Genomic DNA, 68405 nt, shown 5'->3' on the forward strand with positions numbered 1-68405 from the left:
ACTCCGAAAAGAAAACAACATTAAAGGATTATGTTACAGATAAAGATATGTTAATTTGAAACCGCCCCGCAAAAACCGAACCGAATTGCTCCGTTTGGGACAGTAGTATATTAAATCACCAATATATTTATTTATTCACTATATTTTATAAAAGTAGTAAGTTTATTTTTTTATAATAATATAAAATTTTAATATATTATAATATATATTATATTAAAAATTTGTTTATATAATTTTATTATATAATTTTAATTTATTTTTTTAAAAAATAAATTATTAACTGTGCCCCACGAGATTTTTCAAAACCAAAAAAACCCGAAAATAAATCGGAGCGAAAATGGTAAATGGATAGGAATATTTGAAAAAAAAATCATATTTTTCCGACGCTTAATAAGCGACGGAATATAAACGTTGATAAAAGCAACATTTGTTTTAATATTTATCGTCTTTTTGAACGCGGTAAACTTGTTTACGTGGCAGCCAACGAGAATCATTCTATTCTATGTATATGGAAAGTTTTCTTAATTATTATTTTTTAATTCAATCTTAGATTTTAGTATGTTTAGTTTTAATCCCAAACTTATTTAAATACAATAAAGTACCACAAATTCGAAATGTTTGATTCATTAGAAAATTGATTTAAAGTTGAAACTTTTTTTTTTTTTATTAAAATAACAATACATAGTTGTCCACAAATGTGCATGTACAGTTGTATAACAGCGGACAAACAAAACTCTTGCTACAAATTAATATATGGTCTATATAATTAATTACTTAATTTAATTAATCTTCCTTTCAGTTGTCGCTTCTTCTTGTTTTCATTTTTTTTGTTTGGCCGTTAATAGCAGATAACACAATCGTCTTATTGCAGCATCTTTAGAAGGGAAATATAATCAGTTATTAATCCCATTAAAAATATATAGTCTTGTTTTTATTAATTACTATCTGTATGTGCCACTTCTGTCATAATAATATTGTGTGATTATGTTACTTCATTGTATTTTTCTTTTTCTTGTTCAAGATCTATCTAGGGTTTATTCCGGAGAATCATTAACTTTGAATGGGTAATCGATGTTTAATTAGTTCAGTTATGGAATTTTAGGAAGTTTGAACCGGACCTCAATTGGCTTTTTAATTATGGTAGATCATTTAGTTTGATTAGAATAGCTAGATGGAAGAACTTTAAAAGCTAATCCCGCATTATATGCTATCGTAGAGTTAAAATATGTTCTTTCCAATATTAATTAGAGTGTTTCAAATAAAAAAAATAATTTTGACGAGAAATGACAAAGTATTTAGAGACCAAGTCATTGCCGGCTGTTTGCATGCTTCCTATGAATTCTACAGTTTTAATAAAATCCAAAGTTTCTACCAATTACATATCCAATATTTTTTAATAAATATATAACAAAGATGTTAAAACAAAACAAAACAAAAAACAAAAATATATGTCATGAGATCTTACTAATGACTAGATCGAAGTTTGTTTTTTTCTTTTTGTCAAACCAAATCACCTACATAACTAACTATTAGCGCCTGCTTTTGTTGTTTTATTATCCTAATCATAACTACGAACATATTCAAAACACAGTATATATACAAACAACAAGCAGGCACTAATTACAAATATTTATATATTAATTAATTAATTAATTAGGAGCTAGCTAGCTAGCTAGCTGTAATTATGTGATAATATATAATTCCCAATCAATACGCTTCTTTGTTTGTACATTAGATATACGTACGCTTTTGACTAATTTTATTTTAGAAAAATAAAAGTTGGTTCCTGCAGGTTACTGATCGATCTCCTAATTTACACACAGTAATGATATCTTTACTCCTTAAATAAGTTAGGCGTATATAGTGCTCGTCGGTAATGTTCATTTTTATCTTAATTTACCGACAGAAGTTACTTAGCTTAATTTTTAACTACTGCCAACGGGATTTTTCATCGATAAGTTATATTTTTACTAGCTAGTGATTATCGCAAGAGCTCCAATTTACTTAGAATTGCAGATATTTGGTAGGTTTGCCATGCTCATATATGTGTTTAGCTATGATCTTGTCACAATATTTGACAAGACTGAAAATCTTTCTAGCAACTTGCGTTTGCCTTAGCTCAATTGCCTTTTTTCTTTCTTGCTTCATCCCTTTTGTTTCAAGTTGGTTGTCCTTTTACGTTGTATCAGCTCATTTGGCAGTTGGACTTAACAAATTAATAAGCCTATTAAGGCATATTTAATTAAGGAAAAAAAAACGCAGCAGTTTTTTGGGTTTTTTTCTCTCTCTCTCTTCCAGCAATTCTTCCTCCATTGAAGCAGCAATTCCTCCATTGAAGCAACAGGTTCTTCTTCTGATTTCCTTTATCTCTTCTCCATTTGGTTAGCCATCTTTAATGATGATGATAATGTATGTGAATGACAAGTTAGGATGAGGTCAATTGATAACTTTTGTTAGATTACCTCTAGGCTTGTATTGAACTACATTGTATACCCATTTGATATAGTGGATGATTTAAGTGGCCGAAGTGTCCCTAGTTTTACCTAATTTGGGTTTTCCACGTAAAATCTTGGTGTCCTGCTCCTTGTTTCTTTGATTGTTTGATGCTCAATTGTTTTTTGGCTGCCTATTTGATTACACAAAAAGGAAAAGGAATTGTTAGACCTTGTTGTAGCTTGTTTATTTCTGAATTGCTAAACATGTGCTATTATTCGATTTCTCCAACATTTTATTATTTTGATCTTAGATAAAAAAAAAAAGATACTTTATTATTTTTCACAACATAGTTAATATATATTTCATTATCCAATAAAAATAAATATAGTTAATACCTCACAATAACTTTTAATCATGATAACAAAAATGGAAACAATTTTTTTTTAATGATTTTCATTCCATAATAATTATTTTTGAAAATGATCCATGCAAAATGATATAAATGATAGTCATTTAAGTTCAACGACAAAAAAAAATATTACAAAAATTGAAACAAAAATATTTTAAAGAGCACAGCATAAATAGTTCTCCAATGATCAAACAAAAAGAGAACAAATTTTAATGAGCACAGAGATCTTCAGGAAAATTAACGAGTTCTCCAACTGTTTGAACTGGTTACCCAATGAAAGTTCAATGATTGTCATAATATTAATATAATTATGAATTAAACGCATTGGTCAATAACGATCACTGAAACGTTCTACGATTTCTTTCCAACCAAATGGTCCATTAAAAGATAAGCAGGATAAAGGCCCAACGACTCAAACCAACTGAACTCATCGTCTCTATCAACCATTCCCAACAACTAACGATAGATTCCGACATAACATCAAATTTTTTATTGGAAACAAACTCAAAATTTTGTATTTTTATGTCAAAATTAGGATAATTTCCATTAGGTTTACACAAGTTCTATGCAAATTAAATATGTCAGTTTAGAATTTTTGTTTTTTTAGGACACTTGATTTACTCCTCCTTTGGAATGCGATTAATTCACGCAAACACATGCATCAGACGCAGAATTTGAGGTCTTACCATCATGTATGTCCCGCTTAACATTTTAGTAATGTAAAATAACCAGCAACCGACTATAAGGGCGATAGGGCAACCCGACATCAAAGGGGAGAATGATTTAATTCTAAAACGTTATGTTGTAACTGAAATCTCTATTGTATGGTTTGAAATAAAATAAGCACTTATAATTAGATAGAAAGAACAAAAATACAACTCAACTCAAATGATAAAAATGAAATGAGAAGACATCCTCCTCTAGACTAAATCAGAACAAGAAGAAGAATATTCCTTGACATAACCTTCTTCTTCTTCTTCTTCGATCCTTGTTGATTCCTTATAATCAACTTTCTCATCATGAATCTCCCCACTTCTCTCTCCAATAAGTTCTCTTGCTCTACCCATTTCAAGCTCCCAATCTGTCCGCCACAAAACCAACAACATAACAACCGCACACGACAACTCCGCCGCCAAAAGCCCCAACCACAACCCTTCAAACTCAAATCCCAAAAAGAACCCTAATCCAACCGCCACCGGCATACCCACACCATAAAAACACCCCAAGTTTATATTCGCTCCCACCGCCGGCCTCGCCGTCCCTCTCAACACCCCACATCCCGTCGTCTGTGGACAATTTCCCAATTCACAAATCCCAATTATAGGCAGAACCATAGCCGTCAACGCCACTATTTCCCCGTCACTTGTAAACATCCTCGCCCATACACCCCTCACCATCGTCGTGAAAAACAGAGCAACCAATCCCATCACAATACTACAACAAATTCCAACATTAGCTGCCCTTCTCGCCTTCACCGGTTCTCCGGCGCCCAGCTCATTTCCAACTCGAGTTGACACGCTGAAACTCAGAGAAGACGGGAATATATATATCAAAGAGGTCGTTTGAATCAAAATCCCCATTGATGCCACGGTTACCTCGGGATTCGATAACAACCCACATAAAAGAATCATGATTTCGTACCACCACCATTCTAAACAAACAGAAATACAGCTCGGGAGAGAAAAACAGAGCAGTGACTTCCATTCTTTAAAGTTAAAGCATTGCATTGACAGTCCTCCCGTCCATGTCTTCTCGTAAACGCCCGAGATTATTAAATACAGTATTAAGAATCCAACCATGTTGAAATTAAATAGAACAGAGCTCACAGCGACTCCTCTTGTACCCATTCCGAGATGAAATACAAGCAAATAGTTAATCGGTAGGTGGAGGATGGTCGCCATGGAAGCGCAGAACGTGAGAGGAAGAGTGATGGACTGTGAACGGAGATAAATTCGTAATGGGTGGAGAAGAGATTGAGCAAACAAGTCAGGAAAGGAGAAGAGAAGGTAAGATTGAGCTTCAATGGCAATGGATTCATTTTGGCCGAAGAATAAAAGGATAGTCTTGATATTAAACCAGAGAAATGCGATTGGGATGGAAGTAAAGAGGAGGAGAAGAACGGTTCTTTGTAGAGAAATGGCGAGTAGAGAGAATTTGTTGGCGCCGAATGCTTGGACGCATATGGGTTCCATTCCCATGGCGAGGCCGGAGAGAATGGAGTAGCCGGTGATGTTTGCGAAGCCTAGAGCGAGTGAACCGCCGGCCAGGGCTAGGTCGCCGAGTCGGCCGAGGAAGAGCATGGAGATCATGGAGCGGGAATAGAGAAGGAGACCGGTTAGGATCATGGGGAAGGCTATTTGTAATATAGATTTGGCTTCTCGAACTGCTAGCGAGAGAGAGAAGTCGATCAGTTTGTGGGTTTTGGGAATGAAAGGATCAAACATATTGTTATAATAATAATAAGGATGTTCTTCATGTTCATGTTCATGTTCTAGACGACTGCATTTGCATGGGAGAGGTCCTACTGAGGCAGTTTGTATGCACATTGTTTTATACGTAGGAAGAGATCGAGAAAGAGAGAGGGTTTAAGGAAGGAAAGGTTCGATCTTTATATATAGGCATACACCATTTATTTATTTATTTATTTTGTCGTCAACTATGTCGACGATACGTAAGATCACATTTTATCAAAGTTTAATTCCATTTTTATATTATTATAATTAATTTAAATCATTATTCAGTGTAATTAGTATTTTTATTTGATATACAATTTAATATTTTAATATTATCTAAATTTAATATTACCTGTTCAAATTATTATAATTTTTAACAAAATTTATATGTTTTGGTATAATAATCTGGACTATAAAATAAAATAATATATATATATATATATATATATATATATATATATATATATATATATATATATATATATTTTACTCAAATTTTAATGAAGTGATTAGCATGAACTCTAACTAATAGAGATGACAATAAGACAAGGTGGCGGTAGTGCGTTTATTTTATGGATTTGATTTTACTACTATTTCCAAATTTTAAATATATTATATATATCGTAATATATTAAAAATTTATATTATTATAAAAAAATAAAGTTAAAACTCTTATGAAATATAAAAAAATAAATAAATATATTAGTAATATTATATATTTAATTATGTTTATTAGTGTTCGAGATAAAATCGGAACAAGAGAAACATAAATATCATATTCATCACATTCCTGATCAGAACAAGAGAAACATAAATATCATATTCATCACATTCCTGATCAGCTACAGGTTAAATAGGACAAAAGAGGTGGATATCCCCAAGGCCTCCATGAGGTCCTGGGTTCGAGTCCGTTAGCGGAACCCAGCGTTCTCAACAAAAAAAAAAAAAAATCGGACAAAAATCGCCTCAAACAAGATAATTTAAATGGAAATCATAATTAATATCCCTAATCACAAATATGCTAGATATATTAATATTGTACGTAGGTAATGATTAATTTAAATAAATTTAGATTTATTTAAGCAATATATATATATATATCATTTTAAAAGAAATGATGGACTTATGGAAGTCAAATACAAATTATGACTATGGTTGTTTGAATTAAAATAATCTAATACTTTAAAAATGATAATTGAGTAATTGAACTGTTCCATAAAATTCTAATAAGATTGCATAATTTTGTTTGAATATGAGAAAAAAAAAAATTATATTAAAGATATATTTAGAATAACATAAATTGTGTCTAATATATAATATTAAATTAAATTTATAAGGATAATAATATAATATTGATATTATTAATATCTTACCCATATATTATTTTATATTCTAAAAAATTTAATATAAAAAAATATAACTAGTAGTAATTTTAAAAAAAAAAACAAAAAAAAAAACTACCTAATAATAATAATGTTCAATATCAATATAAATAAATATAATTATCTCGTCATCTCTACTACCTAGTTGATGTGTTTCATGTATGTCTTCCCATGTTCCTCACAAGTCACAACATATTTTACATTAGACGTGCTTTATGAACTCTTAAGAAAATGTGTCACTTTACTTATGTATAATGTCACATATTCAATTTTATTAAGAACGTATACATTATAACTATGAGTCATAATTATGAAACCGGGTTAGTTTCATAAAATTATATATATATTATATACATTTAGATATTTTTGGTAAGAATAGATGAAAGATGACCTTTCTAAAAGTCTTATTTGAATTTTGCATGATTGAGAATTGAAAGAAAAAAAAAAGGTACAAATTTGGATTCATGAAAACATGATGAATTGGACCAATATCTATATCTTCCTTCCTGACCCAAAATTAAGCCTATTACTTTCTGAGGCCTAACCTATCTTATGACCATTTTTGCTCATCACTTTTTCTGCCACCCCAAAATCTCATTTATTCAACTAACCTATTACTATGATTTTTAAACTCTTACTTGGTCTTTATGTTGTTTTGGTCAATACCATCTAGATATTGATTGGTATTTGGTAGACATGTTTTCTTTTAAATAGTCTAGTTTCACCTCCTTTTCATGTGTTGTTTTTGCTTTGATCCCGTGTTCGTGTTCGATTCTTTGACACAACCGGTAGCTCTTTTTTAGTTGTGTGGTTTTCGATCATTTTCTCAACATCATACATTTGGCTACATTGGGATATTATTGGTGTTGCCCCCAACCTCCATATAAGAATGGATCCACTCGTAGTAGGTGTCCTAATGAAGTGTGATATTGATTTTTGTGAGAAATTTTAAATTCTTGATTATTGCCTCTAGCTGAATATATTAATAATTAAATCACTGTCTAACTATATATATTTATTTATTATAATCATCCAAAGTCATATTTAAAATTGAATTGGTGAAGAAATTAACTCCATCTGAAAAGTTTTACATTGAATGGGAACTTGTAACTAATATTGTTGGCAATGTGGCAGTAGAGAACCGGTCTTAGCACATATTTCTTTTCTATCTCCATCATTATATTAATTATATATATATATATATATATATATATATATATATATATATATAGTTGCTAGCAGACTTATTTAATTGGTCAAATCGACTAATTAATTCAAGAATGAATGGGAAATCAAGAAATTATGAATGATCCCTGGATGTTCACATTTATTTTATTTTTGTCTCCACAAAAGTTTATATGTTCACCAATTTTGAAAACAAGGTGAAATATATATAAATAAATTAAGTGTACAAATTTTATTTTTATATTTACTCTTTAATTTTTACGATTTTATAAATAATTATAAAAGTGCCTCATTTAAATAAACTTTTAAAATTTATTATCTTAATATTTTACAAATTATTTTGATTTTATACAATTTCACATAAATATTATAAATTTATATTTATAAATTTTAAAAGAAATTATTACTTATTCAAATAAATAAACTCATCAAATTAATTAAATATTATAAATGATATATATTATCACGTTTGTTAAGGTGGTAAAAGTCCTCCTTCAAGCTCCCACAAAACTATAAAAGTAATAATTTTTCTCCTATAAAATAATTATAGATTCATCAAATTAATATTTCTAAGTTATCCCGTAATAATAATTTCAGCAGCCTCATCATAATTAATTTGCTCATTATTTCGCTGCCAATAGTTGAAATCCATGGTCCACTTTTGTTTTCAAATATAAGCAAGGACTTTCTTGATTAATATGTATCAAACAAAAAAACAAACATTGACATTCAGAAATAAAAACATGTTGAAATAAGAAAAGTCAAATAAAATATTTAAGCATAATAATAAAAGAGACTCAAGATACAAGAAGTTAACAAAAGAAAAGTCCACCAATATCTAGTTCTTTTCATCAAATAACAACATATTATATAGTCATGATTAAAATAGCATACTCCTTCCTTGCATAAAGGGATGATATATATATTTGGTGTTCCCCTTTCAATACTAGCAAAGATTCCTCCTAAAAATAAAAAACTATCATCTTAAGCAATTTTCAACCTTACAACAGTTCGTCTCTCGAGAAAATTCAATACCAATAATAAGTTTACCTCATCATCGTCCGAGTAAAACTCACTCCTTTTACTGGTCACTGGCTGCACCACCGGTAATAAAACAAAATTAAAATATAATAAATCGACACACGATAACCAGATAGAAAAACAAAATTCGATTATGTTTTACCTCCTGCTATATGCAACTCCTCCATCTGGACTATCTGCTCCATAATTGGTGGGAGGGCTGATTGTCTTCATTTCAACCCTAGAGTCTTCTTCTGGGCTAGGACTTGTATGATTATTATGATGACCTTCATCACCGCTGCTGGTCTGCCTTTTCGGGCTTATGCTGCGACTCATCTCTCCTGCTATCACAGCACCTTCCTCTTCTTCCATATCTTTAGGACTAGGGCTTCTTCTTCTTGGAGGAGGAGGACTCCGGTTATGGTAATCATTATTGTCGTTCCTTTCCTTACTATAACCATGACCATGATCAGGGCTACTTCGACGACGATCATGACCATAATCAGGACTCGCCCTCCTTCCACCACGACCTTTATATGGGCTAGGACTTCGGCCACGGCCATAATCAGGACTGGCTCTCTCCTCTCTTCTTCTGTATGCAGGACTTGGTGATCGACGTCCACCACCACCACCACCATATTCTCTCCTTCTTGCTGGTGACCTGTCCCGACTTCTTCTATCAGAATGAGGACTCCCACCATTTCTTCTTTCATCATCGTCTTTGTTTGCATACTCCACCGATATAACTCGATCCATCAACTTGCTGTTCCGACACAAATACAAGATCCATTCATTTAATCTCATCGAACAAAAAGAAACAGCTTAATTTAAATATACAAAGGCTATGCTATGGATGTGCATAATTTGAATTAAAAGTATAGTTTCAATTGTATAAGATGTTTGTATAAATCATAGAGTTAATGATGGAACTGAAATTAAAAACTATATGTATTCAATTCCATTTCCTTATTTTAAGATATCAAACAAACAAAGCATTCCCCAATTCCAATTGTGTCCAACCCAAAACATAGCTTTAATGGCATATTATTGTATCAATCAAGTCAACTATAATTTGACAATTTAGTCAATGTAGTGTAGCTCAGTGTCTTTAGAGTGTCTACTTCCTAAGCAGAAGTGCTTAAGAAACTAATAATAATTTGTCAATTTGTTTGATAATATAAAACTCACAAAATATATAAATTAATATGTAATTTTTAATCAAACTTTTATATAAATTAATTATGATTTTTAATCAAACTTTTATACATAAATTTGTTTAAATATGTACTAAATCCCAATTCATTTAATATTATAGGTATTGTATGTATAGTAATTCGGGAGCAGTATTCTCCTCTTCAGATTTTGGTCAAGGCATAAAGTATAACATGTCTTATTAATAAATTTATGTATAATAAAATAGCAAAAAAAAATTAAAGTTTATTGAATGGGCTGAAAACAAGTTATGTATTTGTTCTTTACAACACAGCCAAAAATTTGGAGACAATAATGAAGAACATTGTAATTAAGAAAATTGCAAAGTTAAGTAATAACAATAATATTATTATAATAAAATAAAAATTATTCATAGAAAGGGCTGAAAAAAAAGAACTGGTCCAAATATTTTAAAAGAAAACAGAAGTCATTGCTAATTTGTTATACCCAATTATCAATATGAGAAACAAAACAGTAAACTCTATAAATTTTTGTGGTAATTACCAAAACTTCTCTCTAAAGAAAAGAAAATCTAAAACTTTGAAAATTGAAGAAGCAAATTAATATGTGTGTTCAATATTTTATTTAATACATACTTTTAGAATCCATTTTTGTATACATACTTTTATTTGGCTAATTCTTTTTGTATGAACCTTTGTACCCCTACCATACCAAACGCATGCTTAAGACTAATCAACTTAACTAAACAGCCGTAAGGTGAGATGAATAGAAAGAACGGTAGAATAGTAATCACAAAGTAGCATAAGGATTAGAAAGTCACCTCAAATTGGTAGCTTCCAATGCCTTGGTGGCATCCTCTTGCACTTCAAACTGGATGAATGCAAAATTTCTTCTAATCCTCACATTCTGTATCTTGCCATACCTGTCAAAGTGCCTCTCCAAATCCCTTGTTCTAGTATGATACGGATCAAAATTAATTACAAACAAGGTCTTTGACGGTCTTGCGTTTGATAGTGGTTTCCTGGCACTCTCAGGTCTCTGGCTGTTTGAGCGTTCTTGCTGAAACACAGATATTGACAGGGTAAATGGTGTAAAATGTATACACAATAAATCAAAAGCAAATTGTCCAGGAGAATGAGCTAAGATGCATTTACTTTAGTCCACTCGACACGAAGACGACGACCCTGCCTACCAAAATCAATTTGGTCCAGACCCCTAATGGCATCCTCTGCATCCCTCTCATCTTCCATATACACAAAAGCATACCCTGTGTCAAATAAAAAACAATCAAATTTGTGCTACATTTCCTAAAATTGACCCTGCCAGGAATAATCTCTTAAGAACATTCAAATCATATCAGATGGCACATAGTTATCGAGGGAAACATGGACTAGGAAAACCTAGAAAAAGAAAACTGATTAGGCTTGGATATAAAACCGAAGTTCGTATTTGGAACTCATGTTAGATAAACAAAAACAGAGGTTTCTTCTGCATATATTCTACTAGATGTTTTCTACCTTGGTATTATGTCTGAAATCAAGGCTGAGCAAACTACATGAGGGAATGAAGTGCAATAGTGTCTGAAGAAAATGTGGAAATGTGATGCCACTTAGAATCATAGTGGATCTTCAAGGGATGAAGAAAAGGAAGTTCATCACAGCCAGGTAATGCACAGAAGATCCCGTCCATCGACCAGGAAATGTGTGGATATGCCAGGGTAATCCTGCGCCCAAAGAATTAATTATGGGGGTTTTACTGCATAAAATATATGTTTTTTTCTCCTTAAAGAAACCCTGACACCCCACTCAAAACTCAAGAACTGCAATGAGTAGAAAGTCCTGAAACCATTGCAGCCATGGACCACCTATACAGCTTCTTCCTGTAGTAGGAAGCGAATAGGGTTCATCTATTCCGAAATCGTGCTAGTGTCAGAATGGTTTAGATTGTTGGTCATCAAGGAGTCCAACAGATGCTAGAGCTTATTGATTTTTTCTTTATTGTGACAAAAACATCTAACAATTGTAGCAGCAAACAAAAGTAAGAATTCCATAATAAATGGATTAAAAAATTACCAGACTTCATGTCCAGCCTATCGACCTTCCCATATTTTCTGAAAAGTCTTTCCAGTTCAGATTGGCGGGCATCAAACTCGAAGTTTCCACAAAAAATTGGCCTCATCGTATCTACATAAACATAAATCTTCTTGTTAAGAGATGCAAATCCCTTTAGTTCCATTTTATAACATAAAGAGGAAAGAACTGAAAAGAAAGGAACCTCCTACTCAACATGATCAAACACAAAGAAGTTATCAATTTATGAACACAGAACAAACAGAAAGTGATAATTGGTTAAGCCATAGAACATGAATCTCACAACAGAAGTATGGGATTCTAATGTGTGGTTTAATAATCTTTGGCTATTCAACATTATCAGCTAGCTTTTGAGGTGTAATATTAAAACATATACATTGATTGATGTATGGATCTAAAACTCTAATGTATGGACAGTCATAAGCATAGATATTGCATGCCAAAATAAAAGTCTATCTATCTATCTACTGATTTCACCGTAAAACAATCTCAGATAGAACATCTAATAATTTCTCGACCTACACTAAAAGTATCATCGCATCAAGAAGAAAAGTCACTAAAAGAACAAACATAACGAAATCAGATAGCGGAAGGAAGGAAGCGGCAAATCCAAAATCGGCATTTCCGATCTGAATAGGAAACAGGATATATACAATTTACAATAGATCTTTGTCTGAATCGCGTAGAAAAAAGAGATCTTGCTTGCACTTACCTTCCAACGTCGAATTTCAGCCCTACTTGCAGATAGAGGCTAAGTTGTTGTTGTAGAGAGAGAAAATATGATATCTTCTTCAAAGGAAGGACAATGACGATAACTTTAAAGCCCAAAGCAGCTTCTACTTTATATTTTTACATAGTCAGGCCTTGTGGGTCCAATCCAATCCACTTACTAAAGCAAGAAAAAATCCCAAATTTTAATTATTATAATCTTTTTTATATTTAAATTTTATTAAAATCAAATAAAAATATTTTGATTTAAAAATCAAATAATTAAATAGAATAAGATATAAGATTTTTTAAAATACACTACTTGCTTCAATTTTTATAAACCAAACTACTATCTATATATATATATATATATATATTGGCAAAATAAAGTGACATTTAATAATAAAAAATATAAAGAATTAGTATTATAGCGGTTTAAGATAAAAATTGAATTTTTCTTTTTTAAGAGAGAATTTGATATGAACTCAGAAAGCATTGGGCTCAATGCCTATTATTAATATATTAATATAGATAACAGAATTGAAAATGTGAGTTGGCCCAGTTGAACTTGTGGTTTAGGCCTCAAGATGAAGGCCCAAGATGAAATCGTATAGATGAGAAAGAATTTAGGATTCAGAATAAAAAATATTCTTTTGGAAATTGTTGGGAAATGATAATTGGTGGCTGATTACTCTCTAAACTCTTTTTTTTATTAGTTATAGTGTTTGTTTGAGTTTTAGTTTTTTTTTTAATTGATCCTATAGTTTATTTGAAAATATTATAATTTATCAAATTTTAATTTTTGAAATAAAATTTATCCAATGTGATCACCAAAAGGATAAGAACAAATCCATCTTTGATTTTTTAAAGATGAAACTTTCTCCACAGTCAATCAAAACAGCTAATTCGAAAGTTGAAATGATCACTCTACCACATTGATAATTTCTCCTACATCAATAGGGATGATTCATCCCTGTTACGGTAAGTGGAATGAATAACAGTCAAAACGCCATTAATGACTTTTGGCTTATTTGATCCACTTGAAGCCTCTACCAACTCAAGAAGGCTATAAATAGTCTCCCTCAACACTTTCGAAGGCAAGAGGGAAGATCTCAAGCCTCAAATCAAAAGAAATCAAAAATCCGCCATTAAAGTTCAAAACTTTGGATTTTTCGAAAATTATGCATAAGGCTTTAAAGCTTTGATCTAGGCACCCCAAAAGTTTCTCTAAGGTTTAAGGAGTATTCTCCAATCCTTTATAATCGTTCAATCATCCTTTGATTCATACTTCTAGTTTGAAATTGAAATTTTTATAATTCAATTGTCATAAGTTTGTATGCTGTCTAGTTTTGAATTTGATGATTGAAAAATCGATCGTATAATCATTTATGAGTTTTTCTATGAAAGTTAAAACCGATCAATTGGTCTTAAAATGAAAAACCCAAATTTGAATTTGAAAAATAAAAAATCGAATTTGTTATTTTAGGGCTAATCTTTGATGATCACAACCCATAAAGCTTCCCAACATGATTGTAAAGATGTTGAACAACTATTTGAATCATGTTTGATTCATCCCGATTATGTTTGATCAAAATCAAAATTATTAAAATAATTGAAAACTTTGAGTTCTCGAATTGGTCTAAACGAACAACTAGTGTTCTTGTTTTGGTATCAAATAAGTATATGGAGTATAAGAAAGTTATTGGCTAGCTCTCTACACTTTAAAACAACTTTAGAACCAAAAACCCGATTTTTGGCTACAAACTGTTTTAAATAAATTGATCATCACTCAAGTCGATTGATATATTAGGGAGATGTATCATAATTAACCTAATAAACAATTTAGGGCTAATTTATGATTTAATTCGTTGTATTACCTTAATTCTAACATGATTAACATTTTTGTTAGTTTCAAAAAAGTAGTACTCTCAATTTGAAATTTAATATTTTATTTATTAAAAAAAATAATTTTAAAATAAATTTTTATATAACATGTTTAATCAATATTAGCCATTTTGAATATTTACAATTCAATATTTAAGTAATTATAACATCAAACACATCTGCAACTTTAAATATATCAATCTTGTAAGAACAATCAATTAAACCAAGTAACCAGTAATAAAATCAAGCATACATAGATATATACAAAGATAAAAAAAAATACTAAGGACTTATAAGTTTCTTAAAAACATATTCACATATTATATTGAATTAAAAAAAAAGAAAAAAAAAGAAAAAAGAAAGTAGTTACTAATACAAAGTTTTCATTGTTCACGATGAATTATAGAAAAAAAAGAACAATAACAAAAAAAAAATATTTCACCAAAATATAATGCTCAAACAAGTATCTATGAGACGTTTAAATAAATATCTAGATTGGTCATATCGCAAAAAACATCGCCAAAATCGATACCATTCAATTACTCATTCGTCACATCGAAATTTTGAATATTCGAATATTTAACTATTATTTTGTTTATGTATCTCTACCTTTTTCTTTATTCTTGTTTTTTTTTTAAACACTTAATATCTATTATTTATTATATATAACATCAATAAAATATATTATTGATCTAAGTTCAATCACAAATACATTATATTCTTAGATCCTAACTGTCTTTGTGTGTTCGATCTAGTTTTGTATTTATTTATAGCGACTGAATTAGTTAGTCATTAGGCTTCCGTCTTCTTCTCATTGTTTCGAGAGAGACGAAATTGATTTGTCATCTCATTCCCCATTTTTCTATTTTCTGTCTTCTTTTCTTTCCTCTATACATTTTATTTTATTTATGTGTCATCACCTATAGGATGTGGACATGTGGTTCATTTTTTTGAATAAATTTAAATATGATCACACAATGTTGGTTATGCTCAATTAGTGTCTTACATTCTATCATAAATTGGAAGGATATAATGTATTAGATATTTGTTGAGTTTGATATCCAACTTATTTATCCAATAATCACATTTGACAAAAAAAATCTGTAGAGTATTTATTTTTTAAACCAGAGTTTATTTTTTAAAAGAACTTCACAAACCCTCTTATAATCATAATTATAAAGTTTGAATAACAAATATAACACAATAAAATTAATGAACTAAAATAAATAAGTCTTTTTGAGAAACTCTACTCACATTAAGTCTTTCACAATTTAAAATATATCAGGACAGAACAATCATTTACAAAACATACAAAGACAAATCGGACTACATAAATCTTACCCCTTGCCACATAAATTAAGTAGAATATAAATTAGTTAGAATTAAAAAATAAGAAGATAAACATTGATATAATATAAAAAAACTGAGAAAATTAGTATTAAAAATTAAAAATAAAAATTTAGAGCAGAAAAAATTGATAATATATATCATGAAATTTAAGAGTTGGTAAATTAAGAGTATTGAAGTATATATAACATATTAATTCAACACACAACATAGATAATAACGTTTGTTTATAGATAGAGAGTTGCTGAAACCATAATTAACTTAAAGAAAGACATGACCATAACCAAAGTAATTATTTCAAGTTCAAAGTAATTAATCATATCTACTTTCACTCCCCAATCCCTTAATTGATTGTAATTAATCATCCTGTTCTAGCGATGATTTCAGTGATATCCGAAGTTGTTAAGGTTTTGATCAGTACCTTGATCAGCGTCGGCGCCACCCGAGTCTCCATAACCTAAAACCGATCTCAAGAACTCCTCATCTTCTTGCTGAAAAAAAAAAGAGCGTAAATTGTTTTAGTATATATAGCTGCAACATATTTTTGAAGAAAACAAAATAATGTATTGTGTTATGGTGTTGTTATAATATAATATAATATATACCCCAAGAAATGGAAATTCAGTATCATGATCCAGCAGTGTTGGAAAAGTGTTCTCCAGATTATCCCAATTCATGTTTGCCTCCTCATGACCACCATTTTGCTAAACACAACCAATACAATATGATTAAGATTATTTCCTAAGGAATGAAAATTTGTACTTGGAGTTTATATTTTACCTGCGAGGTTTCTCCAAAATGGTATGAGCTAAATGGAATATTGTTGGTTGGTTCGAGTACTCCTTCTCCAGACAGCTACATGCACAATCGAAGAGGAAATTATTTATCGTGAACTGATAATCTTAAACAAAATTATTTCAAAAAATAAAATACCATATTTAGAGGTTGTTGAACTTGGTAGTTAGTAGCTTGAGTATTCAAGAAAACAGAGTTGAGATCACCATTGTTTATAACCCCAAAGTCACAACCATAGTTGATGTTGTTGTTGTTGTTTCCCACCATGATATTGTTGTTTGCATTTGTAGGAATCATCATATTGTTACTAGGAAAAACACCATAGTTGTTGTTACCCACCATGATATTATTGTTTGTGTTGATAGGATTTGGAAGATGATTGATATTGTTATGAGGAAAATATGTTGTGACATTAGGATTCTTAGGAGACTGATGATTTCCCATCGACGACGGAGAACTTCCAATGAAACCGGAGTTGTCTCCGGTTATGTTATGTGAACCGTCGACAGCAACTCTATTAACATTAACATTGTCGGAGTTACCATTATAACTGATTAAACTCCCATCATTCCCCAATCGGAAACCAGCATAAGAAGAAGCCATATTATTATTATTATTCATGTTGGAATTGTAGTTTGAGTACCCATTGGTGGCGGTGAAGCTTGCCGGCATGATCTCACTATGATTAGGGTTCGGGTTAGGGACAGGGTTGGATCCTCCATTGACAACATGAGTAGAAGAGCTGGACTCACCTTTTGCTCTGTTTTTACCATTGTTATTTTTCAGACTAACAGAGACATCATTATTGGCAGTACCCGTCAGTGATAATGGCCGTGACTTTCCATAGCTGGACCTCAGACCAGACGACGTCGACTGGTTTAACAGATTTTGAGAAATGGAGTAGCAGCCGTTGCCGGGAGATGATTTAACCGGAGCAGGAGAATCAAGAGACGGGATTTTCTCAAACAGAGACGATGGTATCTCAAAGGGTTTCGATCCACTGTAATCAAACATTGATTCAAATGACTTCTGAGATAACCGCCTCTCCGCCGAAGATTGAATCCGGCAGCCGGCCTCTGAAACACGCTTCAAGAAAATTCTATACTTCTGCGAGATATTAAGATTACCCATATATCAGAAAATTATTCAATCAATTCAGAATTAATCAACATTCAAATTAATTACCTGCAAATGACTTGCTACATTTTCTCTAGTCAATCCTGGCACATTCATCAGCTCCAGAATTTTCTTCGGTACAGCCCCTGCAAATTCATTAAAGCAATTCGCTTACAGATTCAAAAAAAAGAAGAAGAAGAAGAAGAAGAATGATCTACTTACTGTCAAGTCCTAGAGTTCTAACAGCTTCCAAGAACTGATTATGCAGGGCATTGGTCCACACGATTTTGATCTTCTTCGGAGCAGCAGAATTCTCATTCATCTCCCTTGGGGTGGGTGCTACAAACTTTGATATTGGACCCCTCCGTTTCGAGCTTTCCTTCCCTCTGTTGTTGCCGTCGGCGGCGGATACGGAAGCTACGGCGGCCGAGGAAGCTACGGCGGCCGAGGAAGCTACGGCGGCCGAGGAACCATTAGAGTTATTAAAAGGCTTTTGGGTCGGCAATATTTGACGCGGCGACGGCGCCACGGGTGGTGCATGATTGGAAACAGTATTCTGATGATTGAATCTAGGAAGTGTTCTTTCCTGATCAATACCCAGAATTCCTTTGCCGCCGGCCTTCTTCGCAACGACGTATTGCCAGAGGTTTTTGAGGTCCGCCGGAGTTACCGGCTTGACTATGAAACAAGCTGCTCCACGGGCTAGTCCTTCAAATATCACACTATCCTTGTCGTCGGCTGACATAACTGATACATTTTTTGATTTTTTAACATAAGGGGAAAATTTACAAAACCAGAAAATAATTTTACTATTTTCTTAATTCATGGTGTCACAATTAGCTAATAAATTAACAACAATTCTAAATTTGTACTAATTTGAAATCAAATCTAATATAAACAAAAATAGACCCTTAACTTTAAACCAAAATGTATTCAAGTCCTTAATAAATTTCAAGAATTCAAAACACTTACAAACAACAGGCAGGTTGAATTCTTCTTTGATTATCTTATGCAACTCAAAACCATTCATATCAGGCATATGAATATCTGTTACCACTAGATCGAAGTAACCGGTCTTGAGCCTTAGAGCGCACAAAGCATCGATGGCATGTTTCACTGTCACAACTGAAATTAATCGAATAGAAACATATATTATATGAAACTCGAGACAGACAGAGCCACAACTGAAATTAATCGAATAGAAACATATATTATATGAAACTCGAGACAGACAGAGCCACAACTGAAATTAATCGAATAGAAACATATATTATATGAAACTCGAGACAGACAGAGCCACAACTGAAATTAATCGAATAGAAACATATATTATATGAAACTCGAGACAGACAAAGCCACAAATGAAATTAATCAAATAAAAACATATATTATATGAAACTCGAGACAGACAGAGCCATATACATTAGTTTATAAAACATTGTACAAAACAAAGTGTTATTGAAACGATGAACCAAACAAGTTTCATTTCCCCACTCAAATGATTCCCAACTAACAAATCTAGTTAAGAAATCAACTGGAAATATACAAGTAACCATCAATTTCATTAATTAACAAGTGAGAATCGAAACAGAAACGAATCTATCAATCATTCGAACGCGACAAAATAATCAATTATCAGAATTTACTCGAACACATATGAATGAAGAATAATTAAATTAAAGCAACTAAAACATATATTTATCAATCATTCAAACCCGACAAAATAATTAATTATTAGAATTTACTAGAACAAAGAGGTATGAACAATAAATTGAAATGTTTATACAAATAAAGCAACTGGACCGTATATTTATCAATGTCGAACACGACAAAAGAATCCATCATCAAAATTTACTAAAACAAAGAGTAATGAAGAACAAATTGACATGTTTATGCAAATTAAACAACTAAAACATATATCTATCTATCATTCGAACACGACAAATGAATCAATTATCAAAATCTACTAGAACATAGTTGAATGAAGAATAAATTGACATGTTTATGCAAATAAAACAACTAAAACAGATATATGAAACACGTATATAGACAAAGAATATATAATACCTTCGTAATTCCATGATTTGAGTAAGGCAGCAACAATTGAGAGACAAGTAGGATCATCATCGACAACCAAAATGGTAATGGATCTGAGAGGTTTTGAAGGCAACTTCGACATAGCATCAACCATTCTCTTGTCCATGCCCAAAGTTGTTTTCTGAGGAAAACAATTTGCTTCAAACAATTGGTATTTATAGATAGACACACACACACAGATAGTTAACTTGAAGATTTATTTTAATTTTTTTTAAGAAAAAGAGAAAAATGTGATTAATATGAACAAATTATGCTGGTCTTGGGTACTTTGAGAAGAGATAGAGTGTATAATTAATGTTTCTTAATTATATTTATGTCATTTACTATTTACCTATTTCATTTTGTGTTTTATTGGTACTATTTAATTAACAAAAAAAATATCAATTAAATAGATTCCAAAATTGTCATTGTAGTAACATTTATAATTTGTAAATAGTTGTCCTTCCTTTTATTCAATATTGATTTTGGAAATGGACATTAATTCAATTTGAATTCATGTCTCAAATAAATATATATTTTTTCATGTTTTAATTAGTTATCTGAAATTATAATGAAATTATACATTAAGTAAATTTGTTAGCAAATAATTATTTACTTGTTACGCGGTTTATAATGTTTTGTACTCTTTTTATTATTTTACGAAAATTTATTTAATTAAATGTTTATCAATTCTGATAATGGTATCTAATATTTGATATAATATTATTTGTATTGATTAAAAAATATTGTCACAATTATATACCAATTCATAAATTATTCTGTGTATCAAAACATTATTTTTAGTTTTTTTTGTAAGATTATTTGATCTCAACAATTATTTAGGAAAATATAATTAATTGTATTTTGAATTTGGTCAACGGATTAGGGATAATATTATCTTTTTTTTTTATTGAAGAAAAGGTAAATTGAAGTGATGTTATAATATTAAAATGTTTATAAAATAAATGTAAAAATTATAAATGGTAATAAACTATAAATTAAGTTTTATTATATATTATAAAGTAATAGTTGTATATTATATTTTATGACCAAAAAAAGTGAGAAAGACAGGTGTACAAAATAATTAATATGGTTTTATCCCATAGTTAAAAAAAGATTGATTGGTGCTAATCTATTACGTATGGAAAAACTTTTTAAGAAAGAGAAAAAATCAATGAATGGGTAGGGACAGATTATTTTTACTTACCGTTAATTTTGATTTGGGTAAGGTCTTTATAAAGAATGACTATTTGTGGAAAAGTATATTTAATTTCTGGGTAAAAAAAGGTAAAAGATTAGCTAAAAACCTTATTTACTTTACTTTTTTTTTTAAATAAATAAATTGGAATTTATCTCTAAAAATAATATACATCTAGTAAAAAGATAAGTATCACTATTCCTTTAACGGTTCTTTTTACAAATTTAATGATTATTTTAACAAAACTAAGTAAAAATCGAGACTATCTAAAATCCATCACATGCAAAAGGTCAAACTAGTAGAATTTCCAGAGTTTTTACTCACAAATAATAATAAACTTTAATTTGATACATCAACTATCTAAATTTTCACAATTATAACCTTTGATAAACAATCTAAGAAAGTTTTTTGATTTGTTCAAATAATGCCCATAACAAAATCCCAATAAGGGTATCTCTGGCCAGGTTTTTCAGAAGGGTGACGACCCAAGAACCGGAGGCATCACCGGAAGATTTCTTCCCTGCAAGGTCCCTAAACCGCAAGTTACCAGTGTCGGATATTAACGAGTAAATCACACCATTCAAGTGGCCTTTTCCAATAACACCAACCACTCTCTTGCTGTTGTTTACAGCCTTGCTCCTCTTCAAAGACCAAGACATATACTAAACACAAACAAAAGATAGGTTCATGAATAATAAATTAATAATAAGATTAGAGAATGAGTGGTTTCGTTTCTTACTACATCTCGTTCGTGAATGAGTGATTGCAGAAGCGATGGATAAGAAAAACTTAGTTGCTCGTATAGCTGGTAAGAGCTATCATCATCCTGCAACTCCTACACCAACAAGCCAATTAAGGAATGAAACAATAAAAAACAGAAACAAAAGTAGGGGAAATCAATGAAATAAACTATGCGAAAACCTTAAATTTGGTTGTGTCTATAGACGAGGATGTTATTCCGCGAAATACAGAGAGTAGAAGGTTCAGCTTCTCGTTCCAATCTAGGGAATTCCATGCCCTTTCGAGCTGCAGCAACAACACTTCATCAATTATCATATACTTGTTTACATGTAAACAACAATCTTATCAACAACAGTTCACACTGAAACAATCATACAGTGATCTCAATTGGTCGATCCCCCAGAACAATTTGAGCGCCAATGTTTTCCGATACTCTCCTAGCAGCTCGAAACTGCAACAAGGAAAACATATTCATAGTACACACATAATTAACCTCCTCCATTGTCAAACAATTACCTCATCCCCGAAAGGACGGTTCACATCTGAAGAGATTTTCGACGAAAAAGTTGCTAAAAGTAGACGCAACGCGAGAGCAGTCTGACCACCTAAGAATCCCGAAGAAATATCTTATATATATATATATATGACCATTAAAGTTAATGAATTTTAAACATTAAATTCTTACCCAAATCTAAACTGCGGCCAACGGCACCAAAAAATCCTGCCCCCGATAAAGAGAACATATTTGAGCGTAGTTGTTGACCTGGCTCATCACCAGTATACATAATCCCAGCTCTGAAAATGAATTCTGTGACACTTGAAGTTTAGCTAGAATTAACTATTCCATCTCCAAATGTGTAAAAAATCAATATAACTAAACTAATCCATTTTTTCCTCTGTTTACTATTGATGCTGTTACAGACTACAATTTTCTTTTTAACATCATGTACAAATTTAACTAAACTAATCTCAATAAAATAAACACAAACACATACACACGTGTGTATAATCCTTAAATTCAAATTAAAGCGATAGCGTACGTCGACATTTTCTATATATACTAAATATTTCTAAGTTACCAAACTAGCTCATCATTTCAGTTAATCTATTCAAGTGATTTTCTACAATAAATTCGTCAACTACATTGATATACGATTATATAAGTAGAAATTACGGGTTCACGGATCGCCTTCTAGAAGACTTGCGGTTACAAGTTACAACCTAGCATGCAAAGCACATCAATTTGAAAATGTTGCTTTCCTCCCAGAATGGAGCAGTTTTTGGATATCAAAGAGAAGATTATGGAAACACTTGTAATCTCACTTATCTGATTCTATTTCTAAAACTAAAAACAAACAAAAAATGGAATTGGGAGAAAATTTGCTATTTGGCACAGTGCGATGAAAGTAGTAATCTGTGTTCGGAGAAGTAATAAGTACATGTCAGTGAACTTGGAAACTTCCTAGTTCCAACATAAATGTTGGCTTACTACACAATACCAGATATAACATATAACCCTTTTTAGTGTAACAATGGAACATTCATATTACCCTCTAACAGATATAACATTTAAAACAGAAAAAGAAAGAATCAGAGTTCATTGATATACATGAAGAGATTGCACTTCTCCCCTGAACTAAGAAAAATCATTTTAGAAATCTTATTGAGCCCTCTTTCCAGATTTATGCGCTGTTTAGTTTTATTTTATTGGAAAAGTGGTTGTATAGAGATTTCTTTCTTTTCTCTATATTGTACGAATGATTTTGGTGACCTTGCAAATGACGGACAACAACTTCTTAAGCTGGAGCAAGGCTGTGAAAATCGCATTAGTGGCAAAAATGAAGCTTAGATTCATTACCGACTGGATCAAAGTTTCAAAAGATGGAAAGGTAATTTGCAGCTAATTAACTTGATGTAAACTCCTCTTTTCCTTTGGTTTTTGAGGATAAGAAAACATGAACTGGTGAAAAGAACCAGCAGCAACTGAATTTTCTGCTTCTATGATTTAGCTTGATCTGAAGAAGATATTTAAGGGGAAAACCCCACGCAGAATCACACGATTATGTTATCTTTGTTGATTATGCCTGTATAACAACTTTTGATCGAGCTTTTTCCGTTAAACAACATAAAAGTAGTGGGGTTCTGTTGTGATCTAAACTTAATGCATGACATTCAGCAAACAGATGCTCTTAAACCAAGTCTATTTGCCCGAAGAAACTGTAAAGAAAAGCCATACATGTAGGTTTAGTTAAACTTCACAAGGAAAATGTCATGGACATACCAGAATTTAATCATAATATACTCTGTTTCTAGATGAACTCAATCTGCAAACCTAAAGTTCATCTTCTATCCCAAAATTGTTGTGTTGTACAAGTAAAACAAAATGAAAAAGTAATAACAATTGACGTGTTGTGCAAATCTTGTTTGATCTTATTATGGTATTATTCTGTGTTTCAGCTTAGTTACTGTCTAAATAAAATTAGACATCCTAAATAAGAAGAACCAGTGAAAGTATTAAAGATCAAAACCAAGATTAAGAAGTCTGACTTGCCTGCTTCTGCAGAGCTCCACGACAACATTATCCGGGTTGACTGTACGGAGAACGCGCTCAACATCGGATGCCGATTGAGGGGAGATGTGAGAAGTTCCGATGAGCCAAATAGCCTCCGGCTCGACAAACTCGGTTCGCCAGGGGGGGACAGGGCCGAATTGGGTCTTAGAGATGAGAACCAAGCTTCCGTTGTCGGCTAAATCGAGCAATTCGGGATGGGCGCGAGCAATTGCCTGTCGAGATTGAGTTAGGAGTGAGGATTTATAGTCGAAATCAGGTGGAGGAGGAGCAATTGACACTCTGATGGGTTTTAAGGATCTGGAATGGGACTTGAAGGGGTAAGAGTAGGTATTCATGCACTTGGTTCCTCCTAGCAATGAGAAGGAAGATGCTAGAAGAAGAGTCTTCTTCATGGAGAAGTCCATCATCAGAGATGAACAACCGAACAAGGGAAAACCCTGAAACCCAGAATCCCAGTAGCTTTCTCTCTACAAGAATTTGGACCATTTGTGCTCTCAGCTCTGTATGTAATGGTGAAAGAAAGGAAAAACGAATGGCCAGTAGAAGATCAACCTTCTAGGGCCTGTTTAATTCTACGTATTTCAGAAAAGCTCTAACATGGGATTGGGTTGGATCAAAATAAATCAAATGTATTCCATGTATTATAAAAATATATATATATATATATAAAATTTAAAAGGTTTTATGTTTGAATGGTTATAATATTTATATATATAGTTATAACTTTTAAATGTATCTAACGTATTCATTACTTATCTATAAGAAAATCGATTTTGGGAATACTTCGTTCGTGACACTCTTTAGCGGAAAATTGTCAAACTATTATCAAAATATTTTTGAGATATCTAATAAAAATGATGTTAAAGTGGTAGATTGTTTTTGTCACACATCTAACCAAATTATTTGAAGAATTTTATTAAATATACAACTTTCCACTAAAAAGGAGGGGAGACGAGATCTCCTTGTATATATTTTTACTAACGTTTCGATTGACCTAAAGTCTGACAATAAGTTTTCTCTGTTCGACTCTCCCAATTTTAAAACTAGTTATATTTATCATGTGTCTCTCCAAAAAACTTCATCCCGGTTTCCTTAGAAAGAGGTGTGAAAATAAATAATTTCATAAAAAATCTCGTTTTTTAGTTAGGAAACTATCAATGGAGGAGTCTTGAAATCTAACAAACTAAAAATGAAATAATTTCATCTTGCTAGCAGATGCAACATTTGTTTGAAGAGTGGAGAATTCAATCAAAATCTCCTTCAATTTCAATGGGATATACCATCAAAAGTCGTTGACTTATGGGTCAAATGAATTAAATTGTGTTCTAGCAACAAAATCGTAGACGACTATAAACCAATTCCCTCCATCATGTGTGGACAATTTAGAAAGAAAAAAATAGAAGAGTTTCGAAGCAAAAAGTTATGGATACGAGCGTCTCAAATTATTTATGTTACACGCGTTCGCCTCAATCCGAAAAAGAAGAGCTTGTACGAGATGAAATTTTTTTGATCTTATTAACATTTAAATTCTTATGTTGTTTTCTTATTTATTGACTTGTTTTTTCTTTCACTTTTGTAGCGTTTGAATGTATTTTATGCTCTTTTTAATAAAAGTTAACATTTTTCAAAAAAAAAATATTTAAAATAATTATTTTGTTAAAATTTTTTTTTTTTATATAATATTCATATTTTTTATAAATGATAAAAATCGTTCAAACACAATGATAAAGTATTACATGAGAATTTTTTTTAACAAAATTAATATAATACAACTACGTTACTTAGCAGGTTATCATATTCGTAAGTATTCGAGAAAAACAATTAACTCTCTAATGTCTAATCGACTCTAAGTACATAATTATGGATACGAATTCTTATCAAGTAGAGATGGACAGATATTTGTCTAAATAGTTGTATTTGACTCGGGTAATACACGGATTTTCAATCGTGTCATGTCAAAACTCATTTTTATCTGTGTCGTATCGTGCATTGACCCACTCAAAATATCATGATTCACGATTCTATTTGTGTCATATTAACTCGTATCGATATTTCACCAATAAAAGTTCTTTAATAGCGTAATTATATATTTTATGATATCGTAATTCTATTTGTGTCGTGCAACTGAAGGAGCTCGTGACCGAGAATCACAAGATCAGCTAACGCCCGTTAGCTAGAATGCTAACGGAGCGTCCGAACACCAACGACACTTGACGGATGGCTGACAGAATGCGCTGCAACCTCGAAACGACGCTGTTTTAAAGCCCCAATCGTCTTCTTTAATGTAATCACCGGAAGGATAAGAACAAATTTATCTTTGATTTTTCAAAGATTGAACTTTCTCCACAGTCAATCAAAATTAGGGGTGTAATCGAGTCGAGCTCGAACTAGTCCTAGCTCGAGTTTGGCTCGACTCGTTTTTTATTGGCTCGACTCGAGCTCGAGCTCGATCGAGCTTTTAATATTAAGTTCGAACTCGGCTCGAGTTTGGCTTGAAAAACTCAAATTTAAATATATTAATTTTTTATATTAAAAAAATAACTAAAAAAGATTTAGGATTTTATAGAAACGAGATATAAGTTTGGAAAAAGTATCAGTGGAAAGTCTTTTGAGTCTTCTTGCAAAATGATTGTGGAAGTCGTATATTAAAATTGAGATAAACTTGAAACATATTAGACTCTATTAAATTAGTGAAAGAAAAATAATTTTATATCTTATAAAATATAATATATTGAGATTGCATATATTAAATAATATTACAATATAAGACTGATATAGTTAGCTCATGGCTAACCCAAGACCGGTGAATTTCACACATCAATCAATAATCCTAGTCAAGGACCGAGAGTCCTTATAGCACCTCGACCGAGGCTTCTTAGCCCGGACCGATGGGTCCGATCGGGGGTCCTAGACCCGACCGATAAAAATGAACCCAAGGCCTATGATACGGTCCTAAGTCCTGTTTGGTATCAATTTTCAAAATTTAAAATTATTTTTTTAATTTTGGAACTTCAAACCATTTTCTAAAACTTCCGAAAAAAAAGTTAAAAAATACTTGTCAAATAAATAATCTTTTAAATTAATTATTTCTATTTAATTTAAACAATGAATTTCTAAAATATCAAATTGTAATTTGATTACTGAAAATTCCCAAATTATTTAAATTTGAAGTATAAATTAATTATTTTTAATTCATTTTAAAAGTTGTCAGAGATCATTTATTTTATTTTTTAAATAATATTTTATTTTAAAATAATATTTTTGACATGCAAACTGATTTTAAAATTTTTCGAACATCGAGCTTGTTCGGATAAGGGTTTTCTGGGGTTAAAAGATATAATTATATATATTAATTTTGTTTTATTTTACTAAAAAAATTTAAAACAAAATCATATTTTATTTGAAATTATCATAAATTTTTTAAATATATATATATATATAAATTTAAATTATTTAAAATTGTTACAAAAATTATAATTATAAAATATTTTATTTATATTTTATAATAAAATAAATAAGTTAAAATATTAATATATATTAAAATAATCACTTCTTGATGCAACTCAACTAGATCCTAGGCTAGTTCAATTATGGGAAAAATTAAGAGAAATTTGACTGAATAGCCTTAAAGAGTGAGTAAATGAGTTTTTGACTAACGCATATAATTAAATGCGTTGATGACCACTTTTCTTTTTTTTAACGAAAATGTCCCCGTTGCGAGACGCAACTGGATTCATTGTGAAAAACTATAATCGCGAGACATAATTTTTTATTTTTTTTTGTAAATTTTTCAAAAAAAAAAATCTTATCGCGATTGCTGTTTGCGTCTTGCGATTGTAGACTTTTCACAGGGCATTGTGGACTTTTCACATGGCATCCGGTTGCGTCTCGCAACTGGCGGTTGTGTCTCGCGACATGGGACAATTTCGTCAAAAAAATATAAAGTGGTCACCAACGCATTTTAAATTATGCGCTGGTCAAAATCTCATTTACCCAATTTTTAAGGCCATTTCATCAAATTTCCCAAAATTAACACCATTATTATCCAAAATATTTTATTCAAGTTAACACAAATTACTTTTATCTTAATGATGATGGTCAATTTTAAGAAAACAAAATTTTAAAATGAATATATGTATAATGCAAAATAGGGAAAATTTGACGAGATGACCTTAAAAAGTATCTTTAATGCGCTGTTGACCAACACATAAAATAATTGTGCTGATGACCGCTTTAAAATATTTTGACGAAATTACTCCGTCACATAATGCGAATGATAAGATGTCTCACGATAGAAAAATCTGTGAGAAAAAGGGAAGAAGACAAAGCAATGAGTAGAGAGAGAAAAGGGTAATAAGACAAAGCAGTGAGGAGAGAGACGCGAAAGGCAAGATTATGACGCGAAGAGCAAGATCGTCTCGCGACGGTACCATTGAAGTAATGCAATTATAGACTAACTAGAATGTTTTGCCATCGCGAGACGATCCTCCATTTGCGTTACGCGACAGAGATAATTTTATCATAATATTTTGAAGTGGTCACCGGTGAAATAAACCAGCGCATTTAAGAGCATTTCGTCAAATTTCTCGCAAAATAGACACGTCCATATTAGAAAAGAAGCTTATGAACATTTAATTATAAATATAGTAAAAAAATAAATTAACAAGTATACATGTTTTTAATATGTCTAGAATCTAGATTAATAAATATGATGACAATTTTTTTTATTAAAAACATTAATTAATTAATTAATTAATTTATTTGAATTTAAGAAATGAGAAAAGAGTTGCGACTAGTAGACTATCATTCATTCATATGGACAATTTTCAGCCTCTCTCTCTCAATGACTCCAATGGCGGCTAAGTATATATACAAGTAAATGATGAATCATAGTTTCGGTTTCTTCTGCTACAGCTGCTGCTAGTATATATGCGTTTTTGTTTTCCATTTCAGAATCCGTTCACCACAATTCAATGGCTGCCGTTACCCTTTCTCTTCACCGGCTCCCTCTCTTCACCACTCCAATACACCGTTACACCTGCAAAAATCAATGTTCCAGATTTCCTCTCTCCACCACAATGACTTTTCTCCGTCCCTGCGCTATTTCCAGCCGGCCATACGGCAAGAACAACTCCACAGTTTCTTCCGCCTATGTGACCGGCCCGCCGTCTGGTCCGCTTACCGAGCAACCCGATTCGGAGATTGAGGTTTCCAAGTTGAAAGACACTGAAGATCTGTCTAATCCGTTAAGTTGGCGACTGTTGTGGACTCTCCTCATTCGCCATAAGCTGAGAATCTCTATTGCTTTCATCAGTCTAATTGGAGCAACCTGTTGCACTCTCTCTATGCCCTTGTATTCCGGTAACATCCCTTCCCTCAAATATATTCTCTTTTCATCTGGGATCCAATTTATTGGTCAAGTACACAATTAGCAAGCAACAACCTGTGCTGAATTGGAGGTCTGAATTCTGAAGATAGTCATAACTATTTGTTGTATACATATAAGGAAACAGGTTCAAGTGCTTCTCCTCCCACTAAACTATAAGAATGCCTTTGGGAACTTGGTTTCCTTAGTAATGTATAGCAAATGATTAGGGGAAAAAAGGAGGATTCTTTTTGCCAAAGAAGCTGGAGGGAACTGTTGTTGTCTGAATGTGTTAACTTGAAACCTTTATATTTTTTGGCTGTAAGATCAATTAAATGAGGCATATGTTATAGAAAGATAGTAACTTCAGTTCATGATTACAAGACTAGAGTAAAGTTAGTTTGGTCCATGTGTGACAAAAGAAAAAGGGTCCTCTTTCTGAACCTTAATTCAGTGATTTCGAATATGCTGTCACTGAAGTGGATAGGGTCACAATGAACGCACTTCATATCCCTTATTGGCCAGTAACACACTATCGCCCCTCATTGTTACTGTGATTGTGAGAGAGTGTGGAAAGTTAGACCACTAGCTTTTATCAATTTGCATTCATTTCCTCTTCTTTTTTTTGTTCATTCAATCTTGCTGCTGCTTTCTTCGCCATAATTTGCAAATTCTTCCTCAATTAGTTAAAAGAATGAAATTGGATAATATTATAACAATGGAAAGGAAGAGGTGAAAAAATTAATGTGCCATCTTGGCAACATTGATCTAATGTAGAATTCAAGAGGGCGTAACGTCATGTTAGGCTGCTAGCTAAGCTCTTCTATGCTGGCAACATTAACGAAAATTTACTTTTTCTATCAAGAAAACCTGGGATTGATATCTTGCGCAAATTTAGGTCTCAATTTGGCACAAATGGAATTAGAACGAGTAATTTGAATATCTTATGCAAGTTGAGAGGTGAAAATGTGTTTCTTCCTGTTCATTATTTTACTGTATTTAAGTAGATGTCAACATTGTTTTGAAAGATTTGATTATAAATTGTGATCAGCAGTTATCTATCCTCCCTAAGTTTTTACCTTTCCAAATGGATTTGTGTGTTTACCAATGACAAGTAAGCTGTGTTTCAGTGACGTTATTAATGTCTACTTATTATTTTCAGGAAAGTTCTTTGAGGTACTCATAGGCAAGGGTGACAAACCTCTTTGGGATGTCATTAGTAAGATTGCCATTCTGTATATTTTAGAGCCAGTTTTCACAATCTTCTTTGTTGTGAATTTGAGCACTACATGGGAGAAAGTAATGTCAAACTTACGAGCACAGATGTTTAAAAGGATTTTAACCCACAAGGTACACAAACATTTATACTAATCTCTTTTATGTTTTACTTGGTAGTCTTTTTTGTATCTCTCGTATCATTGTTTTTCATCATTTTGAATGTTGGTCCATGTCCAACATATAATTCGTCATTACGAGGAAAAAAATTTAATGTACTATATTGTGTTTTCCCAGCATTGTTTCTTTTTAGCGGTGCCTGGCTTTTTATTTTTTTTACCTATAGTATTTATGGTAAGCAAGATATCTGTTATAGATTTATCTACATCGAATGCTACATTCATAATCTTTTAGATTAAATTTTGTTGAGCTAGCTCACTTCATGCAACCCTCCGACTTGATGGAACAACTTTAACCAAGATATCACTTCATAGATATATGGATCTTAACCATTCTGATGGACATGGACATGTCTTCACTGACCATGCAATAGGAAGCTTCCTAATGACTTCAACTGGTTTTATTTGGAAAAAAATATTTCCTATTTTGATTCATCAGCAAATCAACATAGATTGTTTATATCAATTTTATGGTATCCTAATGCATGGGATTATTAAAATATGTATTCTTCTTCTATGAGACTACCATCTGACTGCATCAAAATATATTCAAGTGACTGTTTATCCTGAATGATTCTTATAGATTAATTATTCATGTTGTTAATATAGTTCACGTGAGTAATTATCATCTTGAACAAATGTGCTATTGACGTATTTCATTATCTCTTGCAGGTTGCATTTTTCGACAAATACAAGGTACATGATTTCATTCCTCTTGATTCCCATTAAGTTTAATAGGTGGCATCTGTTGAGGATCACTTAGGAGCTTATGTCTGGAAGCTTTGCCTGTGTGGAATGAAAGCTCATACACTCTATGCTGTCTTTGTTGATTGTTCTGATTATATTTTCATCCGTTCTTACTGCAATTGGATCCCCTTTTCAATCAACCAATTATAGTATTGCTGTATTTGAGTATAATGATAAAATGCAATATCAATTTGTAGCTAACTGTTGCAATAAAAAGCACGTGAAATTGCCACCTATTTCTCTTTACTCGCAATGCTTTTATCTACATTTTTTTATGCATCTCAATAATTTGACAATGGAACTAAAAAGTCTTTAGTGTGCTTCTGATAGGTTGGGGAGCTCACTGCTTTAATAACATCTGATTTGGGTTCCATTAAAGATATTGTGGGTGAGAATGTTTCAAGAGATCGAGGATTCAGGGCTATTTCAGAGGCAAGCTATTCTTCACTAAGAGAAGAGCTTTATATTGGATACAGTTAAGCTTGTATTAAAAAAATTGTGATTCTTATCAATTAGGCACTTCAAGCATGATGATCTTTTTAGTTATTTACTTGGTTTTGCATGATAGTATTGCATGAGGTTTCAATGAAACTATTTTCTTATCCAAGTTCACTGTAAAGTTCTCGTCTGTGTTTCCATTGAGGTTTCATGACTTTCATTTGTCTTGCAGGTGGTTGGAACAATATGTATCTTGTTCACTCTCTCCCCGGAACTTGCACCTCTTTTGGGGTTGCTCGTGCTTGCAGTGTCTGTTTTAGCGGGTAAATTTTTTTTTTTATTTTAATGGACATTCTTTCTGCAGGGTGCTGATTATTGGAACTTAACAGCTTTGATTCATGTAAATCCATTTCACTTTGGTTGAAAATATATTTTAGTATCAATTTTTGGTAAAACTATTTAAAAGCATCTTTTAAGCACTGAATATACAGCAGCCTCCAAAACAGTAGAATGGTTAAAGAGGACATCCAATTGAATACAAAGTAGCTTCATGCCTTAGTGTGTAAAACTTAATTGACCAAAATTTTGTGCAATGATCAGCTAATCTGGTTTACTGACTGTAAACTTCCAGCTGTGTACAAGCGCTCAACTGTGCCAGTCTATAAAGCACATGGTGCTGCTCAAGCATCCATGGCTGACTGTGTCAACGAAACATTTTCTGCTATACGCACTGTGAGTTTACATGCTCGGTTATGTAGTCTTTCAGTTTGTTTGATCTTAATAAGTGAATTCTTAATCAGAGAGAGTAAACTTAGTTTAAGATACAACAGGATGTGTTATGGTAGAATCAACACATTTTCAACATAAACCTTTTCTCACGCAGGTAAGATCTTTTGGTGGAGAAAAGCGTCAAATGTCTATATTTGGAAAACAGGTATTGAGGGATGAAATATACATCACTAAATACCTTCAATATCATTTCCTAAGTGAAGTGCCTATTCCTTAAACTCGCACTAACATACTTTTATCACGGATCTTGTAGATTCTTGCTTACCAGAGTAGTGGCATAAAGCTTGGAACTTTCAAGTCCTTAAATGAATCTGTAACCAGAATTGCAGTTTATATTTCTCTGATGGCCTTGTATTGCCTTGGAGGTGGCAAAGTGAAGGCTGTAAGCACAGTAACCTACTTATTATTTTTATTAGATAAATTCTTCTGCATTTGGTACCTTCTTGAGTTATTTTATGCCCTCCACTTAAATTGGAAGGATTAGTACGGTTAAAATACTTGGAAGATGTCTTTTTGGGTAGAGCATATTCAAATAATCTAGCTTACAAGTTAATGATTCCTTGGCCCCCCACCTGCGACATCTACGGTGAATTCTCCCCAAGGTCCATCCCATCCACAGACAGTGGATCATGGGGATCTCTCGGAAGGAGATCAGATGATTAGAACATATACATTTGTTCAGCCGTGCGAGGAGGTTACAACCTCCAAGCACGTTTTCCGATGCTGTACTCGTTTGATCATATTTATATCATAGCAGGTGCTGGCTACGGTTTTAATTAAATTTTCAGTTTTCAATTTTTTTTTTTGAATCCTCGAACATTATTTCTTGATGACTTGAACTGTGCACCCTTTGATATCTTTAGTGCAGTTTCTCCTTTGATTTATATCTCCATTGTTACAATTTATTAATCAAATCAAAATTTACTCCTTGTCTTGTTTTTTTTTGGACAGGGTGAACTGACACCAGGAACTATGGTCTCTTTTATTGGATACACTTTCACATTAACTTTTGCTGTGAGTCATCCTTTCATTTGGCATCACAAATCAGTTATGTCCTTTTTCCATTTTTATGATATGGTTGAACTGGAACAATTCATCATTCAGGTTCAAGGGCTAGTTAATACTTTTGGAGATCTTCGTGGGGCTTTTGCTGCTACAGAGAGGATTAACTCTATTGTATCGGGAACTGATATTGACGAGGCCCTAACCTATGGTTTGGAAAAAGATATCAAGGACCAGAGAGTGAAAGATAAGAATTTAGATTTCTTTGTCAGTGACTCTGTTGATTCCAATCAATATCAGGATCTGCATTTCTTTTCATCTATTAAATCAAGCAGCAAGCTGCATAGCTTAGCCTGGTCAGGGGACATTTGTCTCAGAGGTATGTTTTCTCAATCAACAACACTTTTTTGTTATTTTCTTTTCAGTTCTGCATCAGGCCTTATACTGTTTATAGTTAGGATAACATATGAAAAACAATATATTATTATAGAATATGCTTTAATAGAGCTAGAAGGATATCATAGCTTCTAATATACTTAATCTGTTGGCTTTATTAATCAATATACTGTTGTGAACTTGGCTTGTTTGATGTGGTTTATTTTGATTTATTTGAAATAAACCAAAATCCCATTATAAATCATTTCATCCGTCGATCATTCAAATAATCAACCAAAATATTAAGGATATTTCAGTCATTTGACCCGAATAAACATCTTTTCATCAACTTTTATTTTTCTGAAAAATTCTAATTTTTCTTTATATAAAAAAACCCAGATTACACAAGCTCTTAGTAAACAAACACTTGGTGGCTGGAAAATGTCTCATATGAGATGAATTGTTGTAAAGCCTTAGGCATGCCTACAGAAATCAGGATACTAAAACTTATGAGCATTTGATCAATCCTCTTATCCTGTATTCGTGCACTCTGAGAACATCACGCTTTCATACATTAGTATTATCTTATAATTTGATAGTTTGCATAGTTAAATCTTGTATTGTTGTATAACTCAGGGTTTAAATTGGTTGGCCTAGTCTTAAAAGTTCTTAATGCTTTTCATTAGTTATCATCATCATATTGCAAAACAAAGCTAATTACACCACATAGATATCTGAATATAGTTAGATTAATGGGACACTTGGGTTCTGATGGAACAAAGCATTTATGCAGATGTGCATTTCTCTTACCCTTTGAGGCCTGACGTGGAAATCTTGAATGGTTTGAATCTGACATTGAGAAATGGAGGTGTAACTGCTCTAGTAGGCCCTAGCGGTGCAGGGAAAAGTACAATAGTTCAGCTATTGGCACGTTTCTATGAGGTTCTGCTATCTCAACTTTTGACACCTAAAAACTTGCCCCCCATTCTTTCTCCCTTGGAAGATTCTTGAGGATCGTATACATGTCCTTATTTGCAGCCAACAAGCGGTTCCATAACAGTTGCAGGAGAAGATATTAGAACGTTTGATAAGAGTGAATGGGCACGCGCAGTGTCCATTGTGAACCAAGTACATAATTCTTCCTTTGTCTTCTTCTTCTTCTTCTTGTATAAAGTCTTCGGGTGTGTGTGATTCCTTTTTCCTGAAAAGGTGTCGCTTAAATTGAAAATTGCAGGATCCTGTTCTATTTTCGGTGTCGATAGGAGAAAACATTGCATATGGGCTCCCAGATGACTATGTTTCCAAGGATGACGTGATAAAGGCAGCAAAGGCAGCAAATGCTCACGATTTTATCATTGCTCTTCCTCAGGTTTGTTTTATTTATTTATTTCCTTTTTGTGGTTTTCTGTTGGCTGATTTCCGTTGTTATTCACAAGGGCTATGACACACTTGTGGGTGAGCGTGGAGGCTTACTTAGCGGAGGGCAGAGACAGGTATATTTATTTTTAAAACTTGAATTATGATTGCAAAAGGGTTCTTTCTCTCTATTATGATTTGCAATGAATGAATGTACAGAGAGTAGCTATAGCAAGAGCTCTGCTTAAGAATGCCCCGATTCTGATTCTGGACGAGGTAGGTAGAATAGAAAAAGATGAATTAAAGTAAATGATTTTGTTGAACAAGAAACGTGAGAGACACATTTGGATTGCATTGTTTGTGTTGTGTTGTGTTGTGTTTAGGCGACGAGTGCCTTAGATGCGGTTAGTGAACGGTTGGTGCAAGATGCTTTAGACCGCTTAATGAAAGGAAGAACAACACTAGTAATAGCTCACAGATTAAGCACGGTTCAGAATGCTAATCACATTGCTCTTTGTTCTAATGGGAAGATTGAAGAGTTGGGGACCCATCATGAGTTATTGGACAGAAATGGTCAATATGCCGTATTAGTTCGTTCCCAGAGCTTCAATTAAAAAAAAACTAATCATTTTCGATTTCTTTGCATTTAATTAATTATATAATCAAAGAAAGAATATTTTAAGGTTTGACAAATGTAGACCAGTAGACTGTCTTAAACCATACGCCTAATAATTTCTACATTTTTCTCTCTAGAAAAATTGGTGATTATTATTATTATTATTACCTTTTCTTTTTGGAGAATTAAAACTATTTCAATTAATAGCTATATTAGATTCAAAGTTATCCATCCATCCATATTATGGTAACTAAACAGTCAAATCTCTTGTGCCACCCATGCTTATGTAATGTGGTCCAAGTTTTCATTGTAGATATGATAATTTTGAACAATACCCATAAACTGTGACAAAATATAATGGTCTTTAAGTTTTTAATTTTAATTCTCTAAAATAAATAAATAACAACTCAATTTTGAGTCCAAAAAATCTTTTACATTAATAAAACTTCCATCAAAGGTCCTGAAAATAGCGGTCAATTATCATAATCACTATAGAGAGTTTGAAATAAATGAAAGTAAAGAGAGGAGGATGGATTTTATTTATTTATTTATTTTATCAACTACCCATTTGAAAATGGTAGCATTTGACTTTCTTAATTAAATAGGTTTGAATTAGCATCAAACTAAACTTGAACTACTCTACTTACTTACTGGTTATTGTTTTTTTTTTCCGCTAAAAAAGCCGTAGGACGTTACTCTACTTACTGGTTATTGAATTTATAAAATTAACACGATTTTCAAAATAATAACTTAAGGTTTTTATTATTGAGAATCAAACTCTAATAAGACATTTTATCTCTAATTTAGTCAGAATTTTTGACACAGAGAACTGTTTCTCTAATCATATTTTTAATAAAAACAAGTCATTCTTACAAAACAAAATGCTATCATATATCAACATTAACATGCATGGTTTGCAACTTGATTATCATAAAAGAAATTAATCATCACTTGTTTATTGACATTGAGTAAAATTATTTGTCAAATAAAAGCAACAATCATGATATGATTGCTATCTGTTACCAATCATTCAATCTTAGAATAATAAGTAAATAATTATAATGATTAAAAAATATCACAAATTTATTAATTAAATCTAAGCTGAAGATTTATTTGAGGACGAAAATAGCTAGCCTAGCTAGGAACATATATGTATATAAGAGAGTGCTTCCTGGTTCAGGTTTCACATAATTAACATATAATTATCAACTTCATCATTATTTAATCATTTAAATAATAATAGTCAATAATTTTTAATATATATTATATTAACAGTGCTTTTGTGATTATTTATCCATATATAAAATTAATTAATTTATTCAACTGAGTTTACACTTATATTGATAAGCTCATAATTGATTAGAGTAATTTAAATGGTACTGATATACAATAATTTATGTTCGATTTCAATTAAGAACACAAATGAAATGAAAACATGAGGGTAGAATCGTGTTAATTTTCTAAAAAATTTAAAAAAAAAAATATTTTTTGTAAGGTGGAAGATGTAATATATAAACAAAGTTACAAATTAATCACCCTTATAAAACTTTGCTAAGCAAGTCTAACAAAGTGAAAATAATTTTATTATCTGTATATTTTATTGAAATAATTAATTTGGTATTATTAGAAAAAATAATAATAATTAATTCTGTAGAGGAATGATTTGGAGATTACATAAAATATTCGAAAAATGAAGTCATTGACAAGTGGATCTATTACCTATTAATTATTTATTTATGTGTAGGTTATGGGCCTTATGGCCGAAAGAAATTATACATTCATTACATTATACATCGTCCACCACCACGTGTCTATTAAAACAATGTTATCCAAATAAATAAATAAATAATATATAATACCTACCAATTACCAACCTCATAAGAAAAAATTACATCATAGAGGATTTGCCTGCTCAAAAAGTATGATTTAAAGCTTGTTTGGGAAGGCCAAATTAATCTTTGAAATTGGATTATTATATGTTAAGCAAAAAAATTATGAATATTATAAAAAGGTATTAACTCCGTTCTTACTTTTAACTTTATTTTACTTGAGTTCTGAATTTCTTGTTCTTACTTTTAACTTTATTTTACTTTATAGATAAAAGTTATGAATTCAATTTGATTAGTTATAATTGTGAGGATCTTGTTTCTCAACCTGAAATGATATATTTGTAAATTATATAATATATATTTTTTAATGAATTATAGACTAGTTTTATAACATTATAATTTTTGTTTAAATATTTCTTAATAAAATCATAGTCACATTCATTTTGAGTTGATTTGTTTTAGGGGATAAAAAACATTTTAATTGATTAAATAATTGAAATTAAATTCAACCATAATTAAATGAGTAAAAAGATAAAGAGCTAGTAAAATTACCTGTTAATTATTTGTGAAATTAATGTGGAGACAATTCATAATCTCTTCTTTTTAAGCTTTTGAAGAAAAATCTTTATTATCCTTCAAGTTTCACAACATTCAAATCAATCCTTTCACTTTGCATTGATGTCAAATTGGAGCATCAACTTGCACTATATATATATGTCTACCCCTAACTCTTTTTTTTTTCTTTAGACAAAAGAAACAATTTTTTTTTGTTAAAGATAAAAGGTTATATATACAAATAATACAAGTAACTATTAATTAACTACATACATCTAATAAATAGTTGAGAATTTGTATCAATTTGTTTTAAATAATGTAGAATCATAAGTTTATTTTGCTCTCGTGAGTGGAATTGTAATTTATTAATTTTATAAATATAACATTTTGAACAAAAAACAAACCAATTTAAGTGTTGAATATTTACAAATTTATTATGTTTAAAAGTGAAACTTACTAATAAATAAGAAAGTTATAAAATATAGCAAAATTAAGACGATGACTTAATTAGGTTTGAAAAAAATAATAATAAAAAATTAATTTGTAGCATTTCTTATGCAAACGGGTGACTTAGTATAATTTTAATTATCTAATGATTTGTTTTAATTATAAGAGCATCTCCAACGGAACTCTATACCAAACCTATACCCATATTTTCCTCCCGGCCATAAAACATAACCGCATGGGTTTTACTCTTTTTCTAAAAAAAAACGCATATTTGCGTAGCTACGGTTCCTTTTTCAAAAACTTTTATAAATTTTTAAATTAGTCCTTAGAAATATAAATTCTTTAATTTAAATATTAAACTTGTTTATAAATTATTTAAAATATTTAATTTGATTTTTTAATTTTTAATTTTAAGATAAAAAGTTATAATATTTTTAAAATGTATAATAAAATTAATAAATTATATTGGGAAATTTAATGAAATGACACTAAAGATGTCCCTAATTGCTAAAAGTGTCGGCGCATAAAAAAAAAAGTGCTAGTGACATTTTTAATTTTTTTTGGACGATTTTGCCTATGTCGCGAGACACTACCGGCATTCGCGAGACGATTTATTTTTAAAAAAAATTTCGTCTCGCGAATGCCGGTTGCGTCTCGCAACGGAAGCATTTTCGTCCAAAAATAATAATATTGTCACCCGCGCTTTTTTTTTATGCGCTGACACTTTTAGCAATTAGAGGCATCTTAATTTAATGTCATTTCATCAAATTTCCTATTATATTATACTTGAAATTTTATCTATTTTATTTTTTATTTTACGTTATATTGTTTATTTAAATATATTATTGAATTGTTTTTGTTGTGTATGAATTATTGATATATCATTAATTTTATATAATTTTATTAAAGGAATGAGAAAAGATTTGTGTTAAATATGTAAAGTCCATAAATATATGGAAAATTTGACGAAATGAAATGACCCTAATGATTCACTTCTTTGACTTTTTGACCAGCACTTTAAAAAGCGCTGGTGACACATTTTATTTTTTTAGACGATTTTGCCCCTGTCGTGAGACGTCCTCAATCGCGAGATGATTTTTTTTTACACGAGACAAAAAAACAAAATTGTCACCAACGCATTTATTTTATGCGCTGCCCAAAAAGTCAAATAAGCTGATCTTTATGGTCATTTCATCAAATTTCCAAAATATATAGATAATATTAATAAGATTAAAAAGTTAGTGTAAAAAAAGAATATTATAAAAATATTCTTTTGAGTTTGTATATGAGTTTTTGGGTTGGAAATGAATTAGTGTTTAATGTGATGTTTACTGCATTTTAGGTTTGAGAATGAGTTTATGGGTTGAAGATGATGTAAATATATGTGAGATTTTAACATGTGTTTGGATTTTTAAAATAACTCAAAAATTAATTTTTCAATGAATCATCCTCAACAATCATTTATTTTATTAATTAAAATATTCTTTACTTTAAATTATAACTTTTTATTTATATATTTCAATACCCTTTAAGTCTTTTTACCAAAAATAATTATTACCTCCTTAAAATCATCAACAATCATACAAATTTCCTCACTTTAATTTTTTTTTAAAACCCAATAAAAAACAAGGCCTTATGTTTGTCTACCAATAATATTCAAAGAATAATGACCAACTAAAAAAAGAAAATTAATTTATAGATATAACCTAGCCAAATAGGGAGTACTATATTTAAATATATTTTATTTGCTAAATGATCATATTGAGATTACATGATAAATATTAGAAAACTGAAGTCATTGACATGTAGGATAAATATCAGTTTATATATTAAATATACCAAATGATAATAATAATAATAATACGATTTTTTTTACTTATAAAGTACCTTACATTAATTCAATAAAACTTACAAACTTAAATAATTCATTAATTAATAACGTCAAGCCGGAATTGAGCTATGTCTATTCCCTAACATATATTTTTAAAACTCTTGCCTAATAGTCTAGCTAAGACCATGGACATGTTCTACTACGATTTATAATTAATTTAAAGATTAAAACATCATATACTATAGTCTATCAATTTAATTTACTCAAATATGGAATAGAAACAAACAAACAAATCCTAAAGAAAACCGATCTGATAGACGCAGTGACTATGCAAACTCCATGAAATTAAGGAAAGATTGTTTGGAAAGGAGTAGATTATATAATTAGAAACCGGTAATAATATTTTAATATCTTTTAGAAAAAATGAAAATAAAAATATTGTTAAAACGGGCAAAGTTAGAAGCGGAGAAGCAAGATAAAAAAAAAAAAAAAAACTTGGCTAACTAGGTTAAAACAACAATTATAATCAGTTTGGCATATTGATCAGTTATAAGTTTATTGGATGCTTTACTGTTTCTCTATTTATTTTTATTTACCTATTTTTCATTTTAATTAATTAATAACAACTCATCTCATAAGTCATACATTTATATTTTATCTACAATTTGTCTAAATATTGTTTTGGATTTTTCTAAAAATAAATTATTTTAACTTTTTAATTTATTGAATTTAGTATTTAAATTTTATACAAATATTTTTATATTTTCATTCATAAAATAGAATTGCTTTTGATAAAATAAAATGAACAATTAATTTCTTTAAAATAGAAAGATAAAATACAGTATTTTAGAAAAAGATCGAAGTTATAAAGTAAAAGTTATTAAAATGGCAAACAAAGTGAGACGTCTGTTTTACACAAGTCTACGCTTGCTTTACTAGACTTCAAAATATTTATAAATTATAAAAACAAAAGACACAACACTTTCACTGCCGTGCCAGGTAATCAATCCTTTTTATTCCTCCTCCCCAACTATTACGTCAGTCTAATTTTCCTGACCGTTTCCAATTTTTTTTTTTTTTTTTTTTTTTTTTTTCAGGATTTTCGACCATATAAATATAATATATAGCTCATAACCAAAAACCCACAAGTTTATTAATAATAATCAAGAATCTATCTATCTTTCCCTTAAATGGTTGCCAATTCCAAGTGCATAATTATGAAGGCGGTATCACCATCATCATCTTCATCATCACCAATAAGCATAGCTGATTTGGCTTCTTGCTACTGCGCCATCATGTTGGCTCTCATCTTGCTAACCACTGCCTCTTTCCCGGATCATGATCACGATCTTGATCAGGCCACCGGCGACATGATTACAACCGGCAGCCTCATGCTCAACCGCCCTTGCGACGAAATTTATGTTGTCGGAGAAGGAGAAACTCTAAACACCATAAGCGATAAGTGCGGCGATCCCTTCATCGTCGAACAGAATCCTCACATCCATGATCCTGACGATGTTTTCCCAGGCCTTGTCATCAAGATCACTCCTCATCATCAGGTTCCAACTCCAACCAGATCATCATAGATGGATCCATCCATCATCAACACAATTCCAATTACTTTACAAGGATCGATCGATATCAATTACATTAATTAATACAAAAGATGAGCCTCGCGGCCTCTTGTAATACTATATGCAAAATTATAGATTTTACTCTGTTTACCATCTTTTCATTTACATCATGTCACGTCTACCCTTAATTAATTAACCTCTTTTTATTTTTCATTTTGAAGATTTCTTTAAGAAAAAAAATAGTAAGAACAAACAAATTAAGTCATGAAAATATATATGTTTTAAATGATAATTAAAACTGAGATTTTAATATGATCTTATAAATATATACAAGCTTAACGTTTTACCGCACAATTGTAATTTGTCTGAATTTAATTAATACTGAAAAGACCCAACATGCTAAAAGACAGTCATGCATGGTCGATCTTATCCAATTAAAAAATTAATTATGTTTGGATTAAATCGTCTTTATTCTAATTGTGCATCTGCATCTTCTTTTTAGTACTGTTCTAATTATATTTATTTATATCAAGCAAATGAATCACGTGTAAAGTTGTGAGTGGGGGGATGGATGTTGTAATGGGATTATACGTACGTGGGGTCGATATTTGTGGAGGTGGTTTATTGGGAGGTTATTTGGGATTTATTTAAAACTTTGGATTATATAATAATTAATTAAGCTTAATTTATAGATTATTTATTAAAAACAATTAAGGGGTTTTGAGGTAGGGAATATATTTACCATTTTCCTTCTTTTTTACTTCGAGAATTTATTACTACTATCCCCACCCGTTTGATTTCGAGGAATCCCGTAGGACACCGTTTATATTCTATTATTTAAAATAAAATAAAATTATCCTATCAAATTATATAAATTGAGTTATATAATATTGAAAATTTATATTATTAAAAAAATAAATTTAAAACTCTTATTAAGTACATTAGTAATTTATATGTTTAATTGTGTATAGTGTTTGGGACAGAATCAAGACGGGAGACACAAATATCATCCCGCCTATTCCCGGTCAACTACCCGTTAAACCGGAAAAAAACTGCCCAAAATGGAACAATATAGTTTGGTTACCGCGGGAAGTTAACTCATTGTCATCCTTAGTTTTGAGTTTTAAATTTGAGGTTGTATCAGCATACCTGATTTATATATCTTCCTCATATAACTTTTTTTAATTCTCTAGTTTAATGGTCTAGTGACAAAATATAATGGCTTTCTTCTCATCTTTAAGTTTTAATTTTAATTCTCTAGTTTAAATAACCTAAAATAGATAACAACTCAAAGTTGAGTTGGAAATATAATTGTTCCCATTTTATTCATGAAATGTGAATAAAACTTCCATATTAATTGAAAATAGGTCTGCTAGCTCTTGCTATAGTTGGCATTACCATTAACTGAATCTCTTACCTTTTACTGATTTTGACCTGAAAATAGAGGTCAGTTATCATAATCGCTATAGAGAGTTTGAAAATATCATAGAGAAATAAATAAATGAAAGTACTTTAAAACACCATTTTTCAAAGAGAGGAGGATGGACTTTATTTATTATTATTATTATTTTTATCAACTACCCATTTGAAAATGGTAGCATTTGACTTTGTAAAATAGGTTTGAATTAACATCAAACTAAACTTCAGAACTACTCTACTCACTTGTTATCATTATATTTTTTTTTTTTTGGCTAAAACAGTTGTAGGACGTTACTATATATATATATATATATATATATGATGCCATGATATAATTAAACAACATACCCAATTATATAATATACGTACGTTCCTTGCATTCATGTCACGCTGATAAGTACACTTTTTAACAAATTTACCTTTTTATTATAACTATTTTATATATGATGATCATTTATATATATTTAGCTAAAATTCTAAATTAAAAATAAAAGTAAGCATCTAATTAATTAATTAAATTGTTCAAACTGTTTCTCTAATCAAAATAGTCTATTAGTAACACTAGTTCAACACCTTGTCAACCTATATATTGAGTGTGACTTGAAACCTCAAAATTTTTATATATTTAATATATATATATATATTTATTTATTGAATTTATAAAATTAATACTATTCTTAAAATAATAACTTAAGGTTATTATTATTGAGATTTGAACTTTTAGAGCTCGTTTGATCTTTGTTTTTTTTTGTTTTTTGATTGGGATTTTTCCCTAATTTAGTCGGGAGTTTTTACACTTAGAACTGTTTCTCTCTAACAAAAACAAAATGCTGTCATATATCAATATTAACATGGTTTGCAACTTGATTATCATAAACAAATTAACACTTGTTTATTGACATGCTAAAATTTGAGTAAAATTAATTGTCAAATGAAAGCCATAATCATCACATGATTGCTATATGTTACCAATCATTCAATCTTTTAGAATAATAAGTAAATAATATATTGATTAAAATATATCACAATATTATTAATTAAATCTAAACTCAAGATTTATTTGAGGACGAAAGTAGCTATAGCTAGGAACATATATCATATATGTATATAAGAGAGTGCTTCCTGGTTCAGGTTTCACATAATTAAGATAATTATCACCTTGCTCATTATTTAATCATGTTTAATAATTTAAATAATAATAGTCAATAATTTTAGGTATATATTATATATATTGACAGGGCTTATGTGATTATTTATCCATAAATAAAATTAATTTATTCTACCATACAACATACTTGATATCTAATAATTAGTTTACACTTATATTGTTGATATACAAGTGATTGTAGTTATTTAAAGGGAGAGAGTTTTGAGATAAAATGATTAATTTATATTCGATTTTAATTAAGAAAACATTTGTAATGAAAAAAAAAATGAATGTAAAATCGTGCTAATATTCTAAATTTTAAAAAAACAGTATATATACTTTGTAAAGTGAAATATATTATATATATAAACAAAGTTACAAACTTATTATAACCTATGTGTGAAAATAATTATTTTTTTTAAATAGTTATGAAGGGTCAACCGGCAATAATAAGTTTTACCTTATAAAACTTTGCTAAACAAGTTTAACCAAGTGAAAATAATTTTATTATCTAGATATTTTATTGAAATAATTAATTTTGTATTATTAGAAAAAATAATGATAATTAATTCTGTAGAGGAATGATTTGAAGATTACATAAAATATTTGAAAAATGAAGTCATTGACAAGTGGATCTATTACATATTAATTAATTGATTATTTATGTGTAGGTTAAATTATGGCTGTAATAAATCATACAATTAATCATGATATATTGTCGACCACCACGTGTCTATTAGAATAATGTTATACAAAATAATAAATAATATATAACACCTACCAGTTACCAACTTCACAAGAAAACTTAATCACATCAAAACTAACACAATAAGCCAAATTAATCTGAATTCAAATTGGATTATTATATGTTAAGCCAAAATTAAAATTGGGTTATTATAAAAATTGTATTAAATCCATTCCTATTTTTAACTTTATTTTACTTTATAGAAAAGTTCTGAATTCTAATTCATTAGAAGTTGTGATTGTAAGCAATAATTAACTTAGTAAAAAGATTAAACTTATTGTATAGCTAGTAAAATTATCTGTTAATGTTGCTAATAATTATATGTCAAATTAATGAGTGCATACTTCATTCTCTTCCAATTACCTAAAATTTTATGTTTTATTTATTTATAAAAACTTAACCACATAATTAAAAATCATTTCATTTTTTTTTCAATCATATCACTTAATTCATTAATCAAAAATTACAATATTCTTTATTTTAAAATAATAAATTTTATTTTATTTTAAAATATTGTCTCCTCAAAATCACACTAAAAAACATTATTCCAATAATTTAAATTTATAAACTCATATCTTCAACTTTCACAAAATATTCAAATCAATGATCATTCCACTCGCATTCATGTGAAATTGGAGCATCAACTTACACTATAAATATGTCACGTCTACCGTAACTCATTTTTTTCTTTAGACAAAAAAAAAACAATAATGTTTTTTAAAGATAAAAGGTTATATTTACAAATAATACAAGTAACAAATTAACTAACGAAATAAATCTAATAAACAATAGAATTTGTATCAATTTTCTCTAAAGAAGAAGAAAATGTGGAATCTTAAGCTTATTTGTTTCTTAATGGAATTGTAATTTATTAATGTTATAAATTATAATACTTTGTATGAAATCATACAAAATTAAATGTTTTATGTAAGAAAAAATATTTGTTAGTTTGACACATTTTCTTCCAAGTTTAAAAGTGAACCTTACTAATCAAATAAGAAACTTATAAAATATAGTAGAAGACTTTCACTTACGTTTAAAAAAATAATCTGGAACAATTCTATGCAACTGATACTATTATTATAATATTTAATTATCTAATGCCTTGTTTTTAATTCTATTGGTAAATCTGTGGCAATTTAGTACTCTCCAAGTACGGATTTGAACTCATCTCTTATGTTTGTCTAGCTACCAATAATATTTAAAAAATAATGAGGACTTAAGAAAATAATTAAAATTAACTGATGTGTATATGTAATTAACATAGCTAAATGGGGAGTACTATATTTAAATATATTTTATTTGCTAAATGATCATATTGATATTACATGATAAATATTAGAAAAATGAAGTCATTGACAGGTAGGATACATATCTATATATCGATCTGGTATGGGACGTATGCCAGCAAAAATTTATCTTTATTATCTTATTAATTATCTACCTTACAATTCAATACAAATTTAAATCTCAAACAATTTTTTAAATAATATTATCGGTGGAGTCGGTCGAAAAATTTGAGAACTTGCGTGATTGCATTTTATTATTTTATTTATTTATTTTCTTATGTCATCAAACCGAACCGGAAGCGAACTCAGTCCATCCCCTGACATAGATTAAAACTCTTGCCTAAGACCATGGACATGTTGTATTATAACTTTTATAATTTAAAGATTAAAATATTATATAATATTCTTACTCAAATATGAAATGAGAAATATAACCCCAAAAAATCCGATCGGACCGAGTGACTATGAAAGCTCTATGAAATTAAGGAAAAACTAAGGGCTTGTTTGAGAAGGAGTAGATTCTAATTAAGAATCTGGTAATCATATTTTAATCTCTTTTAGAAAGAGAAATGAAATTAAAAATGTTGTTAAAACGGGCAAATTAGAAGCGGAGAAGCAAGATAAAAAAAAACAAACAATAATCATAATCACAAAAGAACTCGAAAAAACCTTTGGCTAACTAGATAAAATTAAACAATAATTATAATCAGTATGTCATTATTGGCATATTCAGTTAGTTTATTCAATGCTTTACTGTTTCTCTATCCTTTTTTTTTCATTTTAATTAATTAATAACAACTCATCTAATAAATTATATTTTATCTACAACTTCTCTAAAAAAAAAAAATTTAATTCTTTTTTGAATTTTGAAGAACTAACATTAGACTCCATCATCAATTCATCATTACTTTTTTAATGTTTTGGATTTTTTTATTAACATTTGTATAATAAAAAAATCTGTTTAATTAAAAAATAAATTATTAAAAGTTTTAATTTATTGAATTAGTATAATATATTTTTGTATTTAAATTTTACAAAAAATAAATAAATATTTTTATATTTTCATTCATAAAATAGAGTTATTTTTGTAAAAAAAAAAATCAAAAAAACTGAACTGGTAATTTCTTTATAATAGAAAGATAAAATACATTGTTTTGGAAAAAAGAAGTTAAAAGTAAAAAGGTGAAAGGAGGAGTAACAAAATTGTAAAAGCTTTTAAAATGGCAAAGAGAGAGACGTCTGTTTTAGACAAGTCTACTTTGCTTTGCTAGACTTCAAAATATATATATTTATTTATATTTATAAATTAAAAATATATACAAAAAAAAAAAGAAACACAACACTCTTCTTCTACCGTGCCATATAATCAAATCCTTTATTCCTCCTCCCCAACTATTACGTCAGTCTAATTTTCCTGACCGTTTCCAATTTTTTTTTTTTTTTTTCAGGATTTTCGACCATATAAATAAAATATATAGCTCATAAGCAAAAACCCACAAGTTTAATAATAAGCAAGAATCAAGTATCTATCTATCTATCTTTCCCTTAAATGGTTGCCAATTCCAAGTCCATAATTATGAAGGCGGTATCATCATCATCTTCATCATCATCAATAAGCATAGCTGATTTGGCCTCTTGCTACTGCGCCATCATGCTGGCTCTCATCTTGCTAACCACTGCCTCTTTCTCGGATCATGATCACGATCTTGATCAGACCACCGGCGACATGATTACAACCGGCAGCCTCATGCTCAACCGCCCTTGCGACGAAATTTATGTTGTTGGAGAAGGAGAAACTCTAAACACCATAAGCGATAAGTGCGGCGATCCCTTCATCGTCGAACAGAATCCTCACATCCATGATCCTGACGATGTTTTCCCAGGCCTTGTCATCAAGATCACTCCTCATCATCAGGTTCCAACTCCAACCAGATCATCATAGATGGATCCATCCATCATCAACACAATTCCAATTACTTTACAAGGATCGATCGATATCAATTACATTAATTAATACAAAAGATGAGCCTCGCGGCCTCTTGTAATACTATATGCAAAATTATAGATTTTACTCTGTTTACCATCTTTTCATTTACATCATGTCACGTCTACCCTTAATTAATTAACCTCTTTTTATTTTTCATTTTGAAGATTTCTTTAAGAAAAAAAATAGTAAGAACAAACAAATTAAGTCATGAAAATATATATGTTTTAAATGATAATTAAAACTGAGATTTTAATATGATCTTATAAATATATACAAGCTTAACGTTTTACCGCACAATTGTAATTTGTCTGAATTTAATTAATACTGAAAAGACCCAACATGCTAAAAGACAGTCATGCATGGTCGATCTTATCCAATTAAAAAATTAATTATGTTTGGATTAAATCGTCTTTATTCTAATTGTGCATCTGCATCTTCTTTTTAGTACTGTTCTAATTATATTTATTTATATCAAGCAAAGCAAATGAATCACGTGTAAAGTTGTGAGTGGGGATAGATATATGTTGTAATGGGATTATACGTGGGGTCGATATTTGTGGAGGTGGTTTATTGGGAGGTTATCTCGGATTTAATTAAAACTTTGGATTGTATAACAATTAATTAAGCTTCATTTATAGATTATTTATTAAAAACAATTAAGGGGTTTTGATTTGAAATTTGAGGTTACATCATTACCTAGTATATATATCTTCCACATATAACCCCCCTTTTTTTTTTGTTTTGTTTATTAGACCTTTCGCCATATGTTTCAAGTGTACCTTTTTAGAGCATTAACATTTTGATGTTAAAAGATGATTTTTTTTTTTATTTTAGTGCAATTCAATTTTATTTTTTGCTTGGAAGATTCCATGTTTATTGGTCCCAACTAATTTTTATGTTTTTAATAGAGAAGAAAATATTGCAAGAATTTTAAATGACAATAAGAATAAAAAAAAAGGTTCATATCATAAAAACCTTTTATTTTCGATTTGAAATGAACGCGTGTAACATGAAACTGAGACTATCATACCCATAATTTTTTCCTTCGAAAACTTTTCTATTTATTTCTTTCTAGTGCAGAAGAGACCGCATACTTTGACAAGATCGCAGTGAAGAAAAATATGATTAATAAACTATTCACCCTTCAAACAAACGTTGCATCGGTAAAATCCATTATTTCTTGATCTCAAATATATTTACTTCAAAACTTATCACAATAAACTGATGTATGTAGAGACAATAATGTATGTATGTGGGTTCATTACGTGATGGCACTTAATATGGTGTTCAATCTATCTAAGTGGAGGAGGATATGATCAAATCATTGAGTGAATTAGTTGTGGTCCTTTCTTAACAAGTTGTTATTAGCCACATAATAATATTAATTAAATTTAAGAGTCCACCACCATTGAGTGAAATAATTGTTTGGTCATGGGTCGGCGGCTTAAATGTTGATGGATTATCTCTTCCTTATCCCCTTAATTATTTTCAGTTTAAAGAATTTCAAGAACATAATTAAGGAAGAACAAATCATTTAAATTATTAATTAAATCACTCATGTGATGGATGCCCGGCCCCTAGCTAGTTTATGTTAGGAAGAAGATGAATATGACATTTCTTAGAAGAAGAAAAAAATGAATATGACTTAAAATATGGAAGTAATTAGTTGTTACATTTATATCCATTTATATGAAGAAGAGGCAATTTTCGAGCATCTCTATGTTATAGATTTGGTTTTTTTAAGGGTAGTTTATAACATCACCGTTACAATTATATTTAAAAAAGTGAGTTAAAGCTTGATTACAATAATAATACAATAGACTTGTATGGTCTCCAAGAGTGAGACTCAAGATCACCTCTAAATTATTAAATCTGATTATCTATCTTGAATAATGGGTAATGGGTTAAAGCTTGAATATTACAAAGTAGATCATGGGCTTAACTAAATTTAATTTGGCGGTGCTTCCCAATGTAAAAGTAGTGGACATGGATGGGCCTGTAAGATTTTAATTTTAAATAATAATAGAAAAGAGTAATTATATTTTCCTAGTTTTGTTTCCTATGTTTTATAAATTCCATCATCAAGCCCAGTGTTATGTTTATGTGGTTAGTTAGTATAATAGCTGTGTGAATTGTATTATTATTGGTTCTATTTAGAATATTATTATAATTTATTTTCTTAAAAATATGATATGGAGACAAATATCATCAAGTTTGAAAACCATTATTTATTTATTTATTATAAAAATCTAGATGGATCCCAATTCCATCAAGATTTCAAATATGGGCAATATTATTGTCTCTTCATTTTATGTATGATTAGTTAGATCTAAATTTACTCTTACCTACAAGGGATTAAATAAGTATATTTTATATATATTATAACCAAAAATAATAATAATTATAATTGTAATTGTAATCTTAGATAGATTTTTATTTATTATACAAGGTTGACCAAATAACATTAAAAGTGGAGGTTCCACAACGTGTCATCATAGGACGATGGGACCCACAAGAAACTGTTGAACGTTGGCAGCCGTTGATCTAGAATTTTTTTTTTTTTTTTAACACACCAGTTAGTCGGATTTAGGTTATTGTAATAAACTTAGAAAAGAATGATTAGCGATGATTTTGATTAGAATATTTTTGATAAAATTATTTAAAGGGTATTGATATATAATAATAAAATAATAAATAATAATTTAAAATAAATGGTATTTTAGTATTTTTGGCAATGAATTGGGGATGTGATTAATGAAAATAGGAGTGAAAAAAATATTTAAGTGGATTTGATTATTTAAATATCCCTACCAACAATGTTTCTTCTTGTGTAGGGTTTGTCTCTTCTTCTCTTTTGTTTTTTTATATATAGTTCTTCCAAATTACAATGACATTAATGAAGAAACTCTAGTCAACCATTACAAACAGTATACGCTCGCTCTGAATCTTTTCTGGGTTACAGTTTTGATGGCGTCCACAGGGGCGGAGCCAAGTGCAAGCTGGCCCGGGCGGTAGCCCGGGGAGCCTTATGTATTTTTATCAATAATGACGGTAAATTACCGTCGTTATTGGTTATTTTCCGTCGCTAAAAGGCATTGGTGACAGCAAACTATAAAACTAACCCGGATAGATTTTTTTAATAAAAAAATTAGCCCGGATAAGTTTCAAATCCTGGCTTCGCCCCTGGGCGTCCATTCACAACCAAAGGCAGGCCGGATGTCGTCATAGAGATAATACTACAATGAAGATTTTCTCATCTGATCTCTTGCTGCCGGACCCACCACGGAAGGAGGCTCATCCGAAGTCCGATATTGTCCCTCTGTTAAAGGAAGAGCTGGCTCTGACTTGCTGGCCTGATTCCGGTAGGTCTTTTGCCGGCAAAGAAAGCTTCTAAAGACAGGCACACAAAAGTCGAAGGACCTGGACAGCGAATTTGGGCTCCCTGTGTTTCGAGAATATTTTATAGATTATGGAAATAATCTTTATGTTAAGCATATAAAATAATATCATAGATTATGGAAATAATCTTTATATTAGGAATATAAAATAATATAGTTATTATATTATTAGTTTTCTTATTAATCTTTTATAATGTATATATATTGGATATTTCCCTAATGTAAAGATCAAGGAGATGAATATATATACATTATAAAAAATTAATAAGAAAACTAATAATATAATAACGATAATATTTTATATTTCTAATATAAAGATTATTTCCATAATCTATGATATTATTTTATATGCCTAATATAAAGATTATTTCCATAATCTATGGATATTATTCTACTTGACAAGGGAACTTGGTCATAAATCCAACGGTGAAACAATCCGTTGGTTGTTCGAAAAGTCAGAGCCTGCCATAATCGAGGCCACGGGAACTGGAACTATCCCGGCAATAGCAGTACTGTCCGTTAACGGTAGCTTCAACATCGTCGTCTACGGCGGGCCCAATTTCATTTTTCAATTAAAAAAATTAATTAGAACCACCATCACTTCAACCTTCAACCGTTCATGTTTTTATAATTTTTTTTTTCTTGGTGATATCATCATTGTTTGACATTCAACTTTTTTTTTTTTTTTTACCTCAAGTCAACACCACTAATTTGGTTGAAAAGTTAATAAATATATGAACAAGTACAATAAATAGAGGAAAATAAAAAGACTTGTCAATATTATTATTGTTTGATAACCTTTAGGAGGTGGTGGTTTCATGATCATCTGTAGTTTTTTCTATTGATTTATAAAGTTAGTAAAAAATCAACTTAATGCCTTCTAAAATAAATCAAGACTATATGAGTTAACCTAATTTAAATTTATTAAAAATATTTTTCAATCACATTATCATCATTCTAATTTATAACTATTCAATGCCTTAATTTACTAATTAAAATGTTAAAATATTATTATTTTCTTTTATTAAATTTAAAATTTAAATATAAAAAACATTAATAATTTATCTTAAACAAGTCTCAAATAACTCTTTTTTTATTAAATATATTTTTTTCCAAAAAAGTAATAATATAAACAAAAAAAAAATGGATGATCAAACGTGTCCTAGACTGCTAGTTCTCCAAAGATAGATTGTGATTATAAAAAAATATATATATGAAATAATAAATCATTCTCAATATCTTTCAAAAAAAGTTAATATATTAGTGATTAAATATGAAAATAACAAACCATTTCAAGTCTCAATCTTCCACAAAAAAGAAGTTAATATTATTGATTGATTCTTTGTTTAGTGTTTTGCTATATTTAGAGACTAACCTATTTTAAATTAATATAGTATTTTGGGTCTACATTTGTTTTCTCTAAATGCTTGTTTAATATTAGGCTATTGTTGATTTTATTGGGTTTTTTTCAAGAAAAAATATGTTTAGATTAAAAGTAAGACATGAATTTTTAATTGATTGAAGTACTATAAAGTGTTTTTTATATAAAATTTTAAATTTTATATAAAAAATAATTTTAGTATTTTGAAAAATAAATTAATGATTAAATGATTGTAAAAATATTATATATATATAATTTATGATTTTTAGTAAAATAAAACGTGAGCTCTAAATATTTTTATATTTTGGACTTTTTTTTCTTCTAAATTTTCCTATCATACTAAATATTATGTAACACAATATTATTTAGATATGGGAGTGTTTCACACTTTTAAAATAAAAATATTCACAATTTAATTTTTGATATATTTTCCTATTTATATTTTTAAAAAGTGCTTGTTACAACGTAGTTGTAGACGATCATTTCCTCCACTATGTGGGACCCACCACCTGGTCTAGCGACGGCACCTTGGTGGGACCTACCTTTTGCTTTAATTGGATGTCTAGTCCAGGTTGGCACTTCTACACGCGTTCGTTGGACAGAAGCTGGTTCTGTGGGAACCGTCTTAACTTCTAACACGTGTCAAAATTTTAAGAACTGGTCGGATTTTATTGTTTTAGCAATCTTGTAATCGAACCATTTTCTGTCCTACCCATCTTTCAAACAATTTTTTCCAAACTACCCACCTTTTCATATACATTCCCAAACTACCCACCTTTCTCTTTCTAAATCATTAATCAATTCATTAATTAACTCACTCTTTATCTTAACCTACTAATTAACTCTCTCTCTCTCTAAACACATTAATTAATTCCTCTCTCTTTCAATTATTAATTAATATCCTCACTTTTAAACTATTAATTAATTCAATTGAAATATATTATATAAATATTAAAATAAAATAACACATATGTTTTATTTTTATTTAAATCTATAAATATAATATATATAGTTCAAATTAAATACACTAAATTAAATAATTTAAATAGCTATTATAAATTAAAATAAAATAGAATACATTACATAAACGAAAACTTGAAATAAAATATATTACATAAACATTAAAATAAAATACATAACATAAACATTACAATAAAATAAAATACATAATAAATATTAATCACGTTCAATAGACAATAAAATGCATATTTTATCTTTATAATTCAATTTTTTTATATATTTGAAACTGCAAATGACCTTCAAAATGGTCAAACTTATTGTTAAAGGTCAAGAGAATTATTTGAAACTTTTGAGAAAAAAACATCATCACACAAGATTATTCCATACAATGAACAAAGAGGAGTCTTCGAAATCGTTACTACACAATACAGAACCATAAATGGATATTGGAAGGGTGGTAGAAACATAATGTGGATTTATATAGAGGTTTTTGCTCTTGTGGAAAATGGAGTAGATATCATAAAATTGAATTATAAAGATAAAATATGCATTTTATTGTATATTGAACGTGATTAATATTTATTATGTATTTTATTTTATTGTAATGTTTATGTTATGTATTTTATTGTCATGTAATGTATTTTAATTTTTATGTAATATTAATCACGTTTAGGTAATGTATTCTATTTTATTTTAATTTATAATAGCTATTTAATTATTTAATTTAGTGTATTTAATTTGAACTATATATATTATATTTATAGATTTAAATAAAAATAAAATATAAGTGTTATTTTATTTTAATATTTATATAATATATTTTAATTGAATTAATTAATAGTTTAAAAGTGAGGATATTAATTAATAGTTGAAAGAGATAGAGGAGTTAATTAATGGGTTTAGAGAGAGAGGGAGTTAATTAGTGGGTTAAGATAGAGAGTGAGTTAATTAATGAGTTGATTAATGATTTAGAGAGAGAAAGGTGGGTAGTTTGGGAATGTGAATGAAAAGGTGAGTAGTTTGGGAAAAATTGTTTGAAAGGTGGGTAGGACAGGAAATTCAAACAAAATTAAATATCACTTCACTTTTCCAAAATATTAAAATATTTTAAATTTTAAATTATTATTTTTTATTTTATTTATATATATCAATATTTTTTAAGTTTTTTATCAAAAATAATCACCACCTACTTAAAATTATTACCCAACATTTATTTTATTCTCTCTAAAATTTTCAAATAACCTCAATCCAAACAATGTCTAACTTTTTGTTATATTCAATCAAAATTAAAATATTTACCCTCCTAGAATAAAATCTCACTAAATAATAATATGTTCTCCATTTTTTTTTAATTCTTTCAAATTTTTGCCTCTCTTTTCGACTTGTCATTCAGATATTTTTTTCTATTGATGTATATTGTTATTTTGTTGCTTATAAGTATGACATAGAAGCATGCACATAGGAATAGATCGGGAGTAATTAGATAAATTTAGGTTGGAAACTTAGGAGCATAGGTGAGAAATTAGTTATATATGGTTAGGGTGCATTTTTTTAAAAGGTTAATTGTTTCGGAGTAGAAATTGTCTATTTATGATTGACGCGTGGGCTATTTTCCCGACTCTTAAAAGTCGAAAAATCGATCTAGTTAGACCATTTTAGAGTAGTCGACCTACAAGTAGGATTGGAAGAAAACTCTAGCATCAAAACAAATTTTGTTCTCACTAGTCGATTTTTGGACCTATCAATCGATCAACACTGTAGGTACGACTAGAATTGACCTAGACACATGTTTATGATCAGAATAGGCATGACCCTAATGGTAGGTTATAATTAGGTTTCAACCTTAGAAATATACTTACAATAAGTTTTAAATTACCATGTTAGTGTAAATTGAGTTACGAAAATTTCTGAATAGGTATCTACATCTGAACAAAAATTTATGGTTAAAGAATCTCTTTCTAGTTGTTTTGGAACAATTAAGAAATTCTTTGAAAATTAGGTGGTAATTCTCGAACAAATAAAAAACAAATTTGTAGAGCCAGTAAATACAATCTGATTCGGACCGATTTTAGGATATACAAACTCGAATCTTTTAAAAGTATATATATATATATAGAAAACTATATATTTTCGGAGAAGAGAAGATGAAAGCACAAACATTTGATAAGATAACTTATAACACACTTGAAATCATGAATAGACAACAAATTAATTAAAAAATTATTTTATCCTAAATTGTAAAATTTTATTTTAACCTAAAAATTTATTTATTTACTTTATCACCATGCAAATTTTGTTTTATTTGTTGATTATAATTGTGTTTATATAAAAATAGGAGAATAGTTAAATCTTTCAATGTAATAATAAAGATTAATGATTTAAAGAGAGAATTTAGGAGAGAGAATTATGTAACAATTTGATTTGTTAAAAAAATAATAATTTTTTTATTTCTTCTCTCATTTCAACCTTTATCATTTTTCCAGTTTATATATTGACACTTCAATTCCTCTCCCAAATTCCCTTCTCTATCACTCATCAATAATAAATTTTTTTAAAAAAAATTAGGGATATAACTAAACTGTTTTACTGTTGAATTCTATTAATATTTCATTGTATTTTATTCCAAATCAGTTACACAGTTACTTTTTTTTAATTGACAGGAAAATACCATATGAAAACCTAACTCCAAGTATTAACCTTTCTTATTCAATAATTATCGAATTTTAACTTTCTTAAACTTAGGTTGTGTTTCTTAGATTTAGATTATAACTTATTTTGATTAATAAACTCATTTTATATTTAAATTAAATTACATTTAAAAATCACTAATAATAAGGATATGTTTGGATGAGTGGCATTGAAATTAGAATTGAAATTGAAATTGGAATCTCAATTTCAATTCTATGAGAATTGGTATTGAATTACATTTCAATTATTATGTTTTAGAAAACTATATAATTGTAATTCAATCTCAATTCCTATGTTTATAAAAAATAATATAATAAAAATAATTTTAATATACATTATATATTTTATTAAAATGTTGGTTTGACACAACCAATTAGAATAGCTCAAGAGTCAATAAATTTTTTCAAGTTTCGATTTTCATTGAAAAAATATCGGTTCAACATGATAACTTCATATATAATTAAAAATAAAAATATCGATTCAAAATTTTAACTTTCTAAATTCAATATAAAATATATATATATATAAAAGTTTAAAATATTAACTTACTAAACTAAAAAAAATTGGTTACATATTTCAACCTCCGAAATTACAAAAAAAATATTATCGATTAAAAACTTTAATCGTGTTTTAAATCTTACAATAATAAATTATTTTGTTTGAAAAAATAAAAAAAAATTGAAATTAAATTCTGACCTAAAAAAATGAAACTGAGAACTATAAAATTACACTATATTAAATTTCATTGCAATTCTAATTCAATTTCAATTCTTAATATTAAAGTTTTTACCAAACTAAAGAATTGGAATTAACCTTTCAATGTCAATTCCAGAGTTACCAAACACACCTAGGGGTGAGCATAATATGGGTTTACCCAAACCCAACCCTAACCCAAACCCAAATATTAATTTGGGTTGGTTAATATGGGTTCGGTTGAGTATTGGTTGAGTTGAGTATGGGTTGAGTTTAATTTGGGTTGGGTTAGGGTTACCCAAATTACCCAAATTATATAAATTTAGTTTAATTCTCTATTATTAATCAAATATAAACTAATCATCTTCCAACTTTAAGTCGAACACGTTTAACATATTTTTCATACGTTTAACACGTTTTGTACACATCTAACACGTTTTTAATATTTCTAACACGTTTCACTTATAACATGTTTTTCACACGTTTAACACGTTTTTCACACGTTTAACACGTTTTTCACACGTTTAACACGTTTTTCATACGTTTAACACGTTTTTCACACGTTTTCACATTTTTGACACGTTTTCACGTTTTTGACACGTTTAACACGTTTTCACGTTTTTGACATGTTTAATACATTTTCACACCAATAACACGTTTTTCACGTTTTTGTCACGTTGAACACGTTTTTGACATGTTGAATACGTTTAACACGTTTTTGACAAGTTTAACACACTTTTTACGTTTTTGGCACGCTTAACACGTTTTTAACATATTTAACACGTTAACACGTTTTTGATAAGTTTTACACGATTTTCACGTTTTTGGCATGTTTAACACGTTTTAAACATATTTAACACGTTTTTGATAAGTTTAACACGATTTTTATGTTTTTGACATTTTAACACATTTTTGATATGTTTAACACGTTTTTCACACGTTTAGCACGTTTTTAATATATTTATCACGTTTTCACACTTAAAACATGTTTTTCACACGTTTAACACGTTTTTATGTTTTTGGCACGTTTAATATGTTTTTGACATGTTTAACACGTTTTCATACTAATAACACGTTTTTGTCACGTTTAACACGTTTTTGACATGTTTAATACGTTTAACGCGTTTTTGACAAATAAACACGTTTTTTTACATTTTTTAAACGTTTAACACGTTTTTAACATAACTAACACGTTAACACGTTTTGATAAGTTTAACACGGTTTTTACGTTTTTGGCACGTTTAACACGTTTTTAACATTTTAACACGTTTTTCACACATTTAACACGTGTTTCACACATATAATATGTTTTTCACGTTTTTGGCATGTTAAACATGTTTTTGACATATTTGACACGTATTTCACACATTAACACGTTTTTCACATTTTGGTACGTTTAATACGTTTTTGACATGTTTAACATGTTTTTCACGTTTTTCACATTCTTAACACGTTTAACATGTTTGTAACATGTTTAATACGTTTGTAACATGTTTAACATGTTTAACACGTTTATCACGTTTTTGGCACGTTTAACACGTTTTTAAAATTATAACACGTTTTACACATTTAACATATTTTTGACATGTTTAACATATTTTTTTGCACTTTAACACGTTTTGATAAGTTTTAACACGTTTTTGTCACGTTTAACACGTTTTTGGCAATTTTGACACGTTTAATATGTTTTTCACACGTTTGACATTAAACGTGTGAAAACATATTAAACGTGTCTAAAATGTGAAAAATATGTTAAACGTGTCAAAAATGTGTTAAACGTATCAAAATGTTCCAAAAACGAGGAAAACGTATTAAACGTGTCAAAAACGTGGAATATGTGTCAAAACGTGTTAAACGAGCAAAAAACGTGAAAACGTGTGAAACATGTCAATAATGTGAAAATCGTATTAAACGTGTCGAAAACGTGTTAAACGTGTCAAAACATGTTAAAAATGTGGAAAACGCGTTAAACGTGTCAAAACGTGTCAAAAACGTGAAAAACGTGTCAAAATGTGAAAAATATGTTAAACGTGTTAAAACGTGTTAAACGTGCCAAAAATGTGTCAAAAACGTGTCAAACGTGTCAAAAATGTATCAAACATGTTAAACGTGTTAAAAACGTGTTAAACATGCCAAAAACATGAAAAATATATTAAACGTGTCAAAATGTGTTAAACGTGTTAAAAGTGTGGAAAACGTATTAAAAATGTCAAAAACGTGTTAAACGAATAAAAATGTGTTAAATGAGTCAAATACATGTTAAATAAAAAAATGAAAATAAAATAAATTGGGTTACCCAACCCATACCCAATCCAAATTAGTAAATAATATGGGTTGAATTATGGGTTGGGTAAATTTAATTTGGGTTGAATATGGGTTGGGTAATACGGGTTGGGTTTACCCGTTTGCTCACCCTAAGGGGAGTTGGACTTTTGGTGTCAATAATGTATAGTCAATCGATTCAAACTATTACGCATTTTGTATTATGATATCATATTTCATATTTTGTAATCACTGTCATATCATCTATATAACTATAGACAGTTTTATCCTTTTCTAACATTAATATTCTTTATTGTTTATAAATTATTTGTAGGGCACAACACAAACACGTAATATCTCAATATGGAGAAGACAAATAATAGTAATTTAGTCTTAGCCTCAATCTACGATATCGTTGTCTGAAAATGAAACATAATAAATACGTCGTCGTTTGAAAATAGTGTTAAAAAGTCATATTTGAAGAATATGAAAGTTTTTGCCCAAATTTAGAAAAATAAAAAATAAATTTATCAAGTTTTTGCCCAAATGATGCATATTTTCAACATAAATAAATTAACTGTCTTATAATATTTTAAATATTTAATGTATAAATTTAAACAAAAATAAATGTATAATAAATAATTTCGAACAAAAATAAATATAAAAAACAATTTAAAAGAAGATAGATTAGAAGCTGATATTTCAAATTTAATTAGATGTATCTATTAATATTTTTTAATTGACAAGGACTTTAAACCTACTGCCTATATATTTTTTCTTTATTTCATAAATAAAATAAGAAAGATAAGCGTATAAATAAATTCCCGTACGTAAATAAAATTAAAAATACTGACAAAACAAAAACTAACCAAAATAAAACAAAAATGGACTGTAGTAAAATATTGTTATGATAATAAACAAAAACAAATTAATAATAAGTGGAGACTCATAATTCATTTTCAGGAAATAAAAATTTATATAACAGAAAAACACTAAAATGAAAATTGGGTGAAGTAGAACTTAGTCCTCGTTCAGATTGAAGTTTTTTAAAAAATTTAGAAAGAGAAAAAAATAATGATCGGTGATAATTTTGACGAGCTGATATTATTTTTAGTAAGAAGACTTAAAAGATATTGATATATATAAATAAAATAATAAATAATATTTTAAAATATAAGGTATTTTAGTATTTTGATTAATGAAATAAGTAACTAATTGTTGAGAATTAATTAAAAAATTGATTCAATAAAAACCTAAACAGAACTAAAACTTTTATAGGACAAAGTTGACTAGATGGGCTTCAATTACAAGCGATCACTATCAAAATAGAACATCCTAACATGTTTATCATGAATCATTATGTCCAATGAGATTTCATTTATTATTCCAAGCATTTTAACATAAAAATATTCAGTTTAAATTTAATTTCACATCTAAAATTAAATATATGTGTAGATTAATGAGAATTTTATAAATAACATTTAATATAAAACAAAACTTAACAAAAGTGAAAAAAAAAGAAATATGTATCGATTGTTATTGATATATATTTAATATATTTGAACAAATTAATTTGTCAATTATCAGGCCACCGATTAAACCAACCCAAACGATTTTATAATCGTTCAAACTGAACCGATCAACCGACGATTTAAAATTTAGTAAATCGATGTCGTAACGTATTGAACGTGCATCTCTGTTAATAAATTGACCGAACCGAAACCCTCACCCTAATTTGAATTCAATTTAAAAATAAAATAATTTCTTTGTAAATACTAAGAAAAGAGGTCACAGACTTATCTTCTGATGAGTCCAATCCAACTCCAACGTTATTAATGTTGAGAAACTCTGGGCCGGGTTCTTCATGATACAAAAGAAATAACAATATTTTATGCCCATTTGCTACCAAGTAGATGTGGGTCCAACGTAAAATTATATAATATTACTTTCACGTAAATTCAAATCAAAATGTAAAAGCCTAAAAACATAAAAACGAAAAAATAATTTTGAATATATCAAGTTGTTCAATATTTCGTCTAATTTTGAATTCATGTTATATTTTTTATTTATAATCGAATTTTAAATCAATTCGAATTCAAATACGATTTCGATTTAATTTTATTAAGCCTAAAAACATATATTATTGTTTTTATACATTCTTCAAGACTAAAAATATTTTTAAAATCATTAAAATTATTTAAAAAAATAATAACTATTATTATCAAATATTTTTTAATATATTATAAAATATATAGTTAATTAATAAATTTATTAAAATCGAAACATGACTTCATATATCTATATATAAAAAAGAATTGAAAACAGTATAATAAAATAATAAAGAAATTAATATTAAATATATATATATATATATATATTATAATTTATGAATTTAATTTTAAAATTAATAATTATCTTTTAACATTAACTCATTAATCATTTTAGAAAATTTAAAAAGATTATTTTTTAAAAATTTGATAAAAATAACTTTTATTTATGTTGTAGTAATATTTAATATATGTGTAAATGCTGTAATTAACTTAAAATTTGATAATAAAAAAATAAAAAATACAATAAATTAGTTAATTTCTCTATATAATTTTTTTGTTTACTTTTTTTTATATAAATAAAAAATCCTATTTACAAGATATATTGATCTCATTGATATATTAGTTCATTTCTAGGACACAAATGATGAGGGTGTGAAAGTTCAAGTTTAAAGAATATGCAATAATTTGTAAGGTTTAAAGATGTGCATTTTATTAGTTCATTTCTCTATATAATTTTTTATATATATATATAAATAATAAATCTCATTTACAAGTTATATTGATCTATTAGTTCATTTCTAGTACACAAATAATGAGGGGGTGTGAGAGTTTCAAGTTTAAACAACTCATCATACATATACAGTTTTTGTTAAGATAATTTTTTAAGGTTTAAAGATGTGCATTTTATTAGTTGTAAGGAAAAATGAATGATATGCAAACACTAACTTAAAACATGTTAGCAAAATGTTTGAGTAATTTAATATTAAATTCAAAAGATAACTAATTAGTGAATGTGCATATATATTGATACATTGAAATTGGCTTAGCATGCATATCAGTCACTTTGTCTATAAAATCTTAGAATTTTGATTAATTTGATTTAAATATTTTATTATAATATTTATGTTGAAAGTTTTTCAAAAAGAATGTTACAACTAAGTATATCTGATTGAAATTGGGCCTATTTAAATAAAAACATATTCTTATAACTCAATTTGAAATTTAGATAACAATGTGAATATTTGTACTGTAGTTTGATTATTATTATTGTAAGTTTTTTTTAACAATAAAATAAAAATAATAATTTTTAGTAACGATTGAAGGTGAAAAAAGTTAAAATTAATCTAGATGAATTGAAGGACAAGACAATATAGTTCTCCAATTGTTATCATCAAAAAACAGGTTAGTGATTGAAATTTATATCAAAATAAATATTTCAATTTATGCATTTTTACCAATTAAAAACCAAACATATTTATTTATTTTTCAGACCAATTAGATGCATTTTGAAAAAATAATTTAAGATACAAATGGAACTTTGGATTAATGAAAAACTAATAGCAAATAATATTTTTTAAAGATTTTTTGAGATAAAATGTTTAAATTTTACCATTCTAATTTAAGTAATTTAATTTAAAAAAATAAGACTATCACAAAATATATGATTTATTTATATCATAAACATAATATATTATACTACTTTTTAACGTCAAAACTTATTTAATTTTTTAGACTCAAGCATTTAATTTTGTTATTGAATTCTTATTTTATTTCACAATAGAAACTATTTATATAGTTCAAATTTTAACATTAAAAATTAAAAAAACTTACTTTTTTTTTATTAAATAAGATTTTTAATACAAAAAAAACTTTAATCTTTAATAACTTTGAGAAATAAAAAAATGATGATTTTGAAATGGTGAAAATTATATATATATATATATATATATAGGAAAAAAGCTCACTTAGACGTATGTACTTGTACAACTAGCTCACTTAGACGTATGTACTAATAAAAGGTCATTTAAACGTACGTACTATCAAAAATTGGCTCATTTAGCCTCTTTTAGTAAACCATGATTAATTTTTATTGTTTAATTTATATATTTAATAATTAAATATTAATATATTTTCTCTCTCATTCCTTTTCATTTATTACTAATAAATTCCTTTTCATTTATTACTAATAAATGAACCCTCTATTTTTTTATTATTTTTTTTATTATTTCTATATGAACATTTATTATTGATTATTTTAATTTTATTTAATATATATATATATATATATGAGTATTCATCATTAATTATTTTAACTTTATATTTTTTCTTCTTTCTTATATTTATATTCACATAGATTATTAATTATTTAAAATTGTTTGGTTTCAATGATTGAATATAACAATGAAAATCCTTTCAATAATGAAAATTCTTTCAACAATAAAAATTCTTCAACACAAAAATAAATTAATTAAAAATTGGATAATAATAAAAACTCATTCATCAAACCCAAAAGAGTAATAATCAAATATTAGACAAAACAATGCACTTACTACTATAAGTCGTGAATAAAATTAAACAAAAAATTATTAATTTTATTTTTGTTTATATTAAATTAAATAAGAAAAAATTATTCAATAAAATATTACAGTAAAACATAAAATTTATAAATAAGTTGTTAAATATTTTTCGAAAATGAGAATTTAAGCAATATGAGAAATAAAAACTAATAAAAATGGAAGATAACATATAAAAGAGAAATTAATATTAAAATAATAAAAAAAATTAAGAATAAAATAAATTATCTGGTTTAATTAATGAAAAAGAAGGAGAGAGAAAATATATTAATATTTAATTAATAAATATATATATAAAAGTTAACCATGGTTAGTAAAAGAGGCTAATTGAGCCCATTTTTGATAGTACATATGTTTAAATGATCTTTTATTAGTACATACGTCTAAATGAGCTAGTTGTACAAGTACATACGTCTAAGTGAGCTTTTTTCCATATATATATATATATATATATATATATATATATATATATAAAGACTTAAAAAATATTAATATATATAAATAAAATAAAAAAATAATAATTTTAAACAAAGAGTATTTTAATATTTTTGGTTAATAAATTAAGTGATTTGATAAATAAAAAGAGAATGAAATAATTTTTGATTTTTTAAAGTATTTAAATAACCACAACCAAACAAGTTTGAGTCTAATATGTCAGCAATGATCTAATTGATTTTTCCTAATACAAGTATTTCTAATAAATTTTGAAGACTAATAGGCAAGTACCAGTTTGAGTTTTCACACTTATACTATTTAAAACAAAAAAGATTATAATAATTTTCTATATCAATTCAATATGAATTAACTTAGATAAACATAATTTTTAAAATCTCTTTATATTACTTAAAATGAATTCACAAATCAATACTAACATTTATTTGAGTAGCTCAATTACTATATTATAATTAGACATTTAGATTAAAGTGTTTATTGTAAATTTTATTCTCGATTTTCTAAGCACTAAATTCAAGTGAAAATTTTCGAAACTATTAACAACTCATATATTAATTGAGAAGTATAAAATAATATATCAATATTGACATTTATAATACTTGACATTTATCAATATGAGATAAAATATTTAAATTTTACCATTCTAATTTAATTTAAAAAATAAGAATATCACAAAATATATAATTTATTTATGTATCATAAACATAATACATTAATATTCAATTTTTTTTACCTGAGAACTTTATTTATTTTGAGACTCACACATTAAATTTTATAATTGAATAATTATTTTATTTTATAATGAAAACTATTTCAATAGTCCAAATTTTAATATTAAAATTTTTTTTATTACATATGATTTTTGATAAAAACGATAATCTCTACCATTACCAACTTAAATTTTTTTTAAGAAGTGTGCTATTATATAATAAAATCTAACTCATTTTGGGGCTTTAATTCTTTATTGAAAGCACCAAACTTTCTTTCAAAAGCTGCGACATTTTTTATTTTTTTGTAAGAGATTGAAGATTCCCCGCAAAAGCAAAGATGCTATTTATATTGAATGTACAAATTTATTTTTTTTACAATAAATGTACTTAGAGATCGTGTTCACATGTCCAATGCATCGAATTTCAATAACCATTAATTAGATATGATAATAGGTACAAAATGAACCAAAAATATTTATTATAGACATCTACTAACACCATTTTTAATTGCAAATGATATTATATATTTGTTTGGTTGTAATTTCAATATAATCGATCAAATATAATTTTACTAATTTTTCATTATATTATTGCGATCATTAATTAAAATACTATAATACTTTTTATATTAAAAATATATATATATATTTTTAAAAAACTCATGTATATTAAAAATGATAAAAATTGTTTAAACACACAACGACAAAACATGACAAGAAAAAAAATCAACAATTTATCGAGATCGTAAGTCCCTTTAGAATAACGATTAACTCCCCCAACAAACTCTACTAACCTTCCGGAACGAATCTCAGAAAGCGACATAATAATATCAATATGAATGATATGTATCAGACGACTACGATCATTGAAAGTTCGACAATTTTTCTCAAACTAGATAATTCACCAAAAAATAATTAGGATTGTATGTAGGTCGTTATATCAGCCGCATCAATTCAAAATTTTCGAATACTATCCAAAGACTCATACATCACTCAATGAATCACAATAATACTTCACAAAAGGCTCCATATACTAATCATCTATCGATAATACAAAAGTAAGTGAATTATCAATTCAATCCCCTCGTGACACATACAACTAACCATAATACAACATTTTTTATGCACATATTATCTGTAAGAATTCTACCGTGAATAACTCTACATTCAAAGAACGATATCTTGTATGTAATTTTTGAATCCCAAAGTTTCTCTAAACAAAAATTATATGAAATCATTTTAGCGAACAACTTGTAGCAATGTCTCATATGAAAACTATACATGTTTTGCCAACACCTAACGTTTTGTTCAATCGGAGATACTTGTTTGCGTTTTACCAAAAATAAAACTCTATTATGGGATGAATTCACTATAATGTTTAATCTCCTTCTATATTTAATATGATTGGTGAAACCACTAGATCGAGGTTCAAACATGTCATTAATTGTGTCATTTCTACATATATCAATGGAAATAAGCTCAAAATACGTCGTAGCTAGATTTTTCACACTACACCAAATATCGTCTCAAAAATTAATCGAACAACCATCCCCACAATGAATCTAGAATGCTCGCAAAAACTTTTTTACATAGAATAAACTCTCCTCCAATTGTTACACCCCATTGGATAATTAGATATTTTGGTGAACTAACTAGACCAATTATGACCAAACTTACATCTGACCAAATGCTAAAAACTATTCAGCACGTTGCAAATTTACTACACCATTTTGAAAGAAGTGTCTTA

General features: G+C 28.8%; 7 protein-coding genes across 10 annotated transcripts; 3 read left to right on the forward strand and 4 right to left on the reverse strand.

The window, feature by feature from the left end:
• Positions 1 to 3765: 3765 nt before the first annotated feature.
• On the reverse strand, positions 3766 to 5391 carry LOC124925184 (protein DETOXIFICATION 49-like). The gene has a single exon (XM_047465154.1). The coding sequence runs from the start codon at positions 5389 to 5391 to the stop codon at positions 3766 to 3768; it is 1626 nt and encodes a 541-aa protein (XP_047321110.1).
• A 3258-nt stretch (positions 5392 to 8649) lies between these two features.
• Positions 8650 to 12961, reverse strand: LOC124927455 (serine/arginine-rich splicing factor RS31). Of its 2 annotated transcripts, none has more exons than XM_047467863.1 (6): positions 12861 to 12961; positions 12131 to 12241; positions 11213 to 11325; positions 10879 to 11117; positions 9049 to 9648; positions 8650 to 8960 (listed from the first exon to the last, which is right to left on the reverse strand). In XM_047467863.1, the coding sequence occupies exons 2-6, from the start codon at positions 12234 to 12236 to the stop codon at positions 8954 to 8956; spliced, it is 1065 nt and encodes a 354-aa protein (XP_047323819.1). In that variant the 5' UTR covers positions 12237 to 12241; positions 12861 to 12961; the 3' UTR covers positions 8650 to 8953. The 2 variants fall into 2 exon arrangements, with proteins under 2 accessions (XP_047323819.1, XP_047323820.1); XM_047467864.1 differs by lacking the exon at positions 12861 to 12961 and adding an exon at positions 11576 to 11781.
• Positions 12962 to 16470: 3509 nt separating this feature from the next.
• LOC124925185 (putative two-component response regulator ARR21) lies at positions 16471 to 20201 on the reverse strand. The gene is made up of 8 exons (XM_047465155.1): positions 20066 to 20201; positions 18971 to 19123; positions 18221 to 18745; positions 18068 to 18144; positions 17021 to 17989; positions 16868 to 16942; positions 16693 to 16791; positions 16471 to 16578 (listed from the first exon to the last, which is right to left on the reverse strand). Exons 1-8 carry the CDS (start codon positions 20199 to 20201, stop codon positions 16471 to 16473), a joined length of 2142 nt encoding a protein of 713 aa, XP_047321111.1.
• A 1408-nt stretch (positions 20202 to 21609) lies between these two features.
• Positions 21610 to 25079, reverse strand: LOC124927231 (traB domain-containing protein). Of its 3 annotated transcripts, none has more exons than XM_047467614.1 (7): positions 24565 to 25079; positions 22699 to 22808; positions 22530 to 22618; positions 22390 to 22464; positions 22194 to 22298; positions 22012 to 22098; positions 21610 to 21934 (listed from the first exon to the last, which is right to left on the reverse strand). In XM_047467614.1, the coding sequence occupies exons 1-7, from the start codon at positions 24990 to 24992 to the stop codon at positions 21668 to 21670; spliced, it is 1161 nt and encodes a 386-aa protein (XP_047323570.1). In that variant the 5' UTR covers positions 24993 to 25079; the 3' UTR covers positions 21610 to 21667. The 3 variants fall into 3 exon arrangements, with proteins under 3 accessions (XP_047323570.1, XP_047323569.1, XP_047323571.1); XM_047467613.1 differs by having other exon boundaries at positions 22012 to 22107; positions 24565 to 25077; XM_047467615.1 differs by having other exon boundaries at positions 22012 to 22107; positions 22699 to 22821; positions 24565 to 24774.
• Positions 25080 to 29384: 4305 nt separating this feature from the next.
• Positions 29385 to 36694, forward strand: LOC124925508 (ABC transporter B family member 28). Its single transcript, XM_047465531.1, has 16 exons — positions 29385 to 29946; positions 31113 to 31300; positions 32017 to 32040; positions 32422 to 32523; positions 32762 to 32852; positions 33161 to 33261; positions 33413 to 33463; positions 33572 to 33700; positions 34270 to 34332; positions 34423 to 34699; positions 35489 to 35637; positions 35734 to 35823; positions 35930 to 36064; positions 36132 to 36188; positions 36271 to 36327; positions 36435 to 36694. The coding sequence occupies exons 1-16, from the start codon at positions 29559 to 29561 to the stop codon at positions 36663 to 36665; spliced, it is 2133 nt and encodes a 710-aa protein (XP_047321487.1). The 5' UTR covers positions 29385 to 29558; the 3' UTR covers positions 36666 to 36694.
• Positions 36695 to 42530: 5836 nt separating this feature from the next.
• LOC124928208 lies at positions 42531 to 42949 on the forward strand. The gene has a single exon (XM_047468741.1). It carries the CDS (start codon positions 42547 to 42549, stop codon positions 42913 to 42915), a length of 369 nt encoding a protein of 122 aa, XP_047324697.1. The 5' UTR covers positions 42531 to 42546; the 3' UTR covers positions 42916 to 42949.
• Positions 42950 to 49036: 6087 nt separating this feature from the next.
• LOC124928225 lies at positions 49037 to 49479 on the forward strand. Its single transcript, XM_047468757.1, has one exon. It carries the CDS (start codon positions 49053 to 49055, stop codon positions 49443 to 49445), a length of 393 nt encoding a protein of 130 aa, XP_047324713.1. The 5' UTR covers positions 49037 to 49052; the 3' UTR covers positions 49446 to 49479.
• The last annotated feature ends 18926 nt before the right edge of the window (positions 49480 to 68405 follow it).

Source organism: Impatiens glandulifera, chromosome 2, assembly GCF_907164915.1.
Source record: "Impatiens glandulifera chromosome 2, dImpGla2.1, whole genome shotgun sequence".
Lineage (NCBI taxonomy): Eukaryota > Viridiplantae > Streptophyta > Magnoliopsida > Ericales > Balsaminaceae > Impatiens > Impatiens glandulifera.

What these genes read in the sequence shown, in the direction of transcription:
- LOC124925184 (XM_047465154.1), bottom strand. Translation starts at nt 5,391, where the DNA reads ATGTGCATACAAACTGCCTCAGTAGGACCTCTCCCATGCAAATGCAGT.
- LOC124927455 (XM_047467863.1), bottom strand. Translation starts at nt 12,236, where the DNA reads ATGAGGCCAATTTTTTGTGGAAACTTCGAGTTTGATGCCCGCCAATCT. An exon ending in TAGGCTGGACATGAAGTCTG is followed by an intron (nt 11,326 to 12,130) that starts GTAATTTTTTAA and finishes TATTTGACACAG; the next exon opens with GGTATGCTTTTGTGTATATG. An exon ending in TTGGAAGCTACCAATTTGAG is followed by an intron (nt 9,649 to 10,878) that starts GTGACTTTCTAA and finishes GTGTCGGAACAG; the next exon opens with CAAGTTGATGGATCGAGTTA.
- LOC124925185 (XM_047465155.1), bottom strand. Translation starts at nt 20,201, where the DNA reads ATGGACAAGAGAATGGTTGATGCTATGTCGAAGTTGCCTTCAAAACCT. An exon ending in ATGTAGCAAGTCATTTGCAG is followed by an intron (nt 17,990 to 18,067) that starts GTAATTAATTTG and finishes AATATCTCGCAG; the next exon opens with AAGTATAGAATTTTCTTGAA. An exon ending in TTCAACAACCTCTAAATATG is followed by an intron (nt 16,943 to 17,020) that starts GTATTTTATTTT and finishes TTGTGCATGTAG; the next exon opens with CTGTCTGGAGAAGGAGTACT.
- LOC124927231 (XM_047467613.1), bottom strand. Translation starts at nt 24,992, where the DNA reads ATGATGGACTTCTCCATGAAGAAGACTCTTCTTCTAGCATCTTCCTTC. An exon ending in ATCGACCAATTGAGATCACT is followed by an intron (nt 22,299 to 22,389) that starts GTATGATTGTTT and finishes TTGTTGCTGCAG; the next exon opens with CTCGAAAGGGCATGGAATTC. An exon ending in TCATTCACGAACGAGATGTA is followed by an intron (nt 21,935 to 22,011) that starts GTAAGAAACGAA and finishes GTTTGTGTTTAG; the next exon opens with TATATGTCTTGGTCTTTGAA.
- LOC124925508 (XM_047465531.1), top strand. Translation starts at nt 29,559, where the DNA reads ATGGCTGCCGTTACCCTTTCTCTTCACCGGCTCCCTCTCTTCACCACT. An exon ending in GATTCAGGGCTATTTCAGAG is followed by an intron (nt 32,524 to 32,761) that starts GCAAGCTATTCT and finishes TTTGTCTTGCAG; the next exon opens with GTGGTTGGAACAATATGTAT. An exon ending in TTATCATTGCTCTTCCTCAG is followed by an intron (nt 36,065 to 36,131) that starts GTTTGTTTTATT and finishes GTTATTCACAAG; the next exon opens with GGCTATGACACACTTGTGGG.
- LOC124928208 (XM_047468741.1), top strand. Translation starts at nt 42,547, where the DNA reads ATGAAGGCGGTATCACCATCATCATCTTCATCATCACCAATAAGCATA.
- LOC124928225 (XM_047468757.1), top strand. Translation starts at nt 49,053, where the DNA reads ATGGTTGCCAATTCCAAGTCCATAATTATGAAGGCGGTATCATCATCA.